The 71,124-nt window shown below is 32.7% G+C and overlaps 8 protein-coding genes and 1 pseudogene across 10 annotated transcripts in view; 1 reads left to right on the forward strand and 8 right to left on the reverse strand.

Annotated features, from left to right (window-relative positions):
* Positions 1–3,478: 3,478 nt before the first annotated feature.
* LOC110606837 (cytochrome P450 CYP82D47) lies at positions 3,479–6,033 on the reverse strand. Its single transcript, XM_043953029.1, has 2 exons — positions 4,979–6,033; positions 3,479–4,285 (listed from the first exon to the last, which is right to left on the reverse strand). The coding sequence occupies exons 1-2, from the start codon at positions 5,930–5,932 to the stop codon at positions 3,665–3,667; spliced, it is 1,575 nt and encodes a 524-aa protein (XP_043808964.1). The 5' UTR covers positions 5,933–6,033; the 3' UTR covers positions 3,479–3,664.
* Positions 6,034–7,588: 1,555 nt separating this feature from the next.
* Positions 7,589–9,688, reverse strand: LOC110605975 (cytochrome P450 CYP82D47). Its single transcript, XM_021744673.2, has 2 exons — positions 8,673–9,688; positions 7,589–8,372 (listed from the first exon to the last, which is right to left on the reverse strand). The coding sequence occupies exons 1-2, from the start codon at positions 9,624–9,626 to the stop codon at positions 7,752–7,754; spliced, it is 1,575 nt and encodes a 524-aa protein (XP_021600365.2). The 5' UTR covers positions 9,627–9,688; the 3' UTR covers positions 7,589–7,751.
* Positions 9,689–15,034: 5,346 nt separating this feature from the next.
* On the reverse strand, positions 15,035–17,262 carry LOC110607010 (cytochrome P450 CYP82D47). The gene is made up of 2 exons (XM_021746053.2): positions 16,279–17,262; positions 15,035–15,924 (listed from the first exon to the last, which is right to left on the reverse strand). Exons 1-2 carry the CDS (start codon positions 17,221–17,223, stop codon positions 15,304–15,306), a joined length of 1,566 nt encoding a protein of 521 aa, XP_021601745.2. The 5' UTR covers positions 17,224–17,262; the 3' UTR covers positions 15,035–15,303.
* An 8,591-nt stretch (positions 17,263–25,853) lies between these two features.
* On the reverse strand, positions 25,854–27,467 carry LOC110608086 (cytochrome P450 82A3-like). Its single transcript, XM_043953503.1, has 2 exons — positions 26,952–27,467; positions 25,854–26,474 (listed from the first exon to the last, which is right to left on the reverse strand). The coding sequence occupies exons 1-2, from the start codon at positions 27,465–27,467 to the stop codon at positions 25,854–25,856; spliced, it is 1,137 nt and encodes a 378-aa protein (XP_043809438.1).
* A 7,646-nt stretch (positions 27,468–35,113) lies between these two features.
* Positions 35,114–37,244, reverse strand: LOC122722511 (cytochrome P450 82A1-like). Its single transcript, XM_043953504.1, has 3 exons — positions 36,733–37,244; positions 36,300–36,657; positions 35,114–35,476 (listed from the first exon to the last, which is right to left on the reverse strand). Exons 1-3 carry the CDS (start codon positions 37,242–37,244, stop codon positions 35,114–35,116), a joined length of 1,233 nt encoding a protein of 410 aa, XP_043809439.1.
* A 6,073-nt stretch (positions 37,245–43,317) lies between these two features.
* Positions 43,318–46,466, reverse strand: LOC110605771 (annotated as a pseudogene).
* Positions 46,467–53,528: 7,062 nt separating this feature from the next.
* On the reverse strand, positions 53,529–56,812 carry LOC110606365 (probable transcription factor KAN4). The gene is made up of 6 exons (XM_043953031.1): positions 55,657–56,812; positions 55,457–55,533; positions 55,181–55,217; positions 54,789–54,942; positions 53,870–53,963; positions 53,529–53,754 (listed from the first exon to the last, which is right to left on the reverse strand). The coding sequence occupies exons 1-6, from the start codon at positions 56,132–56,134 to the stop codon at positions 53,575–53,577; spliced, it is 1,020 nt and encodes a 339-aa protein (XP_043808966.1). The 5' UTR covers positions 56,135–56,812; the 3' UTR covers positions 53,529–53,574.
* A 6,437-nt stretch (positions 56,813–63,249) lies between these two features.
* LOC110606821 (transmembrane protein 147) lies at positions 63,250–66,238 on the forward strand. Its single transcript, XM_043953010.1, has 7 exons — positions 63,250–63,403; positions 63,726–63,795; positions 63,928–63,987; positions 64,694–64,808; positions 65,107–65,222; positions 65,402–65,526; positions 65,852–66,238. Exons 1-7 carry the CDS (start codon positions 63,327–63,329, stop codon positions 65,973–65,975), a joined length of 687 nt encoding a protein of 228 aa, XP_043808945.1. The 5' UTR covers positions 63,250–63,326; the 3' UTR covers positions 65,976–66,238.
* Positions 66,239–68,338: 2,100 nt separating this feature from the next.
* The window catches only part of LOC110607061 (B3 domain-containing protein REM16), a 3,180-nt gene continuing 394 nt past the window's right edge, over positions 68,339–71,124 (reverse strand). For 2 of the 3 annotated variants that reach the window (XM_021746118.2, XM_021746117.2), the window contains exons 2-5: positions 70,793–70,925; positions 69,482–70,016; positions 69,048–69,220; positions 68,339–68,866 (exon numbers count right to left, since the gene is read on the reverse strand). In XM_021746118.2, coding sequence (XP_021601810.1) covers positions 68,603–68,866; positions 69,048–69,220; positions 69,482–70,016; positions 70,793–70,906 — 1,086 coding nt within the window. In that variant the 5' untranslated portion in view covers positions 70,907–70,925 and the 3' untranslated portion in view covers positions 68,339–68,602. Of the gene's footprint in view, positions 68,867–69,047; positions 69,221–69,481; positions 70,017–70,792; positions 70,926–71,050 lie in introns of all 3 variants that reach the window. The other variant, XM_043952865.1, reaches the window with a different exon arrangement.

Here is a 71,124-nt window from a genome sequence, read left to right on the forward strand (position 1 = left end):
TAAAAGATATTTAGAGAGATTTTTTAGAAATAAAATAAAATAAAATATAATTATAAGAATTAATTTATATATTATTATAATATAAAAATGAAAAATAACAATAATTTTAGAATAATTAAAAAAATAGATAAAAATTATAAAATAATTAAAAAAAGATGGATAAAAATTATAAAATCGGAGAGCATAATTAATGTTAACATTAAATTTTAAGATCAAATTTCTTAACCTTTTATTTACATATTTGAGCTTTTCTTTAATGCAAAGGGTGGGGAAACGGATTGAGTTAAATCAATCCTTACTACTTATGCAGCTACCTCAGGGCAAGTATTAAATTAAAAAAAAAAATTGGCATTTTGTTTAGCCCTAATGTGACTCCAAATATGAATACTACTATTTGTAATATTTTCAATGTTCATTTATCTTTAAGTCATGATTTTTATTTAGGCTATCTGATTAGTCGTAATAAAAAATAAATTTTTAATTTTTTTAAAAAAAATATAAAAGTATATAAATTCTTGGAATATTAAGTTTTTTTTAAGACAGATAGAGAGTTCTCATTAAGTCGGTGGCACAAACTATCTACTTATTGTATAAGTATTTTTAAAATTTCACTTACTATTCTGGATGAGTTGCACAAAATGATTAATGATTATTGGTGGGTGGGAAGCATGAAGACAGGAGAGGTATCAACCGGCTAGCTTGGGAAAGAATGTGTGCGAGTAAAAGAAGGATGATATAAGTTTTCGAGATTTTAAAAGATTTAATTTGACTCTTCTCGATAAGCAGGCATGGAGATTGTTAACTAATACTAATGCCTTTTGTTTACAGAGATTTTAAAGACAAATCATTTTCCAAATGGTCTGGTAAGGAGAAAGAGATGACATAAGTGGCAATATTTAGATTTTTCGGATATTTACTTCACTTATTTTTGTGAAATTAACTATTAACTATTTTTTTTATATTTTTATATCATTAATTATATAATTTTTCGTATTATATGTAAAGATTAAATAATTATTCTTAATAGTTATATTTTGAAATACTAATTAGAAATAAAAACATTTTAGTCATACTACATGTTATTAACATTTTATGTAAACAAAATGAATAAATAATAATAAATTAAATAATTAATTTTAATTATTTAGAACTTAAAACACTCATAGGGTAAAGTTACAGGCCAAATCAATCTGAAAAGGCTTTGAAGCCCAAATACCAGCCCAACAATAAAAACCCCAAACCCTTAAATTGAAACTCTCAAAGGCTAGAAGATCCAAAGCAGAGTATTTAGATTTCATAAATAGAAAAAGTATATATATATATTTTTTTATCAATGATCATTATATAACAACATCTACTAATATTCATAGAACTATTTGTAAAAGGGCTAAAAATAAAATAAATATCCAAATAAATAAATTAAAATAAAAAATAAGATCTAACTAAAATGAACCAAACCAAACAAAACGATAAACATTATTTAAAATCTATTAAAATATAGACACAAATCACAAAAAAAAAAAATGCAATACAAAATAGAACCTTTAAAGGATAGCCACTCATCCACACAGCAGCATAAAAGAATGGATGATGTTACAAGGCTGAGCCGAATACGATGTGCATGAGTTGAAGATTACGGACGTAACAGCGCGGTTTCAAAATATTAATATTATTGAAAATACACCCTTTCCGACAGCAATACGAAGTCTTCACAACAAACCGAAATTTAAGAAAGGAAACTCTCACATGTGAAATCCAAAATCTGTAAATAAAGAAAAATAAAAAAGGCAAACCAAAAATAAACATCCGCACAGCCAATAAGGACTATCAAAAGTCCAATGACAGAAAAAAAAAATGTCAAAAACAACTAAATCACTAAAAGAATCAGAAGCTAAAAAACCTCGATGCAAGAAAATAAGTCGCGATTGAAGCCTTCATACTCTCGAATCCTGGTCTCACAGTAACGGATCCGTAATTTTATTAAGGAATCCTATTTCAATTAACGGTCAATAAAAATAAAACACGTAAAATAAAATAAATAAAATAATATTTAAAAATTTAAAAAAATTTATAAAATATTATAATTAAATTATAATTTATTTATTGATTAAAATATAATAATAATAATTTTATTTTTAATATTTACAAATATATTTTTGGATGTAAGTCAATAATCAATGGCTTCTCTCTCTTTATGAAATTAATTTTTAATAATATTTATTATAAGAAAAACCTTTTCTGGAAATTCATAAAAAAAATACTATTTAAAATATCATAATAATTTAATATAAAATTAATTTTTTAAAAATAAAATTATCTAACTCATTAACTATAAAAACATTATTTTCATTTTATTTTTTCTAAATTTAAATAATCTAATCTATTATCTATAAAAATAATATTTATTTATATTTAAATATTTTTAAATTATCTAATTATTACCCATTAAATTTATATTTTTAAAATTAAATTATTTTTTAAATTTAAATAGTCTATAAAACTCATTAATTAATAAAACATTACTCATAAAACACTTTTATTTATAAAAATTTAAAATTTATTTCTCTAAATTTAGATAATTTAATAAATAATTTTAATTATATAAATAAATTAGAAACTAATTAAGTGAGATAATTACTTTTTAATAATAAAAATAGCATATAAAATTAAATTACATAATAAATGAATAATTTAAAAATAATTATGTATTAGAGTTGAAATTTTAAAAATAAAAAATATAATTTTTTAAATTGAAAAAAATAAATAATGGGAGAGATAAAATAAAATAAACAACTATAATTAAATAAACTTAATAGTATTGAAGAAAATAAGAATTTATTTAATAAAAAAATTAAAGAATTTAATTTTATAAAATATAAAATATTTTAATTGAATAATTTTACAATGAAGATTAATTAATAAATTTTTTAAATATATAAAAATTTAATGATAATTTTTTTTATTATATATAAAATTATCTAAATATTTTTATATGATTTAAAATTTTTCAAAGAGAGTTCATAGTCCCTCTTTACCACGCCTTAGCTCCATCCCTGCCTGCGTCCCTTTCTTTTTCTCTGTTGCCTTTCACTTTCTCTGTCAAACAAGCCTAATAGAAAAAGTAACTAACAACGAAGACACGTTCTCATAGGCTTAAATACAAATAATTGAAAACATCGAGATTAATCACTCAAATAGACGATTAAAAGCTGTCTCCTCGTAACATTGTTTGTTCCCGGATCGGTGAAGCGTTTCTTGAATTCAGGTAAAGTATTCTGGAAATTTGAAATCCCACACAAGAAAACAGGTTTTTGTGCATATCTACATCCCAAAACAAAATACTACTCGTTTCATTTTGCGAAAATTTAACTATTCTTTTTCAAAAAATGTTTTTTTTTTTAAAGAAAAAAATCCAGATAAAATTTAACTATTCTTTTATGATCGTATATGTTAATTTTCTATATAAAACCTATTCTCGAGATTATAAAGCATGTATAGTTTGTCCACAGCAGATACATGCAATGTTTTATTACATGATGCAACATGTCTCCAAGGGAAAAATGTTATTACAGTATCACTTAGATACGTAGTAGTAGTAGTTATTACAGTATTTAGTATTCATTAGAGTGGACATACATATAACAATTCTATTATAAAATTTCTTCTAATACAAATAGGCAGGAAGGCGTGGAGTAACAAAAACTTCCACTGGGGTGGCCTTGGAGTTGGTCAATCCAGCTGATTCACTCATATCAATAGGATTCTCTGATAAAGTTTCGACTTCAAACGCATGCAGAAAACTAGCCAGCGTTAGGTTCAAAACTTGAAGAGCAAATGAGATTCCAGGGCAAATTCTTCTTCCACTGCCAAAGGGTATCAACTCGAAGTTTTGGCCCTTGAAATCAACGTCCTTATGAGTGGTTAGAAACCTCTCTGGCTGAAATTTCTCAGGATCCTGCCACACACATGGGTCTTTATGAATTTTCGAAGCATTTATGAATATGCGAGTTTCTGGTTGAATATGGTAGCCATTTATAACAGTTTCTTCCATGGATTCATGGGGCAACAGTAGTGGCACAGCAGGATATAGTCTGAAGGTTTCTTTGATAATAGCTTGAAGGTAAATCAAACTCTGGGTGTCTGACTCCTTCACTTGCCTTTGTCGACCAAAATGGACGTCTATTTCATTTTGAGCCTTCTTTAGGACATCACGATTATTTAGTAGTAACGACAAAGCCCAAGTCATTGTAATTGCTGTGGTGTCCGAGGCTGCTAAAATGAGAGCCTGCGTCAATTTAAGCAAATAATATCAGGATAAATATGTTATTTTAAGTGTCAATTTTAGATAAACTTCAAGAGTTCACCTAACCTAAAATTTAGGTTATTTACTCTTTGTCTTTTTGATTGATTAATTAATATTTAAATGCGTTACTGGTGATCTATGACAACGTGCATGCAAGCCAAATAATAAATTATTAAAACATTCAAACTAAACATTTTACTTTTATCCAAACTTTTATTTCCATCAACTTAATTCTCAAATTTTATGTTAATTTCAATTTTGTTAATTAATCTAATTGATAAAAATGATGTAAATATTTCAGTCTTTTTATCGTTTTAAAAAATTATTTCTAGCTTTATTTTATGTCACTTGGCAATAATCTTGCGTTTATTTATTTATTTATTTATTTTGAAAGTATAAATCGAAAGAGGAAAATACAACAATATCATATATATTATTGCTGTTATGTTTTTTTTTCTTATCAGCATGAAGGTTATTAAATTAATAAAATATTGAAATGAATGAAAATTTTGAATTATTTTGTTCAAGAATTTAATGGTTTTAACTATTTATAAAAAGAAAAAAAAAACATTTCTTAATAAGTTTGTCAACAAATGAATAATTTTGAACAAAATAATTGTCAGAATCGACAAGCGGCGATAATAATGGTATATTAAGAGTCGCGTAGAGGCGTACCAGGCACGTAGCTTTGTTGATGGTATCAACATCTCGACTGGAAAGCTCTTTTGAATCATTCAGTATGGACAACAGAGCCTCCATGAAATCTTCCTCACCCTTTGTTACGCCAGCTCCTTTCTTCTGCTTACGTTCTTCTAACCATTCTTCAACAACAGGGTCCAGTTGTTTGAAGATTTTCTTCATCTTCCTTTCCACTCCCCCTAAATCCAACCACCTTAAATATGGCAACGCATCTGATACTGCAAATACTCCTGACAATTCCATAAATTCCCTCATAGCTTCTCTCCACGCATCACTCTCTTGACCCTCACCAACATTTGCATACTCCACATATCGCTTCCCTACAATAATCTTAAGTATTACATTTAAAGTTATGTCCCAGAACCATCTCTTCATCTCTATCTTAAGCTTATCGTTGTTACATTTGTTCTTGATCCATTCCTGGTATAGCCCTTTTATGGCAGCCTTGACTTCAGCATCCCTCACATGCTTCAGCATCTCAAGCCGATGATTGGACAGAAGTTCAAGAGTAACTATCTTACGAATTTGGCGCCAGTATTCGCCATAAGGACTGAAGCCAAGCATGGAGTAGTCGTAGCCTAAAATTTCCATAGCAAGTCCCTTTGGACGATTAGCAAAAGCTTTGTCATTGGAAGTGAAACACTCCCTAGCAATCTTCCATTCACTTACGATGACTGCTCGATGGACACCAAGCTTGATGGTGAATATGGGGCCGTACTTGTCAGCTAGTTTCCCCAGGATTACGTGAGGAGGCTGTGAGCCTGCTAGGAGACGAAGGTGGCCAATAACAGGCCAAGCACCAGCGGGTTCTGGCAGTGCTCTCTTCTTGCATGCCTTTCTTGAAGTCCTGAATGAAGAGTATATGAACCAAGTTATAAAGGAGAGTATGGTGACCATAACAGTTGCAGAGAAGGGATAAAGAGACTCCATTTGGCTAGCTTCAAAAATTGGAAGGATGTTTAGAGTTAAACACAAAATGGGACCATTTATAAAATGATAGGAGCTAGGGAGGGGCTTGAAATCTGACGGGAATGAGGTTTATTATATATAATAAAATAGGGTGCAATGGCGGTGGAACAGGGAGAAACATTAGCTTTACTAGTAGTTGAATTGGGCTTTTAGTATTAATTTTATTCTTTTAGACTTTAATGGAAGGAAAAATTGGTGGTAAAAACAAAAAAAGAGAAGATAAAATATGGGGTAACAAATTCATTAATGCTTTTGAGTGGGTTGGATAAGTGAAAAATATTATATATATTGTGAAAAATTCAAAAAGAGAAGACATAAAAAAGAGACAAATGATACAATAAAAAAATTAAGAGTGTGACTTTGATGATATTAGCTCTATGATTGAAATATTTATATATATAAGTAATATAGCAGAAACTTAAGAACGTGACTTTTGCATTATATATATATATAAATTACATAATATTATTCGTTAAAATACTAAATATTATTTTTAAAATTATTATTAAACAAAATCTTTTCAAAGAGTGTATTTTGAAGTTTAGTGGTTTATTTTTCTGATTTTATTTTTTTAACTGGAACTTTATTGCATTAAAATCCCAAAGGGTACATGATTATGAAGCTCGTCAAAGGCCACTTTACAAATCGAGATAATGAGAGTCCCACATGATTCAAAACCCAGACCCAATCTTAATACATCTAGAATTGGACCTCTAGAAAACAACCTTGGGGATGTCGCCGGAAAACCAAGGACTGAACCGCTTGGCCAAGGTTCGGCGGGAGCCAACTGACGGCTTGGAAACATCATTGCTAGAAACTTTCGTAACCTCACAAAAGCTTCAAGGAAAGAAAACTGAGAAAGAAAGCACACTTACTGGATCCAAGACTTGAGCGTCACTGACCGCAAGCGAGAAGCCGGGCGCCACGGAAATTTAAAATCAGGTAAAATATATATTCTGGAAATTTGAAGTCCCATAAGCAAACTGGGGCAGGTTGTAATGTTAATTGTTTTTATGCATATCTATATCCAAAAATTACTTTTTATTGTCTTTTCATTTTAACAAAATTAATTATTTAAGAAATATATATAATCCTCAATATATTTTTTTCTCCCCAATTATTTAATTTCTGTGGCCATGATTTTTCCCTCATTTGAAGAGATTAATGAAAAACTTGATTTAAACTAAATAAAGAGAAAATCAATTAGTACTCGTTCATTTTGTGAAAATTTGGCTATTCTTTTAATAAATGAAATAAAATTTTTATGTTATTATATATTAATTTTTAAGTAAAATCAGAAAATAATTTTTAACTTTTAATTAAATTTTAACTAAAATTTTAATAAGAGCATCAAATTATTTTCCTTTATTTAATTTTTAAATTATTTCAAATAAAAGAATTACTTTTAATTATTTTGAGAATATATCTATTTCAAATAATAATGAATTACTTTTAATTTATATTATTATAATGTAAAGAAGAAAAGTAAATAATAATTTTAGAATAATTAAAAAAAATAAAAATTATAAAAAGGGAGTAGAATTTATGTTAATATTAAATTTTAAGATCAAAGTCCTTCACCTCTATTTACATATTTTGACTTTTTTGATACATCTATTTGGGCTAATTGAAAATACGAACCTATATTCTCGAATTTATAAAGCATATATGAGCTTATCACATGGGTCCACAACAGATTTATTGCGTGAAACAACTTTTCTCCAGGGAAAAGTTTTGGTAGTTTGACATTACACATCACGTAGATATACGTAGTACGTAGCTAGTACAGGTTAGCAGGAAGGCGTGGAGTAAGAACTACTTCCACAGGGGTGGCTTTGGAGTTGGTTAATCCAGCTGATTCACTCATATCAATAGGGCTATCTGATAAAGTTTCAATTTCAAACGCATGCAGAAAACTAGCCAGCGTCAGGTTTAAAATTTGAAGAGAAAATGAGATTCCTGGGCAAATTCTTCTTCCACTACCAAATGGTATCAACTCAAAGTTATGGCCCTTGAAATCAACGTCTTTATGGGTGGTCAGAAACCTCTCTGGAAAAAACTTCTCAGGGTCCAACCACACATTTGGATCTTTATGAATTTTTGAAGCATTTATAAATAGACGTGTCTCTGGTTGAATATGGTAGCCATTTATAACACACTCTTCCATGGATTCATGGGGTAACAGTAGTGGCGCAGCAGGATATAATCTGAAGGTTTCCTTGATAATAGCTTGAAGGTAAATCAAACTCTGTGTGTCTGACCCCTTCATTTGCCTTTCTCGACCAACATGGGCGTCTATTTCATTTTGAGCCTTCTTTAGGACATCACGATTATTTAGTAGTAACGACAAAGCCCAAGTCATTGTAATTGCTGTAGTGTCCGAGGCTGCTAAAATGAGGTTCTGCATCAATTCAAGCAAATAATATGTTATTTTAAGTGTCAGTTTCACATAAACTTTAAGAGTTCATCTAACCTATTGAAAATTAGGTTATTTAATTTTTTTTTTCCTTCCCTCTCTCTCTATATGGTTATATATTTATATACAAATGTTTATCGTTTTAAAAAATTATAACTAGCTTTGGAATTAAATGATGAGAAAGATGTGAATAGTTTATAAGGTAAAAAAATTCTTCCCCTTAAAATTAAGTCAGAATGGAAAATAGGTGATAATAATGGCGTACGAAAAGATACATAGGCGTACCAGGCACGTAGCTTTGTTGATGGTATCAACGTCTCGACTGGAAAGCTCTTTTGCATCATTCAGTATGGACAACAGAGCCTCCATGAAATCTTCCTCACCCTTCGCTATGCCAGCTCCTTTCTTCTGCTTACGTTCTTCTAACCATTCTTCAACAATAGGGTCCAGGTTTTTGAAGATTTTCTTCATCTTCCTCTCCACTCCCCCCAAATCCAACCGCCTTAAATATGGTAACGCATCTGATATCGCAAATGCCCCTGACAATTCCATAAATTCCCTCATAGATTCTCTCCATGCGTCACTCTCTTGATCCTCATCAACATTTGCATACTCCACATATCGCTTCCCTACTATTATCTTAAATATCACATTTAATGTTATGTCGCAGAACCATCTCTTCATCTCTACCTTGAGCTTACCGGTGTTATTTTTGTTCTTGATCCATTCCTGGTAGAGCCCTTTTATGGCAGCCTTCACTTCAGCATCTCTCACATGCTTCAGCATCTCAAGCCGATGATTGGACAGAAGCTCAACAGTAACTATCTTACGCATTTGGCGCCAGTATTCTCCGTAAGGACTGAAGCCGAGCATGGAATAATCGTAGCCTAAGATTTCCATAGCAAGTCCCTTTGGACGACTAGCAAAAGCTTTGTCATTGGAAGTGAAACACTCCTTAGCAATCTTCCAATCACTTACGATCACTGCTCGATGAACACCAAGCTTGATGGTGAATATGGGGCCATACTTGTCGGCTAATTTTCCCAGGATTACGTGAGGTGGCTGTGAGCCTGCTAGGAGACGAAGGTGGCCAATAACAGGCCAAGCACCAGCGAGTTCTGGGGGTGCTCTCTTCTTGCATGCCTTGCTTGAAGTCCAAAATAAAGAGTATATGAACCAAGTTATGAAGGAGAGTGTGGTGACGATAACAGTTGCAGAGAAAGGAGAAAGAGACTCCATTTGGCTAGCTTCAAGAACTGGAAGGATGTTTTGCACAAAATGGGACCGTAATTAAAATGGGGGATACATGCTCCCCTTAACAAGTTATTAAGTTATTTTAAATTTAAAATTAAAAAAAAATTAAAGGAAACTACAATGCCTGTTATAAATTTTTTTCTTTCTATTATCATTTATTTTATAAATTAATTAAATAAATAATTAAAAAATTAATGATATCAAAATAAATAATTAAAAATGATTTTAATAAATAATTATATTTTTAAATTTTTATAAATATTAAATAAAAATAATAGATACCAGGGCGTCTAATTAAAATTTTTAAAGTCTCTTAATTAGTTGAATGAAATAAAAACTTTGTTACACAAAATTACATGCTAATATGCTAATATCAACTCTCATGTTCATGTATTTTAATTTTATTAATATATTGTTTATGGTTTTATATTTTATTGATTGTGATTATTATTATTATTGATTAATTATTATACATATATGGTGAAGAATATTTTTTTCTATAATAGAAAATTATATATATTTATGGATGTATAATTTAAGAATTAATTAGAAGTAAATAAATTTTAATTTTAAAATTAAACTAAACAAAAATTATATAAAATTTAATTAAATTTTATATTTAAAATTATATTAAATCAAATAATAAAAATTATTTTAAATTGAATTGAATTTAATATAATTCTAGAATTAAATCAAACACTATATTATTTTTAAACATGCCATCGGCGAAATACATATATAGTAATATATACAATGTGAAAGATTCAAAACAAAAAAGAAGAGACAAAGAATACATGGGCCACGTCTACTTGCTCCACGTGATAAGTGATTGAAGTGACGTATGAAATTCATTACTACTTTTGAATGTATTGAATATGTATTCAGTCTCATAATTTTTTTTCTCTTTATTTTTTATACATATTAAAAAACATAAATATTTTTATTAATTTTTTAATTATAAACATTTTAAATATATTAAATTTTATTAAATATTAATAAATATTTTAAAAAAAACAAATAAGAAAAAGACAAATAATACAATAAAAAAGTAAGAATGTGACTTGCATTATTGATGATGTCTGCTCCATGCTTGAATATATATATATATAAAACATGTATTAAAGTGCGCTCCAGATATGCTTTTACTTTTCTCAATTAATGATATATGTGAAATATCTTAATTTATACTATTTATACAAATAAAAAATTTATAAATTTTTTGTATTAAAAAGAAGATGAACATAATTAATAAAGAATATATATTATAAATTTATACAAATAAAAAATTTATAAATTTTTTGTACTAAAAAGAAGATGCACATAATTAAAAAATATATATATTATTGATAAAAAAAAAAAAAAAGTATACATTATTGAGACCCCTCTTGGAGTGAGATTCACTGAATGTATCGATGCAGCAAGATGCCAATTCACCAACAAAAGACCCTCTTTGAGTAAAAAAATCCTGCCAAACAAACAGTAGAGACTTGGGAAAGAAAATATCAAACACAATAAAGCCATACACACCCACCCATCCAAGCCGATGGACAACCAACATGGAAAAAGGATTAAAAATTATACAACCACGTTAAGCCATCCCCAGCCTTTGAAAGCAAAGGAAACCCAACTAAGAAGGCAAACTTCAACGATCAACCAAAAAAATTACCAAGAAAACAGCCCCCAACCTTGAAAATAGTCACTGATTTCCCTTTTCGATACCTTCGATAACCTTTCCCATACCCTTTCTCTTTCTATATACTGCTACTTTTAAAATAATTATTATTTCAATTAAATAATAAATTTTATTATTAATATTATTTTTTATTAATTCAATAAGATTTAAAATTATATTATTATTGTTACTAAGCTTGTAATTTATGTCCAATATTTATTAGAAATATATAGAAAGTAGAAATAAGAGAAAAGTAGATGAGAGAAAATGATAAAAAAAAAAAAAAGAAAAAGAGAAAAGAAAAAAATGATAGAAAAATAAAACTTATGAAAAAGAAGGAAGAATGAGAGTAGAGTAAAAAGATGATAGAAAAATGAGAAAAAAGAGGAAATGATTAGAGAAGAAAATAATAGAAAAAGTATAGATAAAAAGAAAATGATAGAAGAAAATAATATGAGAGTAAATAATATGAATGATAATTATGGAGAAAATTAAGAATAAGAGAAGAAAGGGAATAAAACAATGGAAAGAAAATGGAGAAAGTGAAAGGAAAATTGTGGAGGAAAATAAAGAAAATAATTGAAGAGGGAAGAGAATGAGATAAAAAATGATAAGAGATGAAAGGAAAATAATAGAAAAAAAAATGAGATAAGAAAGTAAAATGAAAGAAAGTAATAGAAAAAGAAAGAAAATGAGAGGAAGGGAAAGAAAATGGAAGAAGTAAAAATGATAAAATGAATGAATGATAAAAGGAAACAAAGTGATGTAATATTTATAAAAGCATATTATTAACGGATTTACTGATGGATTTAAATCCGTTAGAAATTTTGAAAAAAAAAAGTCAGGCTTTTTCCTTCCAAAAATTACTAACGGATTTTGAAATTCGTTAGTAATATTAACGGATTTACTAACGGATTTCAAATCAGTTACTAATACTAACGAATTTACCAACGGATTTCAAATTTATTAGTAAATTTTCAAAAAAAAAGGACTTTTTCCTTCCAAAAATTATTAACGGATTTTGAAATCCATTAGTAATACTAACAGATTACCAACAGATTTTAAATCCGTTGATAAATTTTTACATAAAATTTTTTACATTAAAATTTACCAACGGATTTTCAAATCTGTTAATAAATCCGTTAACATTACTAACGGATTTTCATCCATCAGAAATTTTCAATACAAATTATTTTATATATTTATAAGTTACCGACGGATTTTGAAATCCGTTAGTAATACTAACAGATTACAATGGATTTTCAAATCCGTTAAAATTAGTAACGAATTTTCATCGGTTAGTAAAATTCGTTGGTAAATCACAACTTTCTTGTAGTATGCACCTCAAAAATTATTAATAATAAAATTATACTTGTAAATTTATAATATTTTTATTTGAAACTCAATTATAATATTTAAACTGATTTCATTTAACGGCCGGAAATATAAGCGTCATGTTTTTCCACTGTTCCCTCGCTCTTAAAAATCTAAATCTTTTTAGGATCAGTTCTTTAAGTGATAAATGACTAATTAGACTCTGAAATTTTAATTAATATCATTTAACTAAAACAATATAGAAGAAAAAATAGATAGAAAGACAAACAATGTTATTTAAATTTTTCAAAAATTGAAAAGTGAGTTTCTAATAGTAGAAGAAACTATTTATAATAGAAATAAAATTATGAAAATATCTAAAATATCCAAAAAATAATTAAAATATAAAATTGAGTTCTAAACGGTAAAATTTTCATATCGAATTTTGTGACAGGCCTATTGTCATTGTCACATTTTTGAAAGTTGCGCGTCTCGAAATTTCTTTTCTGAAAAGATATCATGGGTCTCCATCAAACATTGATAGCAAAAGTTAGGTCCGGTTCAAATTTGATGTAAAATCTAAGACTAATCGCTCCATGTTACTAAGATTTAACTTTTAAGCTTATCAAACGAAACCGATTTGAATTTTTTTTTTGAAAATGAATATAGATTTAAACACAAAATTAGATTATACATCATTTTGGAAGTCACATAAAATAATACTCTATAAGACTTTAGGTATTCTGTCTACAATTTTTTTTTTTTTAAAAAGAAACATTTGTGATTTTATTATTGTATTAAAGAAGTCACAATAAAAGAAGGTGGATTAATATACCAAACTCTCAAACCTGACTCGGAATGGGTACCCGTTGCTAACAAATGGGTACCCGTTGCTAACAAATGGGTAACCACATTCGCAGACCTATAGCTAAAACAACATTTAGCATCAACGATCTCACTTAAAAGAGATTTACAATCAAACCAAAGGATAATCTAACGGTAAAACTTGATGAATTAATTGCTTGAACAACTGAAAGAGCACCCGATTCAATCAAAACCCGCTGCCAACTTTCACTCTTTATCCAACTTAAAACTTTAACAATGCCTATAGCTTCTGCGTTTTTTGCTGAGAAGAAATATGGATAACGACATGCTTTAACCGCCACAAACTCACCATATGAGTCACGTACAACAGCATCTAAACCCACAAAATCCAAAGTCGGGCCGGTAGAAGCATCTACATTGACTTTCATCCATCCTTCCGGTGGTCGTTGCCATGAACGCAAGTGGTCTGAACTTGGTGCAGCAGCAGTAGCTAAGGAAGAAGCAGCAATAACAATTCAATTTTGTAGGAACCGTGAGGCCATATGGGAAACTTGAAAGGGAGATTGTCCTTTATGTTCCCACACAATAGAGTTCCTATTAGTTCACAATGCCCAACAAACGATGAGTATTAATTTGTATTTATCAACAGAGGCCGGAACAAATACAGTTAAGAACCAATCCATGATTGAATTAACACTTGAATACTGCCGTCCTATATTAGTTTGCATCCAAACTTCTAGAGCAAAAGAACATTGAATCAAACTATACATTATAATCTCACTTTCACACTGACAAACCGGACATATATTATAAATTTGTATCTGACGTCGTTGAAGCAATGGTATTCTATTCACAGTAGATCATGGACAGAAGCAACGGTATTCTGTCCACAATAGATAGTCCATGATGAGTATTTTGAGTCAAATGAACCATTTAATCAGTTGCTCTGTTAGCTCCATGATAAATACCAGTAACCTAAAAAGTAAATAAGCGTTTGTTGAATTTGTTAGACAATATATATTTTCTAAATTATAGTGGATATTAATTCTTTCTAGTAATAACTTTAGTAGTCTCGAGACGATCGGCTCAATGGTGGAAGTTTTAATTTTATAAAGATGAAGGACTACAAAATATTTTCAAGCTTTTCTGGAGTACCTTAATTGATCAGTGGATAGGTCTATGATGTCTATACAAGGTCTATACAATCTCAAAAATATAAAAGTTATATTTAGATGATATGGAAAATTAAAAAAATAAAATCAAAATTCTTTAAAACTGTATTTTTTATTATTTTGAGATTAAAGTTAGTCGTAAAAATTAAACAAATAAATAATAAAAAGGAGAACTCAAAAAAAATTTTAAAACCAATAAATTGAATCCAACCATAAGATTTGGTTTTATTATGGGAAAAAACAAAAAAAAATTCCGACAAGAGCAGGTGTTACTAGCTTTTAATTTCTTTTGATCTTCTTATACGATAAAGGATCAAGTAAACAAATTAAAGATATCATTTCTTTTTCACCAAAGATACAGTGATCAAATAATTAATTAGAAAATATCTGCTGAAATACTTTACTTTGATAAATAATATATCATTTTCTTTTTATTTATTTCATCATTTTCTTGATTACACATATAAATGAAAACGTCACACAAACTTCCAGAGTGCAAATCCGAGTAGACTGCACACCAGTGACAATGGCAATTAACATATAATCACAGGAATTATTACAACAAAAGACAACCTATGCAGGTTCTACAACGACTGATTTATTTATTTGCACGAATGCAAAGTTGGCTAACCCTTGATACGGCCCCTAGATACGGGAGTGACTGTAGCCATATTGCTCATTATTCAAAACAACAGGGCTGCAGCCGAGGTGATACGACAACTTTCAAGGGGGTCGTTTTCATATTTGTTAGTCCAATGCCAGGAGTCATATCAACAGCTGCATCTTCGGGAGTGGAAATTTCAAAAGCTTGCAGCAAAGTGGCTAATGTCAAATGCACTATGTGGAGCGCATAAGATGCTGCAGGGCATGCTCTTCTGCCACCTCCAAATGGAAGCAACTCAAAGTTTTGGCTCCTGACATCAACGTTCTTACGGGTTGTGAGAAACCTTTCTGGCTTGAACTCCATTGGGTCTGGCCACACACGAGGGTCCCTTTGTATCTTCCAAACATTAACCATTAGCCAAGTGTTTTTTGGGACATAATAGCCACCTATGGTGCAGTCCCGAGTGAACTGACGAGGCCCAGGGATAAATGCTGGTGGGTAGAGACGTAGCGTTTCTTTAACTATGGCTTGGAGATAAACAAGTTTGCTGATGTCTTTTTCATTCACTAATCGTTCCTTGCCAACAACTTTGTCGAGTTCTTCTTGTGCACTTCTCAATGCATGTCGATTGTTCAGCAGTAGTGCAAGTGCCCACGTCATTGCAACTGTAACTGTCTCATTCCCAGCAATCATACTCTGCAAACAATTTTAGTCCATCAATTTCATAACAATCAAAATCAACCCTATAAGTCAATTACTCTCATTCAATTTGTTGGAATAATTTTCTCGAGAAGAACTTTTATTTTTTATATTTTATATTCATAGGAGAATAATCAGAAGTTAACATTCTCACCAAAAATAATTTAATATATCTGTTGTATGTAGATATCTACAGAGATCCATCATCATCAATGATTGTAATAAAATCATTATACATAAAACAATTGAATAGTAAAATTTCTCCATTTTTACTCGTAATAAATTTTTTGGATGATAAAAAAAAAAACCATTACTTTTTTTACTATAAAGCTTGAATTATATATACGTTACCAAGGATGTGGCTTTATTGATTGTATCAGCATCATAACCTTCAAGGCTTTTGTCATCAAGAATCGAAAGCATGACGTCCATGAAGTCTTGTTCTTCTTTAGATTCTTCACCCAAACACCTATTTCGCTTATGTTCTTCTAGCCATTTCTCCAAAACATCATCTATTTCTTTAGCAATTTTCTTCATTGCCTTCTCATGTCCACCCACATCCATCCATCCAAGAAATGGAACAGCGTCCCTCAAAACAAGCGTCCCCAGAAAATAAAAAAGTTTCGTTATTCCATCCTGAAACTTTCGCCCTTCTTTCTCGTCACCAACAGCACCACCACCAAAATATTTCTTGCCTATAATCATCCTAAGAAGCACGTTCAAATTTAGGTCACTGAACCATTGCTTCATATCAACAACCTTTTTGTCCTGCCATGCTTTGTACAACTCTTTCATGGAACTCTCCACTTCCTGGATTCTAATATGCTTGAGAAGCTCAAGCCGGCGGTTAGAGAGAAGTTCAAAGATTGATATTTTACGAGTTTCAGACCAATATGGACCGCCGGGGTTAAAAGGAAAGAAAGCATAGTTGTAGCCCATAAATTTTGCGGCTACCAATGCTGGACGGAAGGTTACAATCATGTCATTGATACCAGTGAATATTTCCTTAGCCACCTCTGAACTGCTCACTACGAGAACAGGGTGAGCCCCAACCCGTACAGTGAAGATGGGACCATATTTATCAGCGAGTGTACCCAACGTGACATGAGGCTCGGATCCTGAAAACAAAGAAAAATGACCAGTTAAAGGCCATGCACCCGTTGGTTGGGGTGCCAATATGGCCTTGGAAGCTCTGGATTTCCATTTCTTTAAGCTTAATAGATATAAAGGGAGGAAAAGAGAGACAAAGATCCAGGCTACTATTGAGGTGTTCAAAAATGGAGAAAGATAATCCATTTTCCTAAGATTTTAATAGATGGAGGATGGGTTTTCTTCTTAAATTAATTGCATATAGAAGCTTAAGTTGCACACCTATATATAGAGTCACAATAGTACTAGTGGAAGAAAATTTTAGAGTATAGTGGATATATATCCCAATTTGATAATATTAAAAGAAGAGAATAGCTATGAAAAAAAAATCAATTCATATTTTTATTTTTTAAATACACAAATTAAAATATAAATTCTAGTGGTATTATAAAAATATTTTATAATCTCTCCAATTATTGATGTGTATTGATGATCTGAAAATCAAAAAGTTAGAGTTTTAATATGAATGAGTGAAATTAGCACGAATGATTCAGATCTTCTTCTTTTATTCATTTTTCTTTTATCTTTTAGTGATGTATAACCGTCACCCTGTTAGTCCATACGTACGAACATACATATCTTCTTATCATCATCAAGCGGCTCTTTAATTCTTTTTTGGTGCTCATACTGATAAAATTGTGGTATAGTTGAGCCTGCTTTCCTATTCCCTATCATATCAGATGAATTGAGTCTCCCTTTGATGAGTCTGAGTCCCTACCTGTTCGATCGTAAACTAGATTACACGCTAATAGATCGGCTTATATAATAAGTTTTGATATATTTTAAATTTTTCAGCGGAGTAAAAATTCAACTACAATCTGAGTCAATTAAACATAACGGTCATGACACATGATCCATCCCTTAAATACACATAATTCTTTTACTTAATTTTTAAGTTATAAAGAAAAAGAAAAAGATATTTGGACACTTTGAATTTCTAATTATAATATATATTTAAATAGTTGTTTTTATAAAAATATTAAAATAATTATTGATTAACTAACGAATAAGAGGAGTGATTGGATATTTATTTTTTAATTTTTATAAATAAAGTAAATAAATTTAAAATAATGGTTAGTTGAAAGTGGAAGACTTGCGGTCAACTATGAGCGGCTCCGTTTAAAACCAAAAAATCACGTGACATGCAACGCAACGCAATTTTTTTTAATTGATTTTGATTGAGTTTTAACTAATATCTTATAATCGATTTAGGTTCACTAAGTAAATATAGATAAATTGTGAATTTTTATTCATTGCTCTTAATTAATATCTTTAACTACTAGATTATATACGGGATTTTTATATTTTTAATATTAAAAAATATTATTTAAGAATTTTTCTGTAAATTTGGTGAATATGGATTTATTTATTACACTGACTTGTGATAATGATTGCTAACAAACAAAGCTCACAAGTGGCAGGGCCACTTGAAAAATGGAGGGTCCCTAAATTAACTTTATTTCATATAGAGTAATTTTTAATTTCGCAAAAATTATATAAAATTTATGAAAATTTTTCAATTTTATTTTAACAATTATATGTTTTTATTTTTATTGTTATTTTTATATATTATGAATTAACTTTATTTTAATTAATTTTTTATATTTTAAATTAATTAATATTAATATTTAGTTAATAAAAATAAAATAAAATAAAATTTGATACTTATATTATCATATTGGCCACATCATACCTTTAATAGTATGGCCCAAAAGGGGTGACGAAATATTTGTATGTTTCATAATAAAATAGAAAAAATAAAGGGAAAGTAGTTAATTGATAAAAACATTTTATAATATAACTATTAAATGTGAGTTGCATTTTTGTGCTTGTTGTACGCTATATTAATTTTGCTAATTGATGCATTTAAGGTTTCGTATGAATACAAATGAATAGATAAAATCAAACTCCCGACAGCTAATCAGATAATAAAATTAAAAGGCAGCTAATAAGGTAATAAAATTAGAAGTTTTAATATTTAATTTACAACTGATTTTTCTGTTAGTTAAGTTCGTGGTTATACTATTTTACTTGTTTATATTTTATCTAAAAAATTTATTAGGTATAATTATTTTTGTGTTTAAAATTATATGTTAAATGAAATTTTATTAATACAATCAATAGTTTTACTTTAAAACAATATTTAATTTAAAATTTTATAAATTGTGTCTAGCGACACTCAACTAGCGACACTCAACTAGTTAGATTCATCGTTATACTGTTTTACTTATTCATACTTTACTTAAAAAATTTATTAGGTATAATTATTTCTTTATTTGTGATTATATTTTTTTTATTAGATGAAATTTTATTAATATAATCAATATTTTTACTTTAAAAAAATATTTAATTTTAAGATTTTCTAAATTGTGTCCAACCACACTCAACTAGATGTACAATAAAATCTTAATTTAAAATTAAAGAATAAAAAATATGTGTCATTATCTATGTGGAACTTATACTTTAGCAAATCATACGTTTTTTAGCTTTTTTTTTTTTTCGTTTTTAATACCATGAGTTAATTTTCTGATTAATTTTTTTATGTTTTTGGTGACATAAGAAAAGTGATATGGCCTCCTAACTTATAGTTTGGCTAAGTAGTTACAAATAGAATAGTTAAATGAGGGACTAATAAAAAATTTTAAAATTTAATATGGTTAATTTGCTTACGCTTTTATATATTATATATAAATATTGTAATGCTATCGATTCAAAAAAAATACTGTAATACTAATTATTTTAATAATGATTTTTTTTGAAAGCAATAATTATTTTAATAATGATTAAAATAAAAATTAAAATAAGTAACAAAAAAATTATAATATACTCTGCAGAACAAGGCAACATTGGTTAATTTGCAGAATCAATAAAAATAAAATAAAATTTGATACCTCGTTTGATTTGATCACGCATCTATCCCATTAACCACACCATATTTATAAATGCTATGGTCCAAATGGGAGTGACAATATTTTATATTCAGTAATAAAATAGAAAAACACAAAGTGAAAGTAGTTAATACATAAAATCATTTTATAATACAACTTTTTTTTTGTTTTAAATGTGCGTTACATTTTTGTGTTTTGTTGTATATTAAATTTAATTTATTATATATAAGTGATGATCTGAGATTTAGAAGAAGATAGAGTTTTGATGTGAGTGAGTGAGCTTAATTTGAATGGTTCAAGTCTTTTTCTTGTATTTCTTTTTTTCCTTATCTCGTCATCCTACTATAGTACCACATGTCTCTATCATACAAAACCCTATGTACGGAGTACCTATCTTTTCACGTCACGTGGCCATTTAATTCCCTTCCGGCGCTCGTGTTGATAGATAGTTGGGTCTGCTCTTCTACTCCCCCACCACGTCAGATGAGTTGGGTCCCTCTTTGATAAGTTCGGACCCCGGTCAGCCCAATTTACTCGATCATGGACTGGGTTACGCACTAATGGGCCAGCTTGCATAGTGAGTTCTGATAGGTTTTGGATATGTCTCTCCTGCAAGGTCTCAACTACGACCTGGGTGCCAGTGGCCCAGCGGGCATCAAGTGCCCATTTATCTGCTTATTAGTTATTCCATGATTAATAAGGGGGCAAATCCCGAAATCTCAATTATGATCGCATGGCCCTAGGGAGGCTCCTTGTCAAAACATCTTTCTTCCGCTTTATCCATTTCAAATTCGTATTCAGTTTTGCTCTAGACTCTTCCTCTTGCTCTGCTTTCCTTAATCTGTCTTTCCTCGTCTCAGCAAATTTTCCTCCGAGGTACTTCTCCATTCTTCCTACGGCTGTCGTTAGAATTCCCGATGTTGTGGGTCTGATGTCCATGGTTACTCCTTCCACTCTTTCCAATTTTTCTCCAACGAATACATAGACACCTTCATTTATAGAATTAGGGCTTCTCTTCGCAGTGAGAGGATTGTCCTCCCTGTTTCTCTGCCGGTAGATTTGATAGATTTCCAATAGGGTCGTAACTTGATTTTCTATGTTAAGCAACGCGATTTCGGATTAACCTTTCCATTCACCCCCTTCTTTATCGAGGTCTTCTGTTACTTTGGAGTGACCCCTCGCATGTTATCCTCGAATTCCATCCTCTTCATGTGTTCTTTTGAATCAATCAGTTTTTTATGGGGTTTTGCCCCTTCTGTCACTCTATTTTCCATCTTCTTCTATTTTGTCTGAGCCAATTATGGATTCTATTACTTTGCTCCCCGGGGGGTACAAAGATTCAATAAAAGACTGGGCTGAGGCCTTCATAGTAGTAGAGTTGAAGGAGGGCTCAGGGATCAACTGAGATGTTGATCTCTCCTGGAGAGAGGTCCTCTAGGGCTGTAACGACCTTCCTCGGCTGCCCTTAGTGGACCAAATCTGCCTTCTTCGACTGACCTCTGTCCAAAAGAAGTATGATGTCGAGAAGTGCATTTTCGTGTTTAACCTTCGTGACTGCCTGGAAGCTGGTATTCGTTAAAAACTATTTTCCTATCTTTTTCTTTTTCTCCCTTTTTTTTTGTTGTGTTTTCTTTTTATTGTTCTTGGCTTTAACTCGAGTTATTTTCATCTTTTCAGCCTCCACTGTGCTAATGGACAAGATCAGGCCGCCCAAGAATTTTACTATGTCCAGGGAGAGTATGAAGGCCACTCTAGAGGCCTTCAAGGCAGATTGGACAGTTGCAGACGTGACCCGCGAAATTTTCCATGCGGTCACTCCTGTTGTGGCAAGTCGGCTGCCACTCCTGCTTCTTCTCAGGAAGGGCTTTTGGTCCGCGGCCTCAAGGGCCTCCACTCATGGCAAGGCTCCGGCCTCATCCAAGTCTCCAGCTACTTCGAAGCCCAAGCCAGCCTCCAATCCAGCCTCTTGGGAGCCTATCACTATTAACGAGTCCGCTGAGAGTGGCTCTAAGAGAGGACTGAAGTTGCTCCTCTAGCGATCCAATCCCGCTAGACTGCTGCTTCTATCGTGATTGGTGGGGCTGCTGGCAAGCGGGCCTAGACTCATAAGGTCCTCCTAAGAGTCGGGCTACTAAGAAGGCGTGCACGATAGGATGTTCAAAGACTGCTCCCCCTTCCTCCGCAGACAAAGGAAAATAGGTCGTGGAGCGGCTATCCTCGGCTCTTGACAAAGAGCTCCTTAACACCACTGAGGTGACTCCGGAGTCTTTGCCAGCTTATGTGATCGAAATGCTCTGCAACCGGATGTTTAAGGGGACTCTGAACGCCTTGAATCCTCCCTTCCTCTCTCTCATTAGTCACCTCGCTCGCTCCACCAATCAGCAGGCCATGTTTAACACTCTCTCTCTAGACAACCTTGGAGATAGCTTGAAGGAAATGTTCCTCATGGTAAGCCACTATTCCTTAAAGGTATTTTTAGTAATTTTACTTTCTCTAACTCTGTTTTACTTTAGGCTTTTTGAGATCTTCCTCCAGATTAATGCGAGGAATCGGTTCTTCCAGAACTCGGTGGAGCAGCGCATCACATGTTATGATGTCAGAATCAAATTTATATGATTTTTCATATTCAGTATTCAATTCGTATTTTAGAAGAATTATCTATTTTTTATTGTTATCATCTTATCTCTTCCACATTAGGTCTTATCTCTATGAAAAATCAACAATTGGGAATATAAAAATTAGAAAATGAAGATTCAAAGGAAAAAGTTATTGTTCCACGTCATATTACAAAGGACTCAAAACCAATAAAGAAGTCTAATCACAAGACCCAATATCCAAACCAAACCCACCGCCCAAGCACACAACCGTCGAACTAGAATCACAATCCACCTCTAGCCACTGCCATCTCGTCCTTCATAGCCAAGGTCGAAAAAAACAAAATAGAAATTCATAACCAATCAGATAAGCAATTCCTGACTAACAGAGAGATAAACAAAGAGATTCAAAACCAGATCAAGCATTAAAGCAAACGACCTTCCACCACAAACCCTAACAAGCAGTAAATCAAAATCTGGAGAAAAGTACCATCCAAACAACCATAAAGCACCCAAAAACCCTATCAACTATGTAGAAAAACACCATGGATGAAGAAGCTTGACACTCTGAGCATCGTACAACGGAAGGATACAAGATAGAACCCGCGACTTTTAACAAGTCTTTAGAAGGGTAGGTATTGACGCGGTTCTAAGTTGTAGATATCACGAGTAGAAGACCTCCAGGTGAATAAAAATAAAGACTCAAAACCACAAATTCAAAAACACCCATAAAATTTATTGGGATATTACTGTATAGTATTAGTTATTATGTCCCTTTCATGTACCATACTAACTTTTTTTAAGAGGAATACATTTAGTGTGGAATTAAATGAAATTTATATATCACAAAATAATACTTGGTTTAGCATATTCATAGAAAAGAGTATAGTCAATCTCACAGCGCCCAGCTGACAAGGAACGAGATACGTTGTCTTAGAAGAAACTCTCCACATGTCTACAAAGAAAGTAATTTAAGCATTATTGGTAACGCACATGAATTCACACTCGTCAATTGCTACAGATTTAATCAGACGTCTGGCATTTGAGTTTCCACTTTTGCACTATCCTTTCAATTTCACTCTCGTAATGAATGTTTTATGTTTTATTTCCCAAAGGTCAACAGTGGCTGCTCCCACCGACCTTGACTTATTTTTCGTTTGCAATATTTTTAAATTTTATATTTAAAGAAGATGTTAATAAAAACGTTTCAAATATGTTAGTTTAATAATATTAAAATTATAATTAAATTAAGGACGATATAGTTATGAAGATATTCCAAAATTGTTTTCTATTAAGTATACCTAAATTAAATTTTTTAATTAAATTGAAAATGTAAATGTATTTTATTTTATAAAAAAAAAAACACCAACCACTTATTTCAATACTTGTTAATTTAATTATTTTAATTGTGTTTAGACATCTATAAATTTTAAATTTTAAAAATTCAATTAAAATCATATAAGTAACTTTTTACGATAAGATTTAATTAATAATTTGATATTTGAAACTCATTAAAATTTTTATATTTATTCATACTTAGTTCAAATTCAATTATCTTGAAAGTATTTAATTTTATGCATTTTAATTAATAATTTATCAAAATTATATTTTTATTAATAATATTATATTTTAAAATTTAATCATTCTAAAAATATTAAATTAATTTTAAAAAGTATAAATAGTATCTCAATATGTGAATTTTTAATTTAAAATTAAATTAAAATATTTAAAAACTCCTTATCATAATAGATAAAGACATGTACATGGTTATACGATAACGGGTAGAATAGGAGTAAAAATTATATTTTATGAATTCAAATATAATTAACTATTTTTTAATATGTAAAAACTCATTGAGAAATTAAAATTTAACCCGTTTAATTTGATATAATTCATTTTTGTAATAAAAGAGGTAATGCAATTAATATATACTCATTAATTGTGATATATTAATTTAATATAAATTTTAATTTAAAATCAATCATAGATAAATTAGGTTAACTGGTACCATACTATACATAATCCTATTTCAATCCATACTAAAATACCCTTAAGGAAAATATCTATAAAAATTTTAAATTTTACACTATTTTACTATTCTACTCTTAAATTTTTTCAATAAAAATATTTTATATTATCAGTCAATCATCAGTTTAGTCATAAGAATTATAAAATAATTGAGTGATTAGATCGTGAGATTGATAGTCACTAAATCAATAGTCAATCATTAAGTCGATAGTCATTAAATCAATCGTCAGGTTAAACTGTTTAGTCGACAAGTTATTAGATCGTCAAATCGTTCATTAAATCAGTCATCAAGTAGTCAATCATTAAAACATAAAATTATGAAATTTATAATTATTAGATCGGTCGTTATTCATATTTTTTTACGTTCAATCTTAAAAATATACATTAATTAATATATTTTTTATAGATTCAACTCTATTCATTGTATTTATCATTTATAATTATTAAAAAATAAAATTTATTTTTATTAGATTTCACGCCACCGCCGCTGAAGTGTGTAATCTCTTTTAACTCTATTAAACATATATGAGAGAATTTAAAATATAAATTAATATTTTTTTATTCCAAATCATTTCGATTTAAAATTATAACTCAGTTTATTAAATTTAAAAATATAGAAGTTATATTTAGATGATAAGGAAAATTTTTTAAAAAAATCAAAATTCTTTAAAACTCTATTTTTTATTATTTTGAGATTAAAGTTAGTGGTAAATGTCCCACCAAAAGAAAATTAAATAAATAAAAAAGAACTCAAAAGCAATTTTAAAATCAATAAAGTGAATCCAACCATAAGATTTGGTTTTATTATGGGAAAAAACAAACAAAATTCCTACAAGAGCAGGTGTTACTAGCTTTTAATTTCTTTTGATCTTCTTACACGATAAAGGATCAAGTAAACAAATTAAAGATATCATTTCTTTTTTCACCAAAGATACAATGATCTAATAATTCATTAGAAAATATCTGCTGAAATACTTTACTTTACTTTGATAAATATATCATTTTCTTTTTATTTATTTCATCATTTTCTTTTTATTTATTTCATCATTTTCTTTATTACACATATAAATGAAAACGTCACACAAACTTCCAGAGTGCAAATCCGAGTAGACTGCACACCAGTGAGAATGACAATTAACATATAATCACAGGAATTATTACAACAAAAGACAACCTATGCAGGTTCTGCAACGACTGATTTATTTATTTGCACGAATGCAAAGTTGGCTAACCCTTGATACGGGAGTGACTGTAGCCATATTGCTCATTATTCAAAACAACAGGGCTGCAGCCGAGGTGATACGACAACTTTCAAGGGGGTCGTTTTCATATTTGTTAGTCCAATGCCAGGAGTCATATCAACAGCTGCATCTTCGGGAGTGGAAATTTCAAAAGCCTGCAGCAAAGTGGCTAATGTCAAATGCACTATGTGGAGCGCATAAGATGCCGCAGGGCATGCTCTTCTGCCACCTCCAAATGGAAGCAACTCAAAGTTTTGGCTCCTGACATCAACGTTCTTACGGGTTGTGAGAAACCTTTCTGGCTTGAACTCCATTGGGTCTGGCCACACACGAGGGTCCCTTTGTATCTTCCAAACATTAACCATTAGCCAAGTGTTTTTTGGGACATAATAGCCACCTATGGTGCAGTCCCGAGTGAACTGACGAGGCCCAGGGATAAATCCTGGTGGGTAGAGACGTAGCGTTTCTTTAACTATGGCTTGGAGATAAACAAGTTTGCTGATGTCTTTTTCATTCACTAATCGTTCCTTGCCAACAACTTTGTCGAGTTCTTCTTGTGCCCTTCTCAATGCAAATCGATTGTTCAGCAGTAGGGCAAGTGCCCACGTCATTGCAACTGTAACTGTCTCATACCCAGCAATCATACTCTGCAAACAATTTTTGTCCATCAATTTCATAACAATCAAAATCAACCCTATAAGTCAATTAGTCTCATTCAATTTGTTGGAATAATTTTCTCGAGAAGAATTTTTATGTTTTATATTTTATGTTCATAGGAGAATAATAAGAAGTTAACATTCTCACTAAAAATAATTTAATATAACTATTGTACGTAGATATCTACATAGATCCATCATCATTTCTCATATTCAGAAAATAGAATTTATAGTGTGAGTGTAAGTTTAATCAGGGAGAATTACGTATCCCCTTCTTCTTCTTTGTCCTCTAGTGACGCATGACCGTCACCCTACTACAGTGTCACATGTCCATGTCGCACAGTCTCGTATATACGGACGTCCCAGCATACCCATCTCTGTCAGGCGGCTATTTAATTTTATTCCAGCGTGCGTGCTGATAGGGCTGTGGGGTAGCTGGGACTGCTCTCCTATCTCTTATCTTGTCACCGAGCTAGACTCTCTTCTGATGGATTCAAGCCTAGGGTCAGTCCGGCTTGCTTGAACCCTAGGCTGGATGGCATAATGGTGAATCGGGTTGCTCAGTGAGGTATACTGGGCTTTGGGCCTGTCTCTTTTTCCAGGGTCCGGCCTCAGCCCAAGTGCTAGAAGTCCGGCAGTTATCAAATGCCCTTTTACCTCCTCAATAGTTATTCCATGAGTAATGATGGGGTAAATTCCTAGGTCCCAATTATGACCGCGCAACCCTAGGGAGGCTCCTGTCAAAAACGTCCTTTCTCTACCTTTACTCTTTTCAAATTCAAACTCTCCGTCTCCCTCCAAACTCTTCTTCTCACTCTGCTCCTTGTATTTCGTCTTTCCTATGTCCTGCAAAATTTCTTCGAGGTACGTCTTCTGTTCTCTAATGGCTGCCCCTAGAATCCATGATGTTGCAAATCTGAGGTCTACCATCACCACTGCCTCCCTTACCAGCTTCTTTTCTCGGGAATATCTAGATACCTCCATCTATCGCATTAGGGCTCCCTACCGTAATGAGAGGATCGTTCTTCCCGTTCCTCCGCTGCCGGGCTTGATTAACTCCCAGCAGGATCACAGCTTAGTCTTTTTTGTCAAGTAATGCGATTTTGGTTTAACCTTTCCTTTTTCTCTCTTCTTTATTGAGGTTTTCCATTACTTCGGAGTAACTCCTCGTATGCTCTCACCCAACTTCATTCTTTTCATGTGTTTCTTTGAATCCATCAGTTTGTATTGGAGTTTTGCCATGTCTGCTGTCTTGTTTTTCACATTTTTCTGTTTGGTCAGGACCAATTATGGTTTTACTATTTTTCTCCCTGAGGAGGGTTGTCTATCTTCTCGGGGTATAAGGACTCCATTAAGGGCTGGGTTAAAAGTTTCGTGGTGGTGGAGCTAAAGGAAGGCTCTGGAATAACCTGGGATGTGGACCTCTCCTGGAGGGACGTCCCTCTAGATTGTAACAACCTTCCTTGGCTGCTCCTGGTGGACCAAATCTATCTTCTCCGACTGACCTCTAACTCGCGGAAGTATGATATCGAGAAGTGCATGTTCGTGTCCAGTCTTCGAAACTGCCAGAAAGTTGGTATTTGTTTGTTGATGTTTTGCCTTTTTTCCTCTGCCTTTTGTCTTTTTCTTGTACTTCTTTTTAATTGTTAGTTATTTTTGTTTTTCACAGCCTCTTCTACGCCAATGGACAAGATTAAGCCCCTCAAGAACTTCATGATGCCCCGGGAAAACATGAGGGCCACTCTGGAGGCTTTCCGGGCTGGCCGGTCAGTGGCAGACATGACCCGGGAGGTTTTCCATGCCATCTCCCCTCCCGTAGTTAGCCGGACTGCTTTCCCTGCCCCTGTTTCTTCCTGGGCGCTGGTGCCCGCGTCCAAGGGCTCTCATTCTGCAGCCTCCAAGGCTTCTACCCAAGGTAGGACTCCGGGCTCTTCTAAGTCCCCCGCGGCTTCAAGACCCAAGTCGACCTACTTTATTTTCTTGCCTTTGACTTATAATTTTTGGTGTATGACGACCTATAAATGATTTAACAATAAGGGTATTCCACCTCGGTGTCTGCTTCATTTATACTTAGGTTATTTTTGAATGTGTTACTTTCTTTGCTTTACCGAGCTACTAAGTCCTTTGAGACTTAATTTGATTCAAGTTGTAATTACTTAACTCATCTTCACTTTCTAACTTGCGAGCTTCTTCTACCTTACGTTAACATAAAAAGCCTTAAGCTGTATGCTTACTTAACAAATCTCAACTTATTTAACCTACTTAAGTAACAGACTAAACTATCCTCCGCATGACTTTATCATATGGGTAAGTCCTGGCTGAGAGCTCGGAATTGTCATTAAGCATTTAACTCATAAATTTTTCCCATTCTCTCGAGTGTACTTATGTCACTTACTTGCGATCTTCTCAGAGCCATGAGCTCGGATATGTAATACTTAGTTTATTTTTATACATTTATCTAACAAACTCACTTGCGCTTGGGAGGAATGATCATCTTCATATATAAGCTTTCCCGCGTGTGGTGGTCCCTTGGGCCCGTCCGAGCTACAAGCTTGGATGCATTTTCCTTAGCGCTCTACTTTTATTATAAATGCTTACAAGCTCTGATACTGTTTGTCATTTTTGTCCTATTTCGTTATTTGGTTTAGAGTCTGCCAACTCATCCAACCTGAAAGCTTGGTTGCTTTTTTATGCTGAGATCAGTTTTGTGCTTTTTGAGCTATGGGCTTGTCCGAGCTGCCATGGATTCGTCCGAGCTGTGAGCTCAGCTATTTTTGCATTTCGGCTATTTTTGCGCATTTATATTCTATGGGCCCACCCAAATGGCAAGCTTGGCCTTTTATTGCTTTCCATACTTAGCTTATCTTGTTAATCTAAACCGCGAGATCAATTCTTTATTATTATTTTTTGCTTAGGCTACTTCGTGTGCCTATAGCCTGTGAACCTGTCCGTGTTGTGAGTTCGGGAGTTCGAAATTTTATTTCTTGTACTTAAGTGTCCTGAGCTCTTTCTATGAGGTCGGACTTAATTTCCTGCTTACGTGCTAAGCCTTATATGGGCTATATTTCAATCAGCCTATTTGTTTAGCCTTAGCTTTTCATTTGAAGGGTGGCTCAAGGCCTTTATTTTTCCTTTGTTTGACCTTCCTCCTCTCAGCCGGTTTGTGGCACTGGTGGTCCATTTTTCAAGGCTGGTCGCCTACCTCACTGAGGGCTTCTTTCCCTTCTCAGCTAGGTTTTGTGGTGCTGGAGGTCATTTTCTGAGGCTAGTCACCTACCTCACTAAGGGCTTTTTTCTCTCTCAGCTCGATTTTGTGGTGCTGGCGGTCATTTTCTAAGGCCAGTCACCTACCTCACTGAGGGCTTCTCTCTCTCTCTCAGCTCGGTGTTGTGGTCTTGGCGGTCATTTTCCAATCCCAGTCACTTACCTCACTGAGGGCTTCTCTCTCACTCTTTCAATTCGGCTTTGTAGTGCTGGCGGTCATTTTTCGAGACTGGTCACCTATCTCACTGAGGACTTCTGTATCTGTTTTGAGAATACTCGAGATATATAGAGAATAAAAATAGCATTTCTCATTCATTCATATTTTCAAAGTACGAAGTTTTTACATTGCACATTCCTTAGGGAAAATACTTCTTCAGGTGTTGAATATTCCACGCGTGAGGCTATGGGTTTCCTTTTAGGACTTCAATTCGGTATACCCCAAAGGCTTGACAGTTTTGGTTATCCTGAAGGGACCTTCTCAGGTTGGTGCCAACTTTCCCACTACTGCTCTCTTCCCCGTCGCTTCCAATCTTCTCAAGGCCAGGTCCCCTACTTTAGGCTCCTTTCTCTAACCTTGTGGTAGTAGTAGTGGGCTGCCTTTTATTGATAAGAAGCAGTACGCACTTGAGCCTCCTCTCTGATTTTTTCTAGGGCGTCCAGGTTGCTTCTCAACTTCTCTCCATTGGTGTCCTCATTGTTGAACTAAACGCGATGAGTGGGGATCTACAGTTCTATAGGGACTACTGCCTCAGTGCCGAATGCCAAACCGAATGGTGTTTCCTTCGTCGACGTTCGAGGGGTAGTCCTGAACGCCCATAGGATATTGTTGAGCTCGGCCACTCAGTTTTTCTTTGCCCCATCTAGCCGCTATTTTAGTCCCTGAAGGATGGTTCGGTTTGTGACTTCCGTCTGGCCATTTGTTTGAGGGTGGGCTACTAAGGAAAACTTGTACCAGATGCCCATGTTCCTTGTGAAATCCTTGAAGGATTTGCAGTCGAACTGCTTGCCATTGTCGGATATGAGTGCCCTCGGTATCCCAAATCTGCAGATGATGTTGCTCCAAACGAAGTCTATTACTTTGCATGCTGTAATGGTGGGCACGGCCTCAGCCTCAGGCTACTTGGAGAAGTACTCCACTGCTATTGTTACGAACCTCTTCTGCCCCGTGGTTTTAGGGAAAGGGTCCAAGATGTCTATACCCTATTGTGAGAATGGCCAAGGGCTTGATATGTTGGATTGTGGTGTAGCCGGGATATTAATGGCATTGGCAAATCTCTGACAGACGTCACATCTTCTGACGAACTCTTCTGCCTCTTTCTTAACTGTGGGCCAGTAGTACCCTTGCCTGAAGATTTTATTTGCCAACTTGCTTGCTCCTTCGTGCGCTCCACAGACTCCCTGATATCTCTCCTCCATCACCCTAGCCGCTTCCTCAAGACCCACACATTTGATCCACGGGCTGGATTTCCCCCTTCGATACAAGGTTCCCCTCACTGCCTGATAATTGGCAGCCTTGGCTGCAATTCTTTTTGCTCCTGTTTTATCCTCAAGCAACTTTTCGATCTCCAAATAATCCAGGTATGGGGTCATCTAGCTCTGCCCTTCTTCGATTTGCACTATTGTGGTAGGTTTGTCAAAAGTAGGGATGTTGATGTGCTGTATGTACACCTCATCTGGAAGTTGTTCCAATTCTTCCTCAGATAACTGGCTAAGCAAGTCTGCTTCTTCGTTTTCTCTCTAGGTATCCTCAAATACTCTACAACAATTTCCTGCTTGCGAAGCTCAGTTTCTAGGACTCGAATCTTGGCCAGGTACTTCTACATGATGGGCTCTCTTGCTTAGTATGCCCCAGTTACTTGATTTATTACTAGTTGGGAGTCGCTGCTTATTTTGAGGTCGATCGCCCCTACTTCCGATGCTATCAGCATCCCATTTATGAAGGCTTCATATTCTGCCATGTTATTAGAGGCTGTAAGCTCTAGGCGTAGGGTGTAGCAGACCTTGAATCCCTCCGGGCCTTTCAAAAGTATTTCAGCTCCACTGGCCTTACCGCTGGACACTCCATCGACAAACAAATTCCAGCTAAACTCTCGTGGTGGCTAGTCTCCATCCCTTCCTTCAGCTAGGCTAGGAAACTCCCTATTCTGCCCTTGTTGTTCCTCATTGAAGGAGCACTCGGCTAAGAAGTCAACGAGGACCTGGGCTTTGATGGATGTCTGAGGTCGGTATTGAAGGCAGTACGGGCTGATTTCGACAGACCATGCCAGCATCTGTCCTGAGATTTCAGGTCTGTGAAGAACTTTCTTCAGGGGTTGATCTGTCATCACGACTCTATAGTGGCTTTCAAGGTACACTCTGAACACCAACTTCTTTATGTTCTTGTACTTGACCTTGGCATCTTTGAGCACTTTGCTGACATAAAAGATTGGCCTTTGCTCCCCCCTTCTTCTCTCACCAGTACAGCACTTATAGCTTGTTCTGAGGCTGCCAGATATATCAAGAGTTCTTCCTCGGCTAGTGGACTGCTGAGCACATGTGATGAACTGAGGTATTGCTTGAGGTTTTTGAAGGCCTCTTGGCAAACCTCTGTCCATTCAAAGTTTGGGACTTTCCTCAGCTTTTTGAAGAATGGCAAGCACCGTTCTGCAGACTTTGACATGAATCGGTTGAGTGCTACCACCCTCCCTGTGAGCTTCTGCACATCCCTCACACAGGTCGGCTCTAGCATCTTCAATATAGCTTCCACCTTCTCTGAGTTTGGCTCAATGCCCTTTCCACTAACCATGTAGCCCAGGAATTTTCCTTCTCTGATGAAGAAAGTACACTTCATCGGGTTCAACCTCATTCTGTATTGTTCCAGCACCCCGAATACTTCTTTCGGTCGGCCAAGTGTTGCAGGAAGGTCTGGCTTTTCACCACCATATCATCCACGTATACTTCTATGTTTCTCCCTATCTGTCCCTTAAAGATTTTATTCATTAGTCGCTGATACGTTGCCTCTGCATTCTTCAGCCCGAAGGGCATGGCTTTGTAGCAATAAGTCCCATCTTCAGTTATAAATGAGGTCTTCTCTTCATCTGACCTGTCCATAGGAATTTGATGATAACTAGACATAGCATCAAGGGACAACATGTAATCATAACCGGCTGTGGAATCGACCATTTTATTAATGTCGGAAAGGGGATAACAATCTTTGGAACAGGCCCGGTTCAAGTCGATAAAGTCTATACACATTCGATATTTGTCATTGGCTTTTTTGACTAGCACAGGGTTAGCTAACCACTGTGGGTACATAACTTCCCTAATGAACCCTGCCTCCTCTAACTTTTGAACTTCTTCTCGGGTAGCTTGTTGTTTCTCCTTCTCGAACACCCTCTTCTTCTGCTTTATTGGTTTTGCTCTGGAGAGGACGTTGAGCTTGTGGGTTATCACCTCAGGGTCTATTCCTGGCATGTCGAAAGGCTTCCAGGCGAAGCTTGAGGCATGTCCTCTGATAAGGGCCATTGTTGCTGCTTTCTGCTCTTCATCAAGGCTCGTGTTGAGGCTGAAGACTTTATCAGCTTCTTCTTCTAATAGTGGAAATGTCTCCAACTCATCAACGAGCTCCATTCTAGCCTCCTTCTTTTCATCCCAGACTTCCATGACCTCAGGGTTTACCTCCTCTGCTACTGCATTTGGTTCTGCCATCGTGGATAGATACACTGCCTGAGCTTCCTCCTGTCGTCCCCAGACTACCTCCACCCCTATCTCCATTGGAAACTTTATGGTCAGGTACATGATGCTGGTTACTACTTTAAAATCATACAGCACCGGCCTTCCCAAAATTATGTTGTAGCTTAATGGGATCTTCATCATCAGAAAGATTGCGTAGTGGGTGTGAGACAGGGGTGGTTCTCCCAACGTCAGGGCCACCTTCACCTTTTCCTCTACTACCACAGGTGTTCCCCCTATCCCCTTGACTAGGGCCTAATCTCTCACCAGCTGCTCCTCTGGTATTCTCATCTGCTGAAAGACCCAGTAAGGCAGCAGGTTTACCTTAATTCTATCGTCTACCAGGATCTTGCGGACTCTGAAGTTGTGAATGATGGCTTCGATGAATAAGGCATCATCGTGGGGCATTTGGATCCCATGAGTATCTTAGGGGGAAAAGGAAATGGTCACTGGGAAGTGCTCTACTATTTGCAGGACTTCGCTGCTACTCCCTTCTCCACTCTGGCCTTTCTTCTTCCTTCTCCTGCTCATCCAACCTCTAGTCCCTCCTATGATCATATTGATGGTTTCACTAGAGCCGTCATTCACTGGCCCTACTCCCTGTCTACGGGGCCTCTCTCCTTCTGATTTTTTCAACAAAGTTTCGGAGATGCCCCCTTTTGATCAGCCTCTCTATCTCATTGATTAGTCGGTAGCAGTTGTTGGTATCATGGCCGTGGGTTCGGTGATACTGGCAGTACTTATCTGGATCCCTCTGGCTGGCGTCAGCTCTCATGGGCTTAGGCTATTGGATGAAGTCTTTATCCTGTACTGCCATGAGCACTTCGGCTCTAAATGCATTCAGAGGAGTGATTATCTCAGGGATCCGGGGCTGATATGTCCTCTATTCTCTCATATACCAAGGCTGCCTGTACATCTCATGCCCCCGATTCTGCTTCGTTTCTTGCCTCTCAGGCCTTCTCTCTTCTACGGCCTTTCCCCTGTCTCCGGCCTCCTTGGCAAACATACTGGTGGTTAAGGCGTCGTCTTGCCTTATGTACTTCTCTGCTCTTTTCATTAGCCCCACCAAGGTAGTGGGTGGCTTCCTACACAGCGACCCAAAAAATTAGGGGAGGTAGTCTCCTTCTGCATGGCTTCCACCGCCCTTGCCTCATCCAACTCGGGGATTTGCAGGGCCTCCGAGTTGAAATGGGCCATGTACTCTCTCAGAGATTCATTTTTCCTCTGTCGAACTGTCTTAGGAAGATGGTCTTCCTCTTAGCCGGGACCACTGTAATGAACCGGCTGATGAATATGTTGGCTAGGTCCGCAAAGCTCCTAATGCTCCCTGCTTCTAGGCTGTTGAACCATGCCCTAGCTGGTCCTGTGGGGGTGGTGGGGAAAACTTTACACATTAGAACATCTGAGAGAGTCTGGAGCTCTATGAACGTCTTATAGTTCAAGTTGTGCTCCCGGGGGTTTCCAGCACCGTCATAGGCTGCCATAGCTGGCATCATAAACTTCTTTGGGATGGTCTCCTGTTGGATCCACCCTGAAAAATGTGAGAATGTGGGTAGGAAAGTCTGGCTATTGTCATTTGCCCCTAGTTTAGCCAGGGGCTATTCTTTCATTCTCTGTAGCTTCTAGTCTATATTTGTCTCCTCTTGCCTTGGCCTTTACTCTAGGCGATATCCCTCTTCCCATTCTTCGCTTTCCATCCTCCCTGCTGTCCCAGCAGAATAGCTCTCTGCTTCATCACTTTCAATAAACTCTCTCACCCTCTGACCTCTGGCTTTGACTGCCGGCTCATCTTTCCTAGCTGCTCCTCCGCTTCTTTCTCCCGCTCTCTGACTACTATGTTGGGGGATTTGGTAGTTGAAAGTGGATTGGGGTTCAGTGGCATTGAACCCTTCAGCTACAGGGGGTACATTCAACAGGGCATTGAGGCCCCTCTGTTGCAGCATCTGTCCCTGTGTTCTGTAGCTGAAGAGCCATGGCTTGGAGCTCTTGATCACACAAGGTTGTTTTGGATTGAATCCCTGCCGAGCTCAGCGATGGATTGAATAGTACGGGAGGTTGGTTTGATATAGCTGTGGGACTAGAAAATGAAAATTATTGACCTTCTTAAGCAGAGTTCAGGTCCTTTGGAGTGTTGTTGGTGTGATTTTCGTTGTGGTTTACCATGTGAATCTCAGTGAGTGTTTACGGAAATGAAAATTCTGGTGACGGAAAGATCTCCTTCGCTTCCCACAGACTACGCCAATTGATATTATGAGATCCAGAAAATAAGTTTTACAGCGTGAGTGTAAGCTTAGTCAAGGAGGATCACGTATTCCCCTTTATCCCCTTCTTTTTTGTCCTCTAGTGACGCATAACCGTCACCCTGTTACAGTGCCAACTGTCTCTGTCGCACAGTCTCGTATATACGGACGTCCCAGCATACCCATCTTTGTCAGGCGACCATTTAATTCCCCTCCAGCGAGCGTGCTGATAGGGCTGTGGGGTAGCTGGGCATGCTCTCCTACCTCTTATCTTGTCACCGAGCTAGGCTCTCTTCCAATGGATTCAAGCTTAGCGTCAGTCCGGCTTGCTTGAACCTTGAGCTGGATGGCGTGACGGTGGATCGGGCTGCTCAGTGAGGTATACTGGCTTTGGGTCTATCTCTTTCTCCAGGGACCGGCCTTAACCCAGATGCTAGAAACCCGCCAGTCATCCATCATCAATTATTGTAATAGAATCATTATACATACAAAAATTGAATAGAAAATTTTCTCCATTCTTACTTGTAATAAATTTTTTGGATGATAAAAAAAAAAAACTATTACTTTTTTTACTATAAAGCTTGAATTATATGTACGTTACCAAGGATGTGGCTTTATTGATTGTATCAGCATCATAACCTTCAAGGTTTTTGTCATCAAGAATCGAAAGCATGACTTCCATGAAGTCTTGATCTTCTTTAGATTCTTCACCCAAACACCTATTTCGCTTATGTTCTTGTAGCCATTTCTCCAAAACATCATCTATTTCTTTAGCAATTTTCTTCATTGCCTTCTCATGTCCACCCACATCCATCCATCCAAGAAATGGAACAGCGTCCCTCAAAACAAGCGTCCCCAGAAAATAAAAAAGTTTCGTTATTCCATGCTGGAACTTATTTCTCCTTTCTTTCTCCTCACCAACAGCACCACCACCAAAATATTTCTTGCCTATAATCATCCTAAGAAGCACGTTCAAATTTAGGTCACTGAACCATTGCTTCATATCAACAACCTTTTTGTCCTGCCATGCTTACAACTCTTTCATGGAACTCTCCACTTCCTGGATTCTAATATGCTTGAGAAGCTCAAGCCGGCGGTTAGAGAGAAGTTCAAAGATGGATAATTTACGAGTTTCAGACCAATATGGACCGCCGGGGTTAACAGGAAAGAAAGCATAGTTGTAGCCCATAAATTTTGCGGCTACCAATGCTGGACGGAAGGTTACAATCATGTCATTGATACCCGTGAATATTTCCTTAGCCACCTCTGAACTGCTCACTACGAGAACAGGGTGAGCCCCAACCCGTACAGTGAAGATGGGACCATATTTATCAGCGAGTGTACCCAACGTGACATGAGGCTCGGATCCTGAAAACAAAGAAAAATGACCAGTTAAAGGCCATGCACCCGTTGGTTGGGGTGCCAATATGGCCTTGGAAGCTCTGGATTCCCATTTCTTTAAGCTTAATAGATATAAAGGGAGGAAAAGAGAGACAAAGATCCAGGCTACTATTGTGGTGTTCAAAAATGGAGAAAGATAATCCATTTTCCTAAGATTTTAATAGATGGAGGATGGGTTTTCTTCTTAAATTAATTGCATATAGAAGCTTCAGTTGCACACCTATATATAGAGTCACAATAGTGCTAGTGGAAGAAAATTTTAGAGTATAATATTAATTATTTTAGTAGACAATTGATTGTTTTAATAACAATTCAGTATTAATATTAGTATTTTAAATTAATTAATATTAATATTTAGTTAATATTAAAATTAATAAAATAAAATAAATTAAAATTTGATACTTTTATTATCATATTGGCCACATCATACTTTTAATAGTATGGCCCAAATGGGGTGACGAAATATTTTTATGTTCCATAATAAAATTGAAAAAACAAAGGGAAAGTAGTTAATTGATAAAAACATTTTATAATATAAATATTAAATGTGCGTTGCATTTTTGTTGTACATATACTTTCATTTATTATATGTAATTATTCTTTTATTAATTTTCATATAATATTATAATATTGCAGAATATTTATCTGAATAAAAATTAAAAAAATTAATAATACAAGTGATAATATGATATTTAAACTTGGATCGGATCTATTAAATTTCATATATATTAATAAAGTTGAAATATAAAGAGTTATAAAATGGTGACACTTGAATCAATTAAAAAACATCAATGAAAATGAGTTTGATCGAAGTATAATAAATAATAATGGAATTAGGTATTATATTTAGAGACGTTAAAATTTTAGAACTGCAAAATATAAGTTCAAAGTATAAAATTTGATGCCTCGTTTGATTTGATCACGCATCTATCCCATTAACCACACCATGTTTTTAATATTACGGTCCAAATGGGTTGACAATATTTTATATTTAGTAATAAAATAGAAAAATACAATATGAAAATAATTGCATTCACATATTTAATCTGGTTGTAGGTTTATATGAATAAATTTAAAAAGTTTCATAGTCTTACTTTTTCAATTAGGGGTGAGCATTCGGTCGGTTCGATTCAAAATTGAATCGAATCAAATAAACCTAAAATTGAAATTTTAGTGTTTATAAAAATCGAACCGAACTGATTTTGGTCAGAAATCGAATCGAACTAAACCGATCTGATTCGGTTTGATTCGATTCGATTTAATCGGTTTCAATTTTTAATAATTTTTACACTTTATTTTTAGTATTTAAAAATTTAATTAAAATATTTTAATCTGATTTAATTTCTCTATATTATTGAAAAAATATATTATTATCACTAATCGGTTCAGTTCGGTTTTTTCGATTTTTTTTAATCAAAACCTAACCGAACCAAAATAACTAAAATTTTTGAAATTAAAAATCAAACCGAACCGAAATGTATAAAAAATCGAACTAAAATTTTAAATCGATTCGATTCGATCGATTTTTTCGATTTGAATCAAACACCGCTCACTCCTACTCCCAATCCTCAATTTTCACTTAAAAAACAATTAACTTTCATTTAAAAAACAATTAATGCATAAAATCATTTTATAATACAACTTTTTTTTTTAAATGTGCATTGCATTTTTGTGCTTGTTGTACATTTAATTTAATTTATTATATACAATTATTTTTTATTTATTTTTCATGTAAGATTGTAATATTAATTTTTTTTAAAATAAAACTACTGATTGTATTAATAAAATTTCATCAAATAAATAGTGATATCATTCCAAACAGAAAGACAATTATGCATAATAGATTCTCTAACCAAAATATGAGCAGTTAGAGTAACATTACGACCAATCCATTTAACAGAAATATCCATCTAACAGAAATATTAGTTCTAGAGTCAAACAAAAATTTACAATCATTCAAAATCAAACCTCTGTATAAGATAATTTGATAAAAATATTTTTCAAGTGTCTGTCTAAGCACCTGCATAAAATAATTTAGCAAAGATGCATCTTCTTCTTTCTCATTTCTCGAGCATAAATCATTAAAGTCTTCCGAACAAAATCATGAAAAATAGTTTCTACAAGATAAAACTCGAATAAGGTTCCAAGACTGACGTCGTCATTACGATTTCGGAAATCCATAATAATTAAATCTCTATTTAACATTACCTTTCAAAACAATCAAATTAATAAAAATTTAAAGAAAAGCTAACTATAAAAATACACACATGACTCTTCAACATTAACGAAAGATGTCGTCCCAATCCTTACCTATTTATTTTTTAGCAATATATGATTTAATTTATTTATAAATAATTTGTTATTTTTTTATATAATATAATATTATAAAAAATTTGAGAAAACATTTAATATAATATAAGTAACAATCACATAAAATTTATATGATTTTTCATATTCAGTATTCAATTCGTATTTTAGAAGAATTGTCTATTTTTTATTGTTTTCATCTTATCTCTTCCACATTAGGTCTTATTCTTATGAAAAATTAAAACAAAAATATAATTTTTTTTCCTCCAAAAATAAAAGGATTTTAAGAGGACCAAAAGGTCCAAGGAAACTTAGGGCCCACAACATGAAAAAACCAAAGAACCATGTAACTCTAAGACCCAAACCTAAATACCAACCCGGAAAAAAGCCGAAAGATGCCGTTTCTAGGGGAGAGCAGTATTCGGTTCAAACCGAAAAAATTGACCGAATCGAATTGATTTGAAAATTTGGTTCGGTTTTTTATACATTTCGGTTCGGTTCGGTTTTTAATTTCAGAAATTTTAGTTATTTCGGTTCGGTTCGGTTTTAATCAGAAAAAAACTGAAAAAACCGAACCGAATCGATTAGTGATAATAATATATTTTTTCAATAATATAGAGAAATTAAATTATATTAAGATTAAAATATTTTAATTAAATTTTAAAATATAAAAAATAAAGTGTAAAAAATAAAAAAATTATTAAAAATCGAAACCGATCAAACCGAACCGAATCGAACCGAATCAGACCGGTTCGGTTCGATTCGGTTTCTGACCAAAATCGGTTCGGTTCGGTTTTCATAAACACTAAAATTTCGGTTTTCGGTTTATTCGGTTCGGTTCGGTTTTGAACCGAACCGACCGAATGCTCACCCCGTTTCCTTTTACTGCGGCCAAACACTTGACATGTAACTACCCGCGAAGCCAATGAGAGCAGTAGATCTCTGAAAATTTTTTAAAAATATTTAAATAATTTTATTTTAAAATAAAAAAAATTCCGATTAGATTATAAATTTAAAAATTTTATTAACGAGTTTTTATTTCAAAATTATCTGATTAAAATATTTTACATTTTTATAAATTTAATTTTTTTATTTTTATATTAAATAAATTTTTAGTGGATTAATATTTATGCTATTTAGTTCATTTATTTTTAGGTGTATTATAATATTTAATTTATTTTATTCTCTATTATTTTTCAATCTAAAATATTTACTTTTTATCTTCAAAATTTAATACTTCAAATAATAATTTTTTTAAAAAAATTATTTACTTATTATCTAATTTAATTTTATATATAATTTTTATTAATCAAATATACTTATTTACTCATCATCTAATTTAATTTTATGTATAATTTTTATTAATAATGGTACATTTGATGCGCCGTTAAATAAGATTTATATATTACGAATTAATATTTAACTTCATTTAATTATAATTAGTTTTGAATTAAAATTTATAGTAAGTTATTACACCATCTTGCATATTCATTACATTATCTCCCGTAGCACAACATGCGAAATGAAAATTGAGTTAAATTTTAATATTTAAAACTTATTTTATTTCTGCACTCTAAGACTTACCCTGATGTAAAGTGCATCCCTTAGCCTTGAAAGGTTTAAGGTTCGACTCCCCCAGCCCCCTATTTTAAAAAAAAAAAACTTATTTTACTTCATATTTTATTATATTAAATATAATAAAAATTAATACAAAAATAATTACACTCATAATTTTAAATTGGCAGTAAAGTGCATTTTATTATATTAAATATAATAAAAATTAATACAAAAATAATTACACTCACAATTTTAAATTGGCAGTAAGTGCATTTGAGTACAATTCTGCTCTTTTAATCTCCGATTCTCATTTTTAAAAAAAAAAATTAGTACATCCTCGATATTGAATCAAACATTATGAAAGGAAATTTATCAATATTGAATCAAACATTGTCAAAGGAATCTTTTTTTAAAAGTTAATTATTATTCTATAAACGAATAGAACATTAATCATTAAATTTATTTTGTTATCGTATTAAATATTTTCTAAGAAGTGATAATTTTTTATTTATTTTATTATTGAGAATTTATTTATATGATTAAAATTATATGTTAAATTATTTAAATTTAAAGAATAATTTTTATTTTTTAATAATAAAAATATTTTATGAATAATCTTAAATTATTTAATAGATTTAATGGTTTATTTAAATTTTAAAAATAAATAAATTTAAAAAGTATAAATTTAATAAGTAATAAATTAACAATAAACCATAAATAAAAATCATTATAATCTTATTATATTATTATTAATTTTTATTAAAAAAAAATTTAATATATAATTATTTTATATATTTTATTTTTTTATCACTTTTTTAAATCCAATTTTAATTTAAAATTTTTGCATGTGCCATAACACATAATCATAGTCATGCAAGCGATTCAACCCTTTCATAAAAGGAGAAAAACAGTCAGAACTATATTAAAAGCACGAACACACCAAATGGGGTGGAAAATAGAGTCGAACTATAAAGAAAGGGAAGTTGATCTTCTGCTATCGTGTTCAACAACCATCTCCAGTCAAAAGAGCTTCCAGATTCAAAATTAACGGCTTGAAAAGGTTAGACAAGATGATGCGAACAGGCTCTCTAGTATTCTCGTTAACCCTTTGTCCATCATGATGCCTGTTAGAGAGCAGATCTGGAAGAATAAATATATAAGAATAAAGTAAAAAGCACAAACAATACACATAGACAAACAGAAATAAAATTCTCACATTGTCAGTATTATTGGAGCAAGTCAAAGTCATGTACAATCTAGGAGAACACCCAGATCTGGACAAAGAAATGGAAAAATCACTTTTACCGAAGAGAGCATGGTCAATCTCACAGCGCCGACAAGGAACGAGACACGTTGTCTTAGAAGAAGCTCTCCGCACGAGAGAGAGAAAATTCTTTCTCCACAAAATTGAGAGTAAAATAAGCATTATTGGTGACGCACATGAATTCACACTCATCAATTGCTACAGATTTCATTCGTCTGGCATTTGAGTTCCCACCTTCTTCCCCACTTTTGCACTATCCTTTCAATTTCACTCTCGTAATGATGGTTTTATGTTTTATTTCCCAAAGGTCAACAGTGGCTGCTCCCACAGATCTTGACCTATTTTTTGCTTGTAATATTTTTAAATTTTATATTTAGATAACTATTATTGAAGATGTTAATAAAAACGTTTCAAATATATTAGTTTAATAATATTAAAATTATAATTAAATTAAAGACGATATAGTTATAAAGATATTTGGAAATTGCGTTCTATTAAGTATACCTAAATTAAATTTCAAAAAAAAGTTTAATTAAATTGAAAATGTAAATGTATTTTGTTCTGCAATATATATTTAATTTAATTATTTTTTATTTTAATTATAAACCCTCTCAATTTACTCAATTAAAATTAAATGTTATTCACATTGGATTAGTCTATAATAAAATTAATTTCTATTTGTCTAAGATACCAACCATTATTAATAAAATTTTATAATTATTTTTTATTTAAAAAACGTAATACAAGCAAATATTTATTTCATAAAAAAAACACTAACCACTTATTTATTTTAATTGTGCTTAGATATCTATAAATTTTTAATTTTAAAATTCAATTAAAATTAGAAACTTTTTAAGATAAAATTTAATTGTATATATAATCACGCGTAAGAATGTGCATGAAAATAATTCCTACAAATATGAATTTTTAATCCAAATTTAATTAATAATTTGATATCTAAAACTGATTAAACTTTTACATTTATTCATATTTAGTTCAAATTCAATTATTTTGAAACTGTTTAATTTTATAAATTTTAATTAATAATTTATCAATTGTATATTTAAACATACAGATACTGGAAGTGGCAACAGAGAAGTAGTGCTCCTGCAATCATGACTTGCTTAGATTTCCTTTATCATTCCAAACAACAGAGCGGCAGGCGGGGTGAGAATACAACTTCCAGAGGAGTTGTTTTCATATTTGTTAGTCCAACGCCAGGAGTCATATCTATGGCTGCATCTGAGGAAGTAGAAATTTCAAAAGACTGCAGTAAAGTAGCCATTGTCAAATGAATAATTTGGAGGGCGTAAGATGCTCCAGGGCATGCTCTTCTGCCACCTCCAAACGGAAGCATCTCAAACTTGTGGCTCCTCACATCAACGTTATTATGGGTTGTGAGAAATCTTTCTGGCTTGAACACCATTGGATCTGGCCACACAACAGTGTCTCTATGGATCTTCCAAAGGTTCACCCGCAGCCAAGAGTTTTTTGGATGTAATAGCCACTTATATTACAGTCCACAGTGAATTGACGAGGTCCAGAGATAAATGCCGGTGGGTAGAGGCGTAGTGTTCCTTTGACTATGGCTAGGAGATAAACAAGTTTGCTGATGTCTTTATCGTTCACTAATCTTTCCTTCCCAATGACTTCGTCTAGCCCTTTCTGTGCCTTCCTCAATACAGGCTTGTGGTTTAACAATAATGCAAGTGCCCACGTCATGGCTACTGCAATGGTCTCATTTCCAGCAACCATACTCTGCAAATAGGGCTTTTTGCTTTTCCAAGTGAAAAAAAAAAAAAAAAATTCTCAGATCCTAATACGGTAAAAAAATTTTCACAAATCAAAGAATTTTAACTCCACCGCGGTAGAGCTTACCGCACTTCAAAGTGCGGTAAGAGAGATTTATTAAAAAAAAAAATTTAAATATATTACCGCACTTTTAAATGCGGTAATGATTGCCGCACTCAATCAATATAAAAATATAAATTTAATTTTTATTTAATTAATTTTATTTATTTAATTATATATTAAATTTATAAAATATAATTACAAAAATTATATTAATATTATTATAAATATTAATTATTTTAATTAATTTATAATAGAATATTATATTTTTTATATTTTTTTTATTATTTTTATTACAGTTAATTTATAAATATTTATAAATTATAAAATTATAAAAACTTAAAATTTATTTTATTTTATATTTTTCATGTCAAAATATTTTATAAATAATAAAAAAAAATAGTCTATATAATACGGGAGAATATTTATTTATCTTTAATATTATTTTTTGACCTTATTATTTGTATATATATTAATTTATTTTTATTATATTATTGTTCCTAAATATTTAGATATATTTTTTTATTTAATTTTTTATACTTTCTACATTGATAAATATAATTAATAAAACAAATTATATATATAATTGGCATTAATTAATATTTTTTTTTTAAATTGGAGATTGAAAATTGGAGAGTAAATATACATAATTAAATTTACTTAAATATACATATTATCATATTAAATATTAAATATGTGAATACTATATTAATATATTTATATATATTCTTAACATTAATTAAATTATATAAATTAATAAAATAAAATAGTAAATATGATAAATATAATATTATATTATAAATAATTTAAATTAATTAATATTAATATTAATATAATTTTTATAACGATATTTTATAAATTTAATATAAAATTAATTAAATTAATAAAATATAATAATTAATTAAATAAAATTTTATTAATTAATATTAATATAATTATATTTTATAAATTTAATATATAATTAAATAAATAAAATTAATTAAATAAAAATTAAATTTATATTTTTAAATTGATTGAGTGGAGCTCTGCCGCACTCGTGCATTACCGCACCGCAAAGGTGCGGTAATGTATTTAAATAATTTTTCTTTTAATTATTTTCCCTTATTGCGCTTTTGAAGTGCGGTAATCTCTACTGCACTTTAAAACTGCGGTAGAGTTAAAATTCACCTGATCTGGAAAAAATTTTTTGCAGGATGAAGATTTGAGATTTTTTTTTTTTTTTCACTTGAAAAAGCAAAAAGCCCCTGCAAATATCTTTGATCCATCAATTTTATATCCACTGGATGATGCTTTATTAGTATAATTAGTTAACACAAACTATTTTTCAATCAAGGTAAATTATAGGATACCAAGGATACGGCTTTGTTGATTGTATCAGCATCATAACCTTCAATGCTTTTTCCATCAAGAGCTGAAAGCAGAACATCCATAAAGTCTTGATCTTCTTTAGATTTTTCACCAAAATATCTATTTCTTTCATGTTCTTGCAGCCATTTGTCCAGAAGATGTCTAGTTCTTTAGCAGTTTTCTTCATTGCCTTCTCATGTCCATCCACATCCATCCACCCAAGAAATGGAGCAGCGTCTCTCAAAACAAGTGTCCCGAGATAATGAAGAAGTGTCGTTGTCCGCTCTTGGAATTGTCGTCCTTCTTTCTCATCACCATCAGCACCAGCACCAAAATATTTCTTGCCTATAATCATCCTAAGAAGGATATTCAAACTCAAGTCACTGAACCACTGCTGCATCTCAACAATGCTTCGTACAAATCTTTTGTGGAAGCTTTTACTTCCTGGTTTCTAATATGCTTAAGAAGCTCAAGTCGACGGTTAGAGAGAAGTTCTAACGTGGATATCTTGCGCGTTTCACGCCAATATAAACCACCAGGGGTGAAAGGAAACAAAGCATAGTTATAGCCTATAAGTTTTCCGGCTACCAGTGCTGGACGGAAGGTCACAATTACGTCATTGACGCCGGTGAATAATTCCTTACCCACCTTCGAGCAACTCACCACGGGAACGAATTGAATCCCAAGGCGTATAGAGAAGAGTGGGCCACATGTGTTAGCGAGTGCGGCCAACGTAATATGAGGAGGGTCGGATCCTGATAACAGAGGCAAATGACCTATTAAAGGCCATGCGGCTTGTGGTTGGGGTGCTGGTATGCCTTTGGAAGCTCTAGATTTCCATTTCCTTAGTAGATAGTAGGGGAAGAGAAGCATGGCAAAGATCACAGCTGCTATGGTGCTGTTGAAGAATGGGGAGAGATGATTAAAGATCACAGCTGCTATGGTGCTGTTGAAGAATGGGGAGAGATGATTCATTCTGCTTAAGATTTTGGTGGGTAGAGAAGATGGATTTTGTTCTTTAAATTAAGTGCACAGCGAAGCTTTGCCTGTTCCATATTTAAGAGCATCATACTCATGGATTCATGTCTTAATCTGTAATTAATAAATAAGATCTAAATTTATTCTAAATATTATTATTATTATTAAAAAAATCATAATTAAAAAAAAAACCTTACAACTCAAGAAACCCTGCCACCATTTTATAAATAGACGCTATACATCCGAGACTCAAGAGAGGTATACGTTTTACTTGTCTTCTTTATTAAATTATTTTAATTTAATTTAATTAATAATTCTGTTCAATTCAATTTTTTTTTGTAAATAACACGTCGATTTAGTATTATTATAAGAGCCTGACCGGCCCAAATTTTCTTAAATAACTAAGTGGGACGCTTCAATCATATATAAAAAAAAATTAAAAAATCAAAATTGCACATGTTTTGTGATTTAGAGATTAATTTAACTATCTCACAAAAGAAAATTTAAAATAAACAATTAAAAAAAGAAAGAAAACTCAAAATCAAGCTTAAGACTAATTGTAGTTGATCTTATACCATTTGTAGGTGTTTGAGACTTATACTCAATCGATTACCGGCGTAATAAAAATAAAATAATAATAATAATAATAAAATAAAAATATAAAAAAGTTTACGAGTTTGCATTGATTTTTGAGTATGGTTCTATATTTCAAATGAGAAAATTTTTTATTGACGATGAATTATAAAAAAATAACAATCAAGCTCGATTACATATTTAATAAAATGATGAAAAAAAAATTTCAGCACTTTTTCGTCTCACAACTCTTTTTTTCACATTTAAAATAGTTGTTTCTTAAATAGCATACTTGACGATCTTGGTAATTAAAAAATTAAAATGCTCTCTGTTTATTTAATGAAACCGAGGTAAATAAAATATCATTCTTTCTTTTAATATACTCTCTCTTGTTAGACGTTCTAAACTCTTTGAAGAATTCATGCATTCTGAATTTTCGGACACTGTACCCCTTCTTTCATCAAATCTACTTTACTCAGTCCTGCTTTCATCAGGCAAGTCGGCCCTTCCTTCAGGCAGGTCAACACTTCAACAAATCATCTCGTCAATAAATTGTCACCTCATCTCTTATTTCTTGCTAAAAATTTCGAATTCTTTTATTCAGAAATTTCAAATTCTTTAAAAAAATACGAATATCAATCATTTATCAATAAAATGAATTAAATCCTATGAATTTTTTTTTTTACCAACGCAAGTAGTATTACATTTAAAATATTCAGTTGGTAGGATCAAACAAGTTAGCAAACTAAACCCTTGGCCCTTCATGAACACCAAATCTATTCTGAAAAATCCACGATCCAATCCAAACTAAAAGGATTGACAGCAAAAATATACCGACTATGCAAGTGCCTTACATATACACCTAGACACCGACCTCTAACTTAATAATATTAAAAAGTCATCAACCACTAACACACAACAAACAAATTAGACAGCAAGAATAATGATAAGTCGTCAACCTACCTATCCAGATTAAGAAAAAGAGACCTCTACAATCGATATATTTATGACTAATGATTACCAGAAAGATAACTAGCATATAACATTTTCAATTTAATAGGATCATGGAGTAAACTATAAAAATCAAATACTTAATCTAGATTCGAATTTCATTGCCCATCAATCCTGTGACTAGAAATGGACAATAAAAAACCAAACTACAACTAGATATCAAAATCACTCACAAGAACCAAACAAATTAACCACTCAAACCCAAATAATAATAATAAAAAAAACAAGAAAAAGGAAGCTTGAGTGGACATTTGCTGTCGCCTTCCTTTTCCCTGGATGAATCCAGATGATTCGATTTATGATCTTATCCCCTAATTAGTCCAATAAAACATCAGATAAAAAAGCCAAAAACACTACAGTACTCCAGCAGGAAATTATAAAAAAAATCTCCGGAGGGCAGGTAATAATTAGCTTTCAATATCTTTTTAATATTCTTTTGAGATAAAGGAACAAGCAAACAAATTAATAAACATATCATTTGTTTACTGAAGATACGAAGATTAAACAATTAACTTAAATAATACACAAATGTTTCAATATATTAATTAATAACATGCCATTTCTGATTTAAAAGAAAAAAGAAAAATATAATGTCATTTCTTTTTATTTCCATATTTCTTGATTTTATAAATAAAAGTATCATAAAATTTTAATGAATTGTCATTTCATATGAAATTGTATTACCATTTCACTTTAAAATTTCTTCATGTAATGGTTACAATAACAGTCTCATTTCCAGCAACCATACTCTGCAAATGACTTTGATTGGCTAATTTGCCCCCATTAGAGGATGCTTAATTACTTATTATGGAAAATATTAACAATATTTTGGAGCATATTTTTGCAAGGAAAGATTCTCAGAGAATGGATACTCTCTCTCTCTCTCTCTTTTTTTTTTGGTAACAAAAGAAATCATTAACCTTATAATATTCCATAGGAATTCTTTTATGGGCCATGTCCCGGAAAGGATGAATAAGTTTAAAGGCCTCTCCCACTCAAGCCTATACTGGGTGGCCCAATCTCCACTCTAACACCTCCTTCTGCAATTTAGTGCAAATTGGGAGTCCAGTGAGAATTTTTTTTTTTTTCAAATTGAAAATAGATTTATATAAATTTTTAAAATTTTCAATATGATATATATACAACCATAATCCATCCTTCATTTCAAATTAGTTTAATTTTTTTCCCTTTTTAACTCTCAAGTGATTTGGTATGTGTCAGATCCTCAGGCCACTGTTTATGTTCAACAAGCACTGGAAGGAAGGTATGGTCCATAGACTATAAGGCTTCCTTATTCCCAATTCAACTTCTCAAATCTCCGGTTTAAAAGAAGTTCAGCAGCATCACACTCCAGAGCGAGCTGCAGGGTGCAAAACCAAATACTGAATGGTTATAGCACATTTGCTTCGCCGCTGCTGTGGTGGGATGAGAAGCAAGGGCTTTGTCATATATGGGGAACCACAAAAGGCACGATGACTGCATATGCGGATTTTGATTTATGGTTTGGTAAAGAAGCTTTATCAGCACCACCCAATAGATAAAGGATGGCCAACACTTGGCTATAGACCAGCCGGTTCAGGAGCCTCTCCACTCTTGCTACGTTTGCTACTATTTGTCCATTGAAGATATGCATTGCAAAAGAAGATGGGAGTTAATTAAATAAAAAAAGGATCCATAATTGATTCATAGATTTGCAGATATGAAACTAAAATCCTAGTCAATTTCTAAGCCTAGTCCAATAAAAGAGGAAAAGCTCAATATGAAGCATGCCAAAGTCTGATGATTTATTGCTTTCAAAAAAAAGTCTGATGATTTATGACACTGGCCATGTCATCCTTATACACCAACACACACATAATGTAGATTGATAAATACTACCAAAAAATAATGAAACACTCTTCATATATATAGCATTCTTAATCACTGTTTTAATTAAACTCTCTTACTCATTTAATTTCTGAAATGCAACTCGAAATTAATATTTGTATCTCTCAATTTTTAGCAGAATGACGTGACAGTCAGCTAGGAGTTTTAACCCAGCCAGATGGTGACTGTTCTTCATACCATAGCAGATTTGAGTTATTCAATTCCAGGTTATGGTGGGACAGAAGAGATCTATGAGGCTTATTAGCTATGACTACAGTAAAAAACATCACCTGGCCTCATTATGCCTGAAAGGCACTAATTATGATTGACTTGTTAGAAAGTGCAAAGGTGTTGCATCTCCAGCCACACACACTTCCTTTAGAAGTGGATTGCAAGAAAACCGTACACAAAATCATCAAATAACATCAATTTCCTCCACTATAACAAAGAGCAAGTTCTCCACTCTCTCTTTAGACAACACAATATACTAAACAGAAATTATATAGAGCTTGATTTGACAGGGACACGATCTTGCATCTTTTGGCATTCCCCACCCAACAGAAGATTATCAACGAATCCTTCATTGCCCAGGAAAAATAAAGAAAAAGAAAAAGAAATTCGATTGTCTAGAAAAATTATTAGCATAAAATAGAAATTATATATTTTTTTAAAGACGATTGAGAATAAACATTATACCTTTGTAAGCTAAGAAAGAGAAGATCTTACAATTAAGGTCATTTAAGTAGAATACTCATTTCTTTCAATTCCTTTTAATGTAAAGCAAATACTTCGTAAATACAAGCATTTGAGAAGTGAAATTTCACCTCTTCGTAACTACAATTAAGTTCACTCTTGTTTCTTTCATGTGTACACAGAAGAATCTAGAAAATATCAAATTTATTTCATTTTCTCTTTCCATTTCATGTGTACATTGGAGAATTTAGAAAATATCAAATTTCTCTCTCCATTTCCCCCAATCCACACAAAGGGAAAGAGAAGGTTTTGCAGGTTATACAAGAGTGAACAACAGATTAAGCAAATACTCTGTATCTGATTTCTGAAAGAACACAAGGGTCTGTTTGGGTCCAATAAATCAAATCCCAGTAAAACAAGCCACTACGGTCTAAACCGGGAGGTACCCAAAAACACTAACACATCTCAGAACTGTTTAGAATTGTTATGGAAAAAAAAATAATAACTTAATGGATCGAATAGGGGATGATAGTGGGGGGGGGGGGGGGGAGGGGGGGGGGGGGTAGAAAGTGGGACAAAGGGGAGAATTGATAATAGAGACAGACGCATTGTTTGTCTGAAGATCTAATGCAAGATATGATGTAATGATGGCCAATGTGGAAAAAAAAAAAGAGAAAATACCTAAAATTCAGAGTTGTATGGGCTCATTGGTTTGAAATGTTGGTGATCTGCCTCAGCCTCAATTATTTTGGACGCACAATCATTGCTCAAGGATACTAACAATTTCTTCTTCTTCTTCTTCTTCCTCATTGGTATAATTGATTGGGCTGTCTGCAATTGATGTTAATTGCTTTGCAGCGCAGGAGCCGCTAGCTTGTTTTGAACATCGCCTAACCTAACCTGTTTTTAAACGGTTTTAATGGCTCATTATTTTGTTGGACTGTGGAGCCTCTTCCATTTTACCATCATCAGTCCCGTCCTTTTTCTTTTATTAAACCTTCGCTCACAGGGGCGCCGAGTCTCTGCCTTTAAAATTACCCCCTGTTTGGACTGAGGTAAAATTCACAAGGGAAAAAAATGGTACGGGAAGAAAATTACAGAATGCAAGACTCTGTTTATTTATTTGCAAGAAAATAATTTATAATTTAAAAAATTTTATAAAAAATAATTTTAAATGAAATAATTTATTTTTTATTATTTAATTTTAATTTAAAAATAAATTTTATTAGTAAAATTTTATATAAAAATTTTAATAAAAATCTTAAAATATAAAAAATAACTTTTTTTAAGAAAAATTTATTTTTTCAAAATGATTTGATTTTTTATTAATTAAATTTTTTGAGTGTTTTTAAATATTAAAAAATATAAAAATATATTTTTTATAAAATAAAAATATACTATTTAAAAAGAAACCATAGAGAGAATGGGTCAAAATTTTTTTTTCCTTTATATGTAATTTAGAGTCCATTTAAAAATTACCATTGGAATACTTAAATTAGTCAACTTATAATTTAATCTCCATGTTTTAGTGAAATGCAAAATTATTATCTTATTAATTTATAATAATTATAATTACTATTTATTTCATTTGGGCAAATTAATTATAGTATCCATTTGGTCCCCTGTTTGTTCACAGTATCCATCATTGACGTGAATTGGGTCCTCCAATTATTCACTACTTTTCTTCTCTTACTTTTTCTAGGTCAAACTTTTTATACAAAAATGCTAGCCTACCTTTTTTATTCAAGTGATTATCTAATGTTTCTTTATTTTATTGAATAAAAAGAATTTAACGAATTATCTTGAATGTAATATTCAAATTATAATCCATAAATTTGATACAAAATACATGAATATGATAAATCTTTTTTTTAGATAATGAAGGAATTCCTTTGTTCTATTTATCTGTACTGATCACAGCGAATGAAAAATTTTTTCCTTTCTTTTATCCAAGTTCATGATATGAATAAGTCACACATACACCTTAATACATATTGGTCGATGTTGAGGACATCCTCAAAAGCAAGGGATTTGATGACATTTCTGATTGGCTGTCTTGTGTTTTTAATAAGTTGTTTAATCTATCACAAATTTAGACTAATAATAAATGTATTTAAATAAATTTGAGAAATTTCATATTTTATTTTCTCAATTTTCATCTAAATAAATAAATATATATATATTTACTTTGTTGTTAATTAGCCTGACTAATAAAATATATCAAACTAAATAAGCATTTTTGAAATGCAAATGGCTCATGTTAGCACACAGATTATGGATGATATTTTATAATTCCTAATTTTTCTTAATTTAAATAAGTTGTTAAATTATTAAAATAGGTTAAATGTGCCTTTTAAAATGTTAAAATAAATCAAATAATATATCCTTTAATTTTTAAAATAACATAAATAAATCTCTAATCTCTTTGTAATTTTGATAAAAAAAATATATCTTGCTGTGTATTCTTATATATCGTTATTATATTTTTAATTTTATTTTCTTTTATTAAAATAAGATTATATATATTAGGTTGAATCTGCTATATGCATGACTATTATTAAATGGGAGTCAACACGGGTATGATTAAGAAGATGATTCTGCAGCAAGAAGGCAGCGCAATTGATTGACATATAATAATTACAAGATATTTCCCATTACAACTTGACCCACCTGTCCATGAATTAATCTGGACCCTCCGATTTCATGACCCTCCCAAGGACAGCGTTCAGATTAGTCCAGTCCATGGCCCAAACTTGAAAATTTTCATCATGACAACTGTTGAAATTATATATTTATTTTCAATTTTTTTTAAGGTCGTGCACTCTTATACCTTAACTCCAGCAATTCAGAATCTCTTTTTTTTTTTCTCATAATAATTAAGTTACCATTTTTTTCCCCACTTTTCGCAGTCGAGACAAAATTCCAAGAACATGGAACAGATGCATGAAAAATATTAGATACTTTCGTCCATGCACGTTCAACAAAAAAAAAAAAAAAAAAAAAGGAGACAAGTGTATTTGTTAGTGTTTTAACACTTTAGAAGGGTAAACTCATTCGATGATTCAACACTGTCTATTTGCCAACTTGGCCTTCCAAGAGTAAACTCTAGATTAATCAACATGTCTGAAGATGACAAGGACCTAGAGTCCAACTCCGATCTCTCCTTCGCCTTTTCAGACATATGGAGGGCTGTCATGGCTCCGTCCTCCTAATAAAACAGGATCATAATTATAATTAACCGAAGGAATTTGGAAATGTGTTAAGCTATTCAATTCCAACATGTTATATTTTGTTTTTTAATGACAATATCATTTAAATCTTACATTAGCATCATCTGCATTGAAATGAGAATATGTTGAAACCTCAGTGTTCAATCTATTTTTGTCTGTTGTCTCCATTGATGCTGACCACGAACCTCTGTTCGCAAGATTACCAAGAAATCAATAACAAAATATTGCTAGTGATGCAGATTATTGAAGAGGGAAAATATATAAGAGGTTAACAGGCAAAGAAATGCTTCTGTTTCTATTGTTTCTTGATGCCGATCATGGAAAATCTCCATGGGCTAATTAAGATATTAACCTTGCATTATTCTCTTTTTATTTTTAAAAGAGATTTAATATTGGACGCGTGCATCCATTCTGCAACTTGAAATTATGAGTGCTGAGATGACAGCATTATTTCAAGATTGAAATTTGTCATTATCAAGAAACTCAAAAAGGAAATAAATATGATGAACAAAACTAGATCCTTTGGTCGTTCGTTGATTGTCCACAGGTATATTTATAAGCCAACAAAATCCAGCCAAAAACATTAACGACCGGAGGAATGACTACCACTTCAGTTGAGAAGGGTATGGCTTATGAGGATTACACGATTACCCATTGGATTTAGAAAAAAAAAGAAAGACATTGAGATTTGAACCAAGCTCTTGACTTTTAGAATACATTGGGATCAAGGAAGTAACAATCCAACGGATACAGAATGTTATGCAAGGTTCACGTAAATCACTATTCATTACTGTGTGCCTAGAAACCCTAGGTGAAGTTCATTAAGATCTATGTAAGTACTAGAGACTCTAGCCTATTAATTAAAAAACTACTGAACATAGACGACAGAACATGTTGGACCAGTAAGATCCATCACCAAGAGGCGTACGTGTATATGCGTGCATGGATGTTTGCAGATGATGAACCTTGTGAAAAAAAAATAGGGGAGAAGGCAGGCAGGAGAAAGACTCACCTTATTTGGGTTTCTTGTATGGTTGGCAGTGGTGATGTTTGTGGTGGGTTGAGAGAACAAGAAGGGTTGGTTTCAGCTTTTCCAGCAGATAATCCTGCATCCACATCAACGATTCCTGCACTTTGCTTCAAACCCATATCTGTCTGGCCTTGACCTGCAATCATCATAGATAGAGCTGTTGGTTCTGCTTTATCAGACATCAACCAAATAATTCACATGGACTTCAAGTCCTTCCAATTCAAAACTATTTTTGTTTTAGTTCAAAACAGTGAATCAAATGATAAGAGTTTTGGCCACACTTGAATCACCCTGCTCTCTCTATGTCAAGCAAAGAGAATAACGGAAGGGGAAGTAATTTAAGGTCGTTTGGAAGGAGAGAATCTAAATTTTACCTGATCCCTTGTCAGTGCTCCTCACTGTTCTATACATCTGCATGAACACACCCATAGAAAAATATGAGAAAAAGAAAGTCTACATTGCTAAGATTACTCTCTAGATTCCCTTTTGTCTTTACCCATTTGTTCTTCACCCCCACTACAAATGAGTCATATAGCAATTCACATACAGAGAAAAACGACGGTAAAAATGCAAACGTAACAATGGGAATATTGAAAATTTCCAGCCATTCATAATTTCAAAGTATTGCAGATTGAACACAGTAAAACCACCTGCAAATGACTCTTCACGTGAGCTAGGGTTAGATCCTTCACATTCATCAACTCCAAAACTGATTTGGGTGTTGCTCCTGTGGCATTTTTAGAAACACAAGTATAATAAGCTTCTGATCCTTTGGGAAACAATTTCTATGGAAATGAACTTCAAATATAGCAATAGGAGTGCAAGAGAACATTAGATTGTTGTGTATTACTTTCATGGCCACCAAGAAGCTGGACCGCATGAACAAAGTGAGCATGTAAAGTTGTGGTCCATCTCATTCTAGGAGCCCTGATGCTTCTCTTCACCCCACTAATCATTCTTCCATTTCTCTTGAACTCGCGGCCGTAGATTTGAGGTTGGTGACGGTGAGGATGGTGATTAAGATTTCTCGATAGTTGCAGTGTTGGAGGACTCAAATCTGCCAGTTCAAAACCTAAGCTTAAAGTCCGCTCACTAGGACCAAGATTGTAACTTCTCCCTTGATTAAAGAAGCCATTTTCATGGCTCAAATCGCTTTCACTGCTACCAGAATCCGTAGTTGAGCTCCTATCATTATAGAAAGCTTTCCTAGTTAATCCTCCGTCATAACCCACTTCTTTTATTGCTTCCCGATCAGAGGCTGATGGCGGGCTGATCTGCAAGGAAAGATCAGGTAAAGGTGATGCAGTTCTCATAGAGTTTGAAAACATGAGGCTGATGAAGATCTAATTTAGTCAAAATCGCTTGGGAGAAAGAATGCAAAAGTGAAAAAGGAAAGAAAGAGGATTAAATGAGAGGGATGAGGAAAGTAGAATAGGGAGGCAAAGCTATTTCAGGGAGAAATAGCTGAAAAGTAATGGAGGAGTGATTATATGATTATATCATGAGTGCCTTATGATTTGCATGGGTGCTGAGAAAGAGAGAGAGGTAAAGAAAAGAAAAGAAAAGAAAAAGAAAGAAGAAAGCAAAGTAAAGAGAAAGAATAGGCTTTTTTCAGTAGGTTTCCTCTAGGGTTAGGAGATCAGAGATGGAGAAAAAGATATAAGCAGAGGTGAAGGAATTGCAGAGAGTACTAGTCAGATTTTTTAAAAAATGGCAAGAAAGGAGAAAGTAACAGAGGTTTTCTGGGGAGAATGGTTTAAATGAAAAGTTAGTGGAAAAGGGGAAGCTGTGTATTCAAGGATGCAGAGGGATCAGAGACATTTATTCAGAGATATAGAGAAGAGGGTGGTAGTGGTAGGACTCTAATTTTTTTTTTTTTCCTCTTTATCTTTCTTACGGAGAATGAAAAGGAAGTTGCAGAGGATATAATGGTGGAATGGCTGGGATTCCAGAAAACAAAAGGGCCTATTGTTCAAAGGAATATTTGGAAGAGAATTGAGATTTTTTTTTTTCCTTTTATTTTTATTTCTATTTTTTCTCTCTCTCTAGCTCTCGCAATCTATCTGTGTTGATGATTGTGACCCTTTTAAATTCTTTAATTCCTTTTTTTTCTTATTATTATTATCAGTTCTATTTTCACTACTATTGTAATTGCAATATTTCCTTTTATATATGATCTTAAAGAAGGATCGACTAACAGACCGAAATAAATATATACATAAATTAATTATTTAATACTGTATAATTACCTAAGATTAATATACTTACCCTTTTAATCTAATTTTTTTAACAAATCAAACATGCACAAATACATTTTTTATATTTATAAAAAAATAAGTATATATAAATATTTAATATTATTAATAGAAAAATATACTTCTTATTAATAAAAAAAAATATCACACCGCTAATCAGTATTATTAAATATAAAAATATACTTCTTATTAATAAAAAAAATATACCGCAGCCATAAATCATTTGATATTTTTTCAAGTGAAATTAATTCTTATAAATATAATAAATATTTACTATTAAAAAACGTGCCATTCTAATATTTATTTATATGGTAAACCTAATTACATTGGAAAAAAATTAGATCGCTTGATTGATTGTATTTTGCTGCCCTGGTTAATTAACTCTATGGTTTTTAGGCTTTGTTTTTTAAGTTCGAATTTGATTGAGATTTAATTTATAATTGGCTCTGGACCATGTATTGAAATTTAAACTAATTCCACCTTGAAAGAGAAAAAAAATCTTTAATTAATTAATTGATGGAAAAAGAATATGAATTCCTTTGACTAAATTGCAATCTAATCTGCATGTGTGAAGAAAAACCAATTAAGCCTTGGCCTGAACCGGCCATTACTATTTGCCAGCTTTGGTCTAGTCAAGAACAGCAACAAATGAGGAAATATTCTCCCTCTGCGCTCTACTCTACACTCTATACTCCCTTCAATCTTCAAACTAGTCTTTGCCACGCACGTACCCATTTGCCAACAAATATCGAGCTGTACACGTGCGAAACCCCTGATGCACTAATATACTTACAATTATACAACCCTACAATTGGGATTAAAATTGATCTTCACGAATTATCAAAATGAGAAAATTCATTTAGTATAATAATTATATTAATTTTAAACCATCATATATACAGTATATTTTAAATTTATAAAAAATAAATTTTACATTTATGTGGTGAAATTAAGAGCATATGTTATGAATGTATTTTATAAGTTGCCGTCAGATTGACTGCAGTGTCCGGCGACACTACCCTTACAGCCCCCACATGCTCAGCCTCTCCCTCCCGGTCTCCGTTTTGGTCGTGGTTGGTTGCGCACGCGCTCAAATGGCGAGAGTGAGAAAGGGAAAACGGAGCCTGAGCTCAGCGGGTAGTATTTGTCTAATCTGTAATATTCTTGGATTGCATTTCCATCCATCTCCAAATTCCAATATTCCCTCTCCGTGTCCAAGTATTCCACGGCCACACTCGACCTGTCGAGCCCCACCCGCGCGTGGAAAACCACAACGCACCAAATCAAATGAAAACAATATCAAACCATATTCCTCGGCGTCAACATGGGGTTCGCATCACGTGACTTATGGACGTGACCTTGTCTGGGTTTATATTAGTCTCTTCTCTTGTTCTCATCTATTGTTTTTATTCCCCCTTCACTTTAAAAATTGTTTTATTGCATTTCCCACTATTTTAAAAACAATTTTTAATTACCCTTTTATTCCTTTTGTTTATAAGATGATTACAATACCAACAAAGATGACTAGAAAAATTGTTTAATGATTTCTTATTAATTTTCGAAGCCGCGGTCAGCGCCTGATGCGCTCTAGATTCTCCGGGAATTGCAAATTTTTTTATTTATTTTGTCTTAATTTATTAATTACCGCTAATAAATTCTCTCTCTTTCTTTGAATTTATTGAATAATTAGTTTGTAGTATGTTTATATTCGGTCAACATGTCTCTCTATGGCTCACTTGCAATGTTGTCAAATGCTTTGTTTTGTATTCCATATTCCATGTGTTTGTCTTTTAAGAACCCACTTTCCTTTTTCTTATTTATTTAAATCATGCATGAAAACTTTATTTTTATATCATTTCCTTCTCTCTCTCTCTTTTTTTTTTTTTTTCTGCTATAGCTTTGTTAAATATCAATTAATTAAATGATCTAAAAGTCATATATTCTTTACCAAAATGTTCACCTCTTTTCCCAGGTGCAAAATCACATGCAACAAGTTTGAGTAATTGCTTAACAGATTAATTATATAGTTTAATTAATTCCCAAGTAATTCAACTAATCAAATAGTATAGAGTAGCTTGCTGGTTTGACACTTAGTGAAAGATGTTCCATAAACTCCAATTACTTACAGCTACGTACCCTAAACAGCCTTTAGAAAGAATTGTGTAAGACTCACTCTTGGAAATTAATAATAATGGAAATCTCATGCACTTATCAAATGTTCAGCTCTTGTCTGTGACAGAAATAATTTTAAAAATACAAAAAATATGATATTCATTTGGAAGAATATTAGCTTCTTCATGGTGATTTGTGAGATCAGAATACTGGGCATGTGTTGGCTTTGAAATATGGGTTTCCACCTTCTCCCACTCTGATTATTCAAGAGTAAGACAAAAAAGAAAGAAAGGAATCACCGAAATCAACGCCGTTTAGGCTGACGTGCACTGCGACATTACATCATACAGGATGTAAACATGCATGGCTTTGGTTTTGGGTTGGGTAATTTCATTCTACCCACATCGTTTTTCTGGTTCAGTGGAATTTTCTTGTGTCTTTATGTGGGACATGAGACATAAAGAAAGATACCCTCTAAAAAAAAGAAAAAAAAAACTAGTATAATTAATCACAATCATAAGAATCATAATTAGCTAATGGTCACTAATGAGTTAAGACTAACACGGCAATATCTTCAGATCATTTCAGGATTAAAACGGGCACTTGTTTACGAGTTTGACACATCTTGAAGGAGAGCATAAATGGAAGCACCACAAAAGAGGAAAGTTCACCGTTTCCCACGCGCCACCGGGTAGTGGCCACTTGGCAGCTTCAGGGGCCAAAGCATCCATCCCCAAGCAAAAGTTGGTCAATTATGATAAGATACAGAAAGGTGTCATTTTTACCAAGAACAAAATTAAAGGCGAATGAGTCAGACTCTACAACCACAAACCCCACTTTTTGAAACTTTAAACAATCTTTTCTTTTACTTTTTGGCCTAGCAAGAATCTGTGCGTTCACCATCAATCAACATGAAACCTTGATTAATTAGCTTGTAGATTACTTATCTAACACATCCCAGAATACCCATTATACGTACGTTGTAGTGTCACCAACACTTTGCGTGGATAAATCATGGGGGAGGAAGAAAAAAAAAAATAAAAGGAAAATTTATTTATGGGGTGAAGGGTTTCTGCAAATACCTACCATTGAAAGTGAAATTTCGTTGGTGAGAGCAATACAACAGGGACAATTTACATTCCATGCGTCAATGAAAAAGTTGAAAGGCTTATCCTCACCGAGCCGAGTGAAGTGAAGGTGATGGATAGGTCTTTGCTCCTACAAGCATTAATTAGTAACCAAGTCTCTCTCGTCTAACATCAATATCTTGGAATTTTAATAAAGAGAAGATTGTACGGCTGCATTTCTTCCAAGAACTGAAAGTGGAGCCATGAAAATTAAATTACACAGGGCCGTATTTGTGGTAAAAGTCTAAGAACCAATCTCCCCCCCGCCCCCCCCAAAAAAAAAAAACAAAAAAAACAAAAAGCTGAGAGATTATTTTTTGGGATTCCTCCTGTGTTTTTTACCTTTTTACTAGTGATGAGGGTTTTAGCTACAGCTTCTGATTAAGTTCAGTAAACTCTTCTCTTGAGTATTGATGATGATGATGTGTTCTTTTCATTAAGTTTGGAACAGAATCGTACCAAACGTCACAGGACCCACTATGCAGGCAGATCATGTGCCTGCTCTCAGTTCTTGTTGGGGATTTCAGAATGGCCACTATCACTTGGAAACTTAGTCTGGTCCTATTACAGCTCCTGCTAGTTCCAGTTTAAAGCTTATCCAACCAAAATCAGAGAACTTGCATTGTTCTGTGAACTAATAATCAAAGTTACAAGTCCCCATGTGGATATTTTCATATTTCCATTAACAGATTAAGTATTTAGAAACAAGGAAAATGGTACATGAATTCTCATCTCTCAACTTAATCTGGGTTAATTACTCTCTAATTGCACTCTCATTTTCCATTAGTTAAATTGTCCGAAGGACCACAAAATGAATATATAAATTTTTATGTTTTGTCCAAAGCTTATGTTCCGAGCTGCACCTCCTTTTCCTTTGACACTTTCCAACATTTGCTAGAAAAAATGAATGCCCTTTTTGGTTGTCAATTGTCAAGCTCTTCATTAAAAGATGATAGAAGAAACTAAACCTCAAATGTCAACATCACCAAAATAAATTACCCCTCATTTCCCTTTCGACAGGGAATAATTAAACTTCACCCCATGACGTAAACTCTGATGGTTTTCAACTTCACACTAATATTTAATTTCCTGACCTTAATATACTTAAATTGTAGTTTTCCTCTTGTCATTAACATTACAGTTAAATGAACATGAAAATGGTATGACCATTGTTTGCAAAAATGGCCATCTTCTCTGGCTGGAAATAGTCTGTCTTCTTGTCCGATATGCCTACACGAAGAGCTTAACAATTAAGAAAAGGACTAGCAAATGAAGTATATGTAAATGGGTTTAATTAATTTCTTGATATATATTTTTTTAAAATGGGTATGTTAAAAAAACGATAATTATGTTCTTGTACTACTAGTTGAAATATCTAGCGGCAATGATGCTTTGAAACAAGGCCATATTGTATGAATTGTACTTGAGTTGTTTCCATTTGATGGGTTGAGAGAAAAAAAACAAGCAGGCAAGTTGAATTGGAAAATTGGAAATATATGAGAGTATGGCATATTAAGAAGATTAAATCAAAGGGTAGCCCGCAAAGAGGATGCATCATAACATTTAGCTTGTAGTGAAAATAATTATTGAAAGCCATGTGAGGTCATGGAAAAGGGATATGAATAGTCAAAGATGGAATTGATTCAAACAGAGCTTGAGGGGATAAGACATTTTTGCTTTCTGATTTTAAACCAACAAATGCAAGTTAACTGTTGCTGGGATGAATGGCATGGCTATCAATTTCTAATGGTTGCATTTCTTAACAAAAATATATATATAAATTAATGCATTTTTATCATTGTCATTAGCTTTATGTATTGGGCTGTTTTTTTTTTTTTTTTTTTTTTAAATCAATAAGAATTCCCAACTCATAACATTATTGTCTGTTTCAAATTGTCTTCTACAATAAAGTCAATATGTTGATTTGATGTTAAAGCAATACTAAATATGTTACTAAAAAGGAAAAAGCAATACTAAATATGGTTGCATTTCCTAGTCCTGGGATGAAACAACAAAAATATAATAATTAATAATATTTAACATCATGTACATAGCTGATTCTTTTTCAAATTTAAAAAATAATATATTATAAATTTAAAATATAAATATATAAATCCCATTTATTTTTCATATAAATTTAACCATAATTATCATATCTTGAATCACTTTTATAATTTAAGTAATAATATTTTAATGATAGGTGTGCAATTATTATTTTAGTATAATAATTTTTAAATTGTCGTAAAAAAAATTCATTTTTTAAACTATATATAGTAGCAGATTTTAATGAATTACTTGCTTTAAGTTTAATAAAATTACAATTTTAGTAGTGATTTTATTGAAATTATCCATAACGGTTTTTAAATTATTATGGGTAATTTATGAATATAATTTAAATATATAAAATAATAATTTATAGTCATTATTTTAAATTTATTATATAGTAATAATGAATATGAATGGAAATAAGATAAATATTTTATTGATTTGTAGATTTACATAAATATAATAATTGCCCATATTTTGACAATCTTCTTTTTGGTTTTATTAGAATTGCACGAGAGGAAATGTCCTAAAATGCATCCTGTCTTTTAATATTTTTTTGGGAGAGGTGAGGTTAGAGGCTTAATGCCTGCAAATCTTTATTTTCCTAAAACTGAAAAGGATTAAACATAAATACAAAAAATATTCCTTGAGTTTTTTTTTTTAGAATTTAAATTTAAAATTTTATAATTTTTAAAATGGTTGTAATATACATTATAATTTTTGACCCTGCACAATGAAGACTCCGGAAGCGTCACAGGCCCAATGGGTCAAACCCAACGATAATAGCGTTAACGAGCTCCTCCAGATTTTCATTGGGCTTGATACTCACTCCACTGAAGCCCATGGGCTAACATTTGGAGTCCAATCTACGTTTGAGTCCCAAAATTACTGTTGCACTGTCACAGCTCTTCTCCGACTGCTTTTCTCTGCGATCACGCAGTGTGCTTTGAAGCGAAAAGGGTAACACAGACTGGACGGACATGACATTGTTTCACTTCTTTAACTGTGTGATTCTCACCTTCGGCCCTCACGCCGTTTACTATTCCGCCACCCCCTTGTACGTCTTCTTCTTCTTCTTCTTCCTCTCTCGCGCTCCCAAACATCGTAGAGAACAATCAAATGAAACTTTCTATTTTTGTGTTCATTTTTACAGATCTGTTTTTCCAGTCTCATTTCTAATGTTTGCCTCTGAAATGCAATTTGAATTGCATGAAATTTGGATGAGTTCATCGATTTACTGTTTAATTTTGTGGATTTCACATTATAAGTGATCCTCTCTAGAATCTAAATTGCTGGTGGATGTGGAGCTCCGAGTTTTATTTCATTTCTGAGTATAGAAAAACTTATTTTTTTGTGTAATTTTTTTTTAATATTTGCAGGTCCGAGTATGATACCCTTGGAACCTCCGTTAAAGCTGCGCTTGTTTATCTTGGTACAGCTATAGTAAAGGTCGGTAATGCCGGATCACATATGCTACTAGAAATTCATTCCATGCTCTTTCTGGTGTATTCTAGTCATTTTCTGTTGTGCTTCGCTTTCTATCTTATTAAATGGCGGATGGTTTCTCCATTGTGTTGGCAGCTTGTTTGCTTGGCCACTTTTCTTAAGGTTTCTGAGAATGACAGTTTTGATCCGTATCAGGTAACTTTTCACTTGGCTTTGCAATTTTTTATTTGTATTTGAAATTGAGTATATAGATTATAGACATGGATTTGAGATCCTGTAATTACATAGATATAATTTTCCTCCTGGGTTTGGTGTTTGTGATGGTGTTTTAAAGTGCAAACTCCAAGTTTACATATCGTTAGGCTTCAAAACTATCCCTCCTTAGTATTTAATCACTAGCCTGTTTGAACGTGCAATTTAAAGTTATTCAATTGGCATTTTCGAACTGATAATATATGTGATCTATGCTAATGTATTATGTTTGACATGGACTTTTACTACCATTCCCATAACTTGTATATTTGTATTCATTGTTGTTGATGATGACTTCAGTTTGACCTGAAACATAACTCAATTATCAAAAACTACAGCATTGTAGATTATTTTGGATTATGTTGTGGTATTACAGTTATGAAACAAGTAGTGCTTTGTTACTTGATTCATGTATTTGACATTTGAATAACAGAGGAGAGACACTAGCTTGGTGTGGCGATTCATTGCTTTACAGACCTTCTCTTCTGATTCTTGTTTAAGTTTTAGATATTATTATATTATAGGAGTCTGAGACGCGGATGGATCTTTCACTTCATTCTTGCTATTTGTGCTCTTAGATGTTCTGGTCCTCTTTAACTGATTTTTGTCTTCATTTGTTAATCATATATCCTGAACACTTTGCTTTCAGGAATTGTTGAAAGCTTTAATTGGTTTTGTAGATGTTGCTGGGCTGTACTTTGCCTTGACCCAGTTGACTCACAGAAACATCTCTCAAAACCATAAATTTCAAGCTGTTGGACTTGGTGAGTATAAATTGACCAAGTAAATCATTTGAATGTCTAAATGAGACTATGTTATATCTTCAGCTTGGTCTCTGAATTTCTTCTTCAGTAGGTTTTGTGAATTTCTTTCAATTTCTCTCATATCCCTTTGAAGTTACAGTCCGAACTACTTCTAAGATTTACATTGCATATATACAATTTTTAGTCATTCCCCTTCATAATGCATTATTAACTGTGAAATTAGTAGTGCATTCTTTTCACTTGACCTTAGTTATGTACAGGTTCTTCTTTGGCACTGAAACACTTTTTCCTAATGCAGGGTGGGCTTTTGCTGATTCTGTTTTGCATAGACTGGCACCTCTTTGGGTGGGAGCACGAGGACTAGAATTCACTTGGGATTACATTCTGCAAGGCCTTGAAGCAAATGCTAACCTGGTGTGTTTACTTTCTTGACCAATATGATTTATTTTCTGTTACTATTTTGCAGAGTATTTTTCTGTTTAAACTAGCATATTAAAGTAGTAGTTTGCAGTTTTAATTTAATAATCAGCTGATATTTCTTAGTGAAATTATTTTCCCTTTTGTTGATTTTACATCCACCGTTCTGATTTCAGGTGCTGAGTATATCCCTTGCTGCATTGGGATCTCTAATGTGGCTTCGCAAAAACAAACCCAAGACTTTGATTCCCATAATATATGCATGTGCAATCATTGTGGCAACTATGCCATCCATTACAAGGCATGTTCCTTATCCTTGTCACCGAGTCATTCAAAATGGTTTTTGTATTTTGCATGACCTGAACATGCTGTGAGCCTTTTCACCACACACTAATTTGAAAGTATTTAGGAAGTCTAGTTTTCCATTTTCTTTAAAAATTTTGCCTTGGATACATGTGACTTTATCTGACTTTGATGATACATTCCATAAGCTTACATTATTATTAGCACAAAAAGCTATTGTGCCATTTGTATGACTGTTGTTCTGTTCTTACATGGCACAGTACTAATCCCAAGGTGGACTGGGAGTGACCATATTATTTATCTTGCCAAATTATGTTTTGCAGCTACTTGAGAAGAGGATTGGGGTGGCATTTCCCAAAAGTGGTAGGCTTTGAACTATTTACCTCTCTGGTGATGGCTTTTATTAGTTGGCAACTCTTTTCTGCTTGTCAAAGACCATCGTCCTAGGAAAATCAAGTACCCTCTCAAACGATAGATAGTTTGGTTGAGGATAGGTTCTCGAAATGTAGTGAAGAGATCTTGCTGTATGGCTATCAGTTCTGCCCCAAACAAGGCTGTTGTCCTGTTTTGTTTGAATTATTGCAGTATCTATTATTTTGTTTATAAAAATTATTCATATGTAATTTCTTTTTCTATAGTGCTCACTGAGGCTTGAATAGATGATTCAAGTTTTTCTGCAGTTGAATGAACACGGTAGTAGTTGGGTTTTATACTTCGTGCATTAGTGCTTGTCAATTTTAACTGAATATTTTGGCACTCTAGCGGATGCCTTTTTGGCAATTCTGAAATTACTTTTGGCTGATGATATGATGCCTTCACCAATCGGTCATAAAATGTAATCATCAGGCTGTTCCCCAAGCGTCGAATGAAGCCATGTCGGTTTTTCCTCCCTTTTTTTAAAAAAAAAAATATGTATACTTATTTCATAGGGTGTAAAATGTAGTATGGTCTTTGTTTCTTATTTAAAATGAAGATTTTAGAATTCTATTTTTTTGGGTGCCATATGACAGCTTAAGCGGCTGCTGCCTAGCACTTGCTCAGGATAGTCTAGCTACGGATTCTTTTTTTTTTTTTTTGACGGTTAAAGATGACGTCTAATTGAAGATTAAAGAGGTTGTAAGTCTAGTTTAAACTGTTGTTGTACCACTTGATTATAAATAAAATTAATATCATGAAGAGATTTAGCGGCTAAAATATGAGCAACATTGTTGCCCTGTCTCCTAACATGGGAATAGGATACAAAAAGAAAGCATGCACGATTGATCTTTCACATTAATAAGCCCCGCTACTAAGCAGCAAAGCTTTTTAATTAAAGTGTAAAATTTATTATGTTATTGCGCAAAGAGTCGGTAAAAAAAATTCTAATTTTGAGTTTATTGTAATTATATATATATATATTTTTTTATAAATTAAAATATAACTTTTTAATGTTACTCTAATTATGTTTCGCGGTAATTGTACTATTTAAAACTAATAGTATAATATCTCACCTCAGTAAATTTTAAAGTAAAATTAATAATAATTTAAAATTTTAAAATAGAATTATAATAAAATTAAAAGAATAGAAATTAAAAGAATAAATTTTTTTATAATTATTTATTTTATTAATTATTTTTTTAGGAGATAAAAAAATGAAAACTGAATTTATAATTTCAGATAAATTATATATTTTTTTAACCATTTAATCAAGTTGGCTAAATAATTAAATATTTAATCTATATATTATTAATTTTGTTAAAAATTCACTCTAAATATTAATATAATTTAAAAAAATAATAGATTAATATTATATTTGAGAGTTAAAAAAATAATTTTAAAAAAATTTTAAAAGAATATTTTATTATTTTTAATATTTTTAAATTGAATCATATTAAATATTATTTTAAATTATTTTTTAATATTTTATAATTAATATATTTAATAAGATTATTTTTTAATAATAATTTTAAAAGTAATATTAAATAGTAAGTAAGATTAAAAAAAATCGATCGATAGTAATTTTAGTTAAAATAAAATTAAAATAAATTATTATTATAAAATTATTGATAAAAATTAAAAAAAATAATATAATATAAATAATAATTTTTAAATATATTTAATAGTGAAAAGGGATAACTTTACAATTTTGTAAATCTCTTATTATAAGTATGGTTGCATTTAGTCGAATATTAGATAATAAAAATTAATTAAAAAAATAAAAATATAAGGTGAAATTGTAATAAAAATAAAATATAATTTATTTTTAATCGATTAATTTGAAACTTTACTAATTTAGTATAGTGACAGTATTAATTGATAAAAATATATATAATATAATTATAAACAAAATAAAAAATATAAAAATTTTTTTAACCATTAACTCTTCTACAAATTATAGAGGAAGAATATTTAGTTATGCACCAACTATTTAGCCCTATATTGAATAAAATGATTGATGAAGCGACAGAGTTACAAGCCATTACGTACCTGGCTTTTAACGAAAACGAAGATTCCTCTGCTCCAATTCGGTGTAGTACAAATCCAACAGTGACTCCAATCAAAACGAATCGGTTAATCTAGAGAGCTGGGTTTGTAGAATTGAATAGCCAAGTATAAACGAGTAAAACGATGACATGAATTTGGCTAATTATAAGAATTATGCTGCCGTGAGTGACATAATGTCTAAGATGGATCAATATGTAGATTGCTCTTTCAAGTTCGGATAGGTATTTGATATTAGGGCGCACAAACAAAGGCAAAATGTCCACAATTTGAGAGTTGCCTACTGCTCATACGCCTGCCATTTCCAAGACAATTCTAGAAGAGCGTCAGTCTACCAAGCTCTTGCTCAACTCGTTCGATAAATCTGAGCTACAATGTAATCCCAAAGTAATTCTTTATTTCCTTGCTCAGGAATCTAATCGCTACGCTGTAAAAGCTAGTACAGTCATCAAAAGTCTCGTACATTAAACAGGACGCAAACCATCCGTCTCTGTACACTAGGATTGTAACTAACGACTAGCAGCCAAAACTAAAAAATACTTTCATGCAGTTTTGCATTAATGATCTTCAACGATCCTCAGTTGGCAAGGTGACTAGTCGTCGTGGAAGACACGAATGATGTTAACATCAAGGACAACCGCATTGTCCACTGGAATACCAGGTTCAAAAACGCACACATCAAATTCCTGCAAGTCGTTTGACAAGGCAAAGCTTTTCCACCCAGAAGAAAGCCCTCCACTATTTTTAGATTTCTGATAATAAAATTTGGTGTGCCATGTATTCTCTTTCGTGCGTAGAATCACATCTTGTTTCTCCAGAGATCTTAGATGCTTAGTTGTCCACGCTGAAGGTATCGACTGAAAGAAGCAGCACCACAATACATAACCATCAACTTCAAAACTGTATTCAATCTTGATGACAACAGCAGTTGACACTTCGCTCATATTCAGATTGGAATATTAAAGAACATAACAAAAATAAAGACACAGTAAGAAATTCAGATGCTACTTAACAAAATGATATAAAATATATATGTACCATGTAAAATCTCCGGTAGACATGTGTGGGTTTCATAACTACCATGAAGCCATCCCTTGTTAAAACTGCTTGTGCTAATTGCAATGCATTCTGTTTCTCTTCCTCTGTTATTAGCCTTCTACTTGATAGATATGGGACACTGTGCACCACGCTTGGACTGATATGCTCAATGTCTAAATTTCAAAAATCAGACAATAATGTAACAAACAAGCAAATCCAACAAATAGACTCTTTTTTTGGTATCCAGTGACAGAAAATACACCTCATTAACCGGAACAATGACCATATGCTGTGAAAACAACAACATAACAACATAAAATGCAGTGCAAGAATGAAGAAAGGGATGAATATTTTGATAATACAATGCAAAGCAACAGTCTAACAAATAAAACTATAGATGCGCATACCAGAAATAAAATTACAGATATGCATACCAGGCTTTGTCTCTATTTCCTCAGCGGAAGTAGAAGGTTCTTCATGAATAGGGTTAAACTCGATTTCCCTTCGGATCTTTTTGGTAACATAGCGATATGTGTTATGTTGACCTAATGGAGTTGTGTCAATGTCATTATTTGCAGATTTCTCGAGTGGAGAGCCCCCAATATAATCCTCAGGACAGGGAAGAGTAGCTTCAAAAGAATTTTCACCAGTTCTCCTTTTTGTTTGGCCACCACTATCATTTTCTCTGTGACCACATTTTCTGACAAAATATGAACCTGCCTTCTCACATAAGCTCTGACCATCAAACATTAGAACATCAAAGCATGAATCCCCATTGTATTTAAATATCAAAAGATCTTTCTCTTGCAGAACATGATCATTCACAAATTCTTCCCAGCCATGATTGAAGAACACTGTGTCATCATTTGTTGTGAGTATAACTTGCCACGTTCGGCCACTGGGACCTCTAAGAGTTATGACTTGAGGTAGTTTCTTTCTCAAATTTTTTGTAAAATGCTCCGGGATTGCCTGCAATCATACAAAGAAAGGCAAGCAAATTAAAATCTTTGACAGTAAAATGTTACATTTTGAAAGAAGATAGTGACAGCTTTTGATATTCAGGAGAGAAGAAGAGTGTTGTTTGCTGAGGTCTCACACGTCTAAAAGGTCATATAGCTTTTGACACACTCAATTGATCCAAAATCAATTTAACGTGGCAATAGCACCATTATATATAAGCAAAGAATAACAGTTGTGCACCAATCAGCTCAAATGAATATATTATTCATTTGTATTTCACTCATTTCTAGGCCAGTTCTTTTACATAACCAAATTAGATAAGCTAAATTAAATAAGCTGTTGAATGAAAGTAAATGTAATGAGAACAATTAAACCAATGTATGCGTGCACAAAATAGTCTCCACCAAATCAGAGATGATGCCTAGGCCATGTTCAACATTGATGCTTGATATACAGGAAAATATTGTCCACATAATAACATGATATATGAGAAAAAATCCACATAACCCAATGAGAAACCAAGTCTGAGCCGAAAATAAAGTTAAGCAAAATCTTTGAAATTACTATAACCAATGCTCTTTGCTAATAATGAAAACCAGTTAACGAAAAAATGTTGACACCCAATGCTCCCGAATCAACTCATCCAATATGCAGGATACCCAACCCCCCACACCAAGAGATGGTCCCTTTAAAGCCTTATGCTTTTCGTGACAAATATATGCAATCAACAATTTGAAGGGTAAGATATAAGAAAATAGGCAAAGCTAATAGAAGAAAGAACTCACAAGCTGCCGATCAAAACCAGAGTGGAGAACCTGAAGGAAATGGAGGCATTGAAAATGAGTCCAGTAAATTTTCTCTTCCCAGCTTCTGCAATCCCTGCATGCTTCCTCACCCATTTCCACTAATATACAGGCCCTGAGATCAAAATAAGAATAATCAAGATATAAGCTCCAAAGCAAATGACAAACTGCTATACAAAAGATTTAAATAAATAAATAAATGAAACCCAAAAACTACAAAAGCAATTACAAGAAGTATACCCAGCAAAAGCAAGAACTTAGTCGACTAAGAACCAGATTATTCCATGAGAATGGATGGCAAATTCATTCATAAT

This window comes from Manihot esculenta, chromosome 18, assembly GCF_001659605.2.
Source record: "Manihot esculenta cultivar AM560-2 chromosome 18, M.esculenta_v8, whole genome shotgun sequence".
Classification (NCBI taxonomy): domain Eukaryota; kingdom Viridiplantae; phylum Streptophyta; class Magnoliopsida; order Malpighiales; family Euphorbiaceae; genus Manihot; species Manihot esculenta.

Excerpts from the sequence above, each read along its gene's own strand:
- LOC110606837 (XM_043953029.1), bottom strand. The coding sequence starts at position 5,932 with ATGGAGTCTCTTTATCCCTTCTCTGCAACTGTTATGGTCACCATACTC. Across the intron at positions 4,286-4,978 it reads TCAACAAAGCTACGTGCCTG|GCTCTCATTTTAGCAGCCTC; the intron begins GTACGCCTCTAC and ends AAATTGACGCAG.
- LOC110608086 (XM_043953503.1), bottom strand. The coding sequence starts at position 27,467 with ATGGAGGTATCTAGATATTCCCGAGAAAAGAAGCTGGTAAGGGAGGCA. Across the intron at positions 26,475-26,951 it reads TCAGAAGAGAGTCTAGCTCG|AGTATGATTGCTGGGTATGA; the intron begins GTGACAAGATAA and ends AATTGTTTGCAG.
- LOC110606821 (XM_043953010.1), top strand. The coding sequence starts at position 63,327 with ATGACATTGTTTCACTTCTTTAACTGTGTGATTCTCACCTTCGGCCCT. Across the intron at positions 63,404-63,725 it reads TACTATTCCGCCACCCCCTT|GTCCGAGTATGATACCCTTG; the intron begins GTACGTCTTCTT and ends TAATATTTGCAG. Across the intron at positions 65,223-65,401 it reads TTGAAGCAAATGCTAACCTG|GTGCTGAGTATATCCCTTGC; the intron begins GTGTGTTTACTT and ends TTCTGATTTCAG.
- LOC122722511 (XM_043953504.1), bottom strand. The coding sequence starts at position 37,244 with ATGGATTATCTTTCTCCATTTTTGAACACCACAATAGTAGCCTGGATC. Across the intron at positions 36,658-36,732 it reads GAGAGTTCCATGAAAGAGTT|GATGATTATAGGCAAGAAAT; the intron begins GTAAGCATGGCA and ends CGTGCTTCTTAG. Across the intron at positions 35,477-36,299 it reads TCAATAAAGCCACATCCTTG|GGATTCAATCCAAAACAACC; the intron begins GTAACGTACATA and ends TGAGCTCGGCAG.
- LOC110607010 (XM_021746053.2), bottom strand. The coding sequence starts at position 17,223 with ATGGATTATCTTTCTCCATTTTTGAACACCTCAATAGTAGCCTGGATC. Across the intron at positions 15,925-16,278 it reads TCAATAAAGCCACATCCTTG|AGTATGATTGCTGGGAATGA; the intron begins GTAACGTATATA and ends AATTGTTTGCAG.
- LOC110605975 (XM_021744673.2), bottom strand. The coding sequence starts at position 9,626 with ATGGAGTCTCTTTCTCCTTTCTCTGCAACTGTTATCGTCACCACACTC. Across the intron at positions 8,373-8,672 it reads TCAACAAAGCTACGTGCCTG|AACCTCATTTTAGCAGCCTC; the intron begins GTACGCCTATGT and ends GAATTGATGCAG.
- LOC110606365 (XM_043953031.1), bottom strand. The coding sequence starts at position 56,134 with ATGTTTTCAAACTCTATGAGAACTGCATCACCTTTACCTGATCTTTCC. Across the intron at positions 54,943-55,180 it reads GAGCACTGACAAGGGATCAG|GTCAAGGCCAGACAGATATG; the intron begins GTAAAATTTAGA and ends TGATGATTGCAG. Across the intron at positions 53,964-54,788 it reads ATACAAGAAACCCAAATAAG|AGGTTCGTGGTCAGCATCAA; the intron begins GTGAGTCTTTCT and ends TCTTGCGAACAG.